General features: G+C 40.2%; 1 protein-coding gene across 2 annotated transcripts; it reads left to right on the forward strand.

The window, feature by feature from the left end:
• Positions 1–7,100: 7,100 nt before the first annotated feature.
• CD28 (CD28 molecule) lies at positions 7,101–40,459 on the forward strand. Of its 2 annotated transcripts, none has more exons than XM_008999128.5 (4): positions 7,101–7,197; positions 29,271–29,627; positions 31,599–31,723; positions 37,340–40,459. In XM_008999128.5, the coding sequence occupies exons 1-4, from the start codon at positions 7,104–7,106 to the stop codon at positions 37,466–37,468; spliced, it is 705 nt and encodes a 234-aa protein (XP_008997376.1). In that variant the 5' UTR covers positions 7,101–7,103; the 3' UTR covers positions 37,469–40,459. The 2 variants fall into 2 exon arrangements, with proteins under 2 accessions (XP_008997376.1, NP_001244148.1); NM_001257219.1 differs by lacking the exon at positions 7,101–7,197 and adding an exon at positions 7,205–7,328 and having other exon boundaries at positions 37,340–37,610.
• Positions 40,460–68,017: the final 27,558 nt, after the last annotated feature.

A 68,017-nucleotide genomic window follows, 5' to 3' on the forward strand; every position in this document is an offset into this window, starting at 1 on the left:
AATGATTTGAGGAGGATTCCCTCCTTGTGGATTGTTTGGAATGGTTTCAGAAGGAGTGGTACTAGCTCTTCTTTGTATGTCTGGTAGAATGAATTCAGCTGTGAACCCATCTGGACATGGGCTTTTTCTGGTTGATAAGCTATTAATTTCTGCCTCAACTTCAGCCCTTGTTATTGGTATATTCAGGGTTTCAACTTCTTCCTGGTTTAGGCTTGGCAGGGTGTAAGTGTCCAGAAATTTATCCATTTCTGCCAGGTTTACTGGTTTAAGTGGATAGAGTTGTTTGTAGTAATCTCTGATGGTAGTTTGTATTTCTGTGGAATCTGTGGTGATATCCCCTTTATCGTTTTTTATTGCATCTATTGTTCTCTCTTTTCTTTTTTTTATTAATCTGTCTAGTGGTCTGTGTATTTTGTTGATATTTTCAAAAAAATCAGCTCCTGGATTTACTGATTTTTTTGAAGGGGTTTTTTGTGTCTCTATCTCTTTCAGTTCTGCTCTGATCTTAGTTGTTTCTTGTCTTCTGCTAGCTTTTGAGTTTTTTTGATCTTGCTCCTCTAGCTCTTTCAATTTTGATGATAGGGTGTCGATTTTAGATCTTTCCTTGCTTCTCATATGGGCATTTATTGCTATAAATTTTCCTCTAGACACTGCTTTAAATGTGTCCCAGAGATTCTGGTATGTTGTGTCTTTCTTCTCGTTGGTTTCCATGAATATCTTTATTTCTGCCTTGATTTCATTGTTATCCAGTCAGCATTCAAGAGCCAGTTGTTCAGTTTCCATGAAGGTGTGGTTCTGAGTTAGTTTCTGAATTCTGAGTTCTAATTTGATTGCACTGTGGTATGAGAGACGATTTGTAATGATTTCCGTTCTTTTGCATTTGCTGAGGAGTGATTTACTTCCAATTATGTGGTCACTTTTAGAGTAGATGTGATGTGGTGCTGAGAAGAATGTATATTCTGTGGATTTGGGGTGGAGAGTTCTCTAAATGTCTATTATGTTTGCTTGGTCCAGGTCTGAGTTCAAGTCCTGGATATCCTTCTTAATTTTCTGTCTCATTGATCTGTCTAATATTGACAGTGAAGTGTTAAAGTCTCCCACTATTATTGTGTGGGAGTCTAAGTCTCTTTGTAGGTCATTAAGAACTTGCTTTATGTATCTGGGTGCTCCTGTAATGGGTGCGTATATATTTAGGATCGTTAGTTCTTCTTGTTGCATTGATCATTTTACCATTGTGTAATGCCCTTCCTTGTCTCTTTTGATCTTTGTTGGTTTAAAGCCTATTTTATCAGAGACTAGGATTGCAGCTCCTGCTTTTTTTTGCTCTCCATTTACTTGGTAGATCTTCCTCCATCCCTTTATTTTGAGCCTATGTGTATCCTTGCATGTGAGATGGGTTTTCTGGATACAGTACATTGATAGGTTTTGACTTTTTATCCAATTTGCCAGTCTGTATCTTTTGATTGGGGCATTTAGCCCATTTACATTTAAGGTTAATATTGTTATGTGTGAATTTGATCCTGCCATTTTGATGCTAGCTGGTTGTTTAGTCCATTAGTTGATGCAGTTTCTTCATTGAGTCGATGCTCTTTACATTTGGTATGTTTTTGGAGTTGCTAGTACTAGTTGCTCCTTTCTATGTTTAGTGCTTCTTTCAGGGACTCTTGTAAAGCAGGCCTGGTGTTGATGAAATCTCTGAGCAATTGCTTATTCATAAAGGATTTTATTTCTCCTTCACTTATGAAGCTTAGTTTGGCTGAATATGAAATTCTAGGTTGAAAGTTCTTTTCTTTAAGGATGTTGAAAATTGGCCCTCACTCTATTCTGGCTTGTAGGGTTTCTGCTGAGAGATGTGATGTGAGTCTGATGGGCTTCCCTTTGTGGGTAACCTGACCTTTCTCTCTGGTTTCCTTTAGCATGTTTTCCTTCATTTCAACCCTGGTGAATCTGATGATTATGTGCCTTGGGGTTGCTCTTCTTGAGGAACATCTTTGTGGTGTTCTCTGTATTTCCTGGACTTGAATGTTGGCCTTGAATGTTGGGGAAGTTCTCCTGGATAATATCCTGAAGAGTGTTTCCCAGCTTGGATTCATTCTCTCCGTCACATTCAGGTATACCTATTGAATGTAGATTAGGTCTTTCCACATAATCCCATATTTCTTGGAGGCTTTGTTCATTACTTTTTACTATTTTTTCTCTAATTTGCCTTCTCATTTTATTTCATTGAGTTGATCTTCAATCTGTGATATCCTTTCTTCTGCTTGGTTGATTCAGCTATTGAAACTTGTGCATGCTTAGCAAAGTTTTCGTGTTGTGTTTTTCAGCTCCATTGATTCATTTATATTCCTCTCTAAGCTGTTTATGCTCATTAGCATTTCATCAAACCTTTTTTCAAGGTTCTTAGTTTCTTTGCATTGGGTTAGAACATGATCTTTTAGCTCAGAGAAATTTGTTATTACCCACCTTCTGAAGCCTGTTTCTGTCAATTCATCAGACTCATTCTCCATCCAGCCTTGCTCCCTTGCTGATGAGGAGTTGTGATCCCTTTGAGGAAGAGAGGTATTCTGATTTTGGGCATTTTCATCCTGTTTGCACTGGTTTCTTCCCATCCTTGTGAATTTATCTACCTGTGGTCTTTGTGGTTGGTGACTTTCAGATGGGGTTTCTGAGTGGACGTCTTTGTTGTTGCTGATGAAGTTATTTCTTTCTGTTTCTTAGTTTTCCTTCTAACTGTCAGGCTCCCCTGCTGTAGGACTGCTGGAGGTCCACTTCAGACCCTGCTTGCCTGGGGATCACCTCCAGCAGCTGTAGAACAGTAAGCATTGCTGCCAATTTCTTCTTCTGTTATCTTTGTCCCAGAAGGATACCTGCCAGATATCAGTCTGAGCTCTCCTTTATGAGGCATCTCTTTGGTTATACGGGGGTCAGAGAGCTGCTTGAGGAGACAGTCTGTCCCTTATAGGAGCTCAAGTGCTGAGCTGTGAGCTCTGTTGCTCTGTTCTGCTGGGCAGGTACGTTTAAGTCTGCTGTAGCGGAACTCATAACCACCTTTTTTTCCCCAGGTGCTTTGTCCTGGGAAGGTGGGGCTTTATTTATAAGTTCCTGTCATTCTGCTGCCTTTTTTCAGAGATGCTCTGCCTAGCGAGGAGGTAGCCTAGTCACAGTCTGCCAGCAGAGGTGTTGCTGAGCTGCCATGGGCTCTACCCAGCTGCTATGTGAACTTCCTTGCAGTTTTGTTTATAAGGGTATAGTCAGAACTGCCTCGGTAATGGCAGACTGCCTCAGTAATGGCTGACTGCCTCAGTAATGGTGGACTGCCTCAGTAATGGCAGACTGCCTCAGTAGTGGCAGACTGCCTCAGTAGTGGCAGTGTCACCCTTCCCTGACAGACCTGGACTGTCCTGGGTCCAGCTGTGCTTGCTGTGAAACTCTCAGTCCAGAGTGTTTCAGATTGCTGGTCTTTGAGAGGGTGGGACCAGCTGAGCCAGATCACCTGCCTCCCTGTTTCAGCCACCTTTTTTTCCGGAAAAGCACCACGAGTCTCCAGCGCAGCTGTTTCGGCCTGTGCAGTGGGTCTCCACACAAAAACTCACACAAATCTGGGCGTCATTTCGACTGGCGACTGGCACACCTGGGAGACAGAGTCACCTGTTCAACTGAAAAAAGGCAGCTGGGATTTTTATAGTTTCAGGTCTTAATATTTAGGGCTTTAATGCATATTGAGTTAATTTTTGTATATGGTGGGAGATATGTTCCCAGTTTCTTTTTTCTGCCTATGGCTAGCCAATTTTCTCAGCACCATTCATTGAATAGAGTCCTTTCCCCAGCATATATTTTTTGTTGATGATCAGTTGGTTATAGGTACATTGCATTATCTTTGTGTTCTCATTCTGTTCCATTATTCTATGTATCTATTTTTTTTTCTTATTTTTTATAGCAGCACCATGCTGCTTTGGTTACTATAGTCTTATCATATAATTTGAAGTTAGGTAATGTGATACCTCAAGCTTTGTTCTTTTTACTTAGGATTGCTTTGGCTATTCAGGCTCTTTTTGGTTTCATAAGAGTTTTAAGATTGCTTTTTCTAATTCTGTGAAAAATGACATTATTTTTTTCTGATAATTCTTAACCCTGCCTCAGATAAGTTTTCTCATATGTAAAATAGGGATAATAATAATAATCTTCGTCACAGGTTGTGTATTAAATGAGATCTGGAATGTAAAGTTCTTGGTATGGAAATGCTAGCTATTATTTTTACTAAAAATGTAGTAGAGTCTCAGTATCCTGTGTATGGATGGGCTTAAGCTTCTTATTTTATACCCGTCATTTCTTACTCTTGGTATATGTGAATGCCATTGGATTTCACAAGCAAATGTGTAAGGATTCTAATGAAATGGTTTGCCTCTTTAGGGTCTTACATGTTAAAACAAAGGAAGGCAACTGTCAAAGTTTGTGTTTCTTTTTATTCTACGGAATGAAAATCAAATATGACTGGTCAAATAATAGGGCCAATTACACTTAATTATTGTTTTGTGAATTTGTATAAGTCAACTGACCTGTCTGGGCTGCAGCTTCCTTGTTTGCAAGATAAGGGAGTTAGACCAAATGAGTGAACTGTTTCTTTTCAGCTAAGTTTCACCTGATTACTACTATTTATGTAATATTAACTAGATGCTATAGTCATCTTTAATATGCTTGAAGACAGTTATTAACTTACTCCTTAGCCTTTTGTTGTTGATCATAGAAAACTAATGGGCATCTTTGTTTCTACTGCATCTAATCTCAGCCTGTATAATGAGTCTCAGAGCCTCTTGTTCTAAGATCTAGGAAGGCTGTTGGCTCTGGAATAGGGATGACCTTTTAGAAAAGGTCACCTTGCCATCTGTAAATTTTCCCCAGATAGACATCTGGTCCTGGGTAAGGCCTGGGTTCTCCTAACTGCATGTAGGGTCAGAGCCAGGATGGCTGAGTCAAATTGTAGAAACGAATCTTCTCCAGGACTTGGAGTATGGTTTTGTCACTTAACTACAGTTCAGAAGTGTGAGTGAATCATTCCAAGGACATATTTCTCCAAAGGGCAGAAAGATGTGTTCGGGAGGTTCACAAAGACTGTGTCTGTGAGAAAATGGAATTGTGAACAAAGAAGGTCTACCAGGAGAGGAAATAGTTTTGATCTGTCATTTATCAGATCTGAGGCGGGGACATGAAGCCTGCCTCCTCTTACAACTAGGTCATCAGAGAGTTTGACTATAGCACTTTAAAACAGCAAAGAAAAAAAAGGTAACAACACTAGGGGTTTGTTAAAGAATTTGTGATATAATTATAGAATGGGATATTATGCATCAATTACAAAAGATGTTTATAAAGAATACTTAAATGACATGAGAAAATGTTCGAGATATAACAGATAATAGTACATATGTGTTGAAAATTATAAGTAAAACATGACATTAAATATGTAAAAAACTTAATAGACAGACAGATGCAAGGCAGTGGACTAGAATATTAGCAGTGTTTATATTAGGGTGGTAAGATGATGGATGAATCTTGTTTTAATGTTTATAATTTTTCTAAACATTCTCTATGAAATATGTCTTAATTTTATAGTCAGAATAAAAAGTGATACAAGTTATCTTTTCTTTTTTTTTTGAGATGAAATCTTGCTCTGTCGCCAGGCTGCAGTTCAGTGGCCAATCTCGGCTCACTGCAACCTCCGCCTCCTGGGTTCAAGTGATTCTTCTGCCTCAGCCTCTCAAGTAGCTGGGACCAGGGGTGTGTGCCACCACGCCCAGCTAATTTTTGTATTTTTAGTAGAGATGGGGTTTCAGCACGTTGGCCAGGATGGTCTCGATCTCTTGACCTTGTGATCCATCCACCTTGGCCTCCCAAAGTGCTGGGTCTGAGCCACTGCGCCCGGCCACAAGTTATCTTAAAAAAAAAAAAAAAAAAAGCCCACATACACAAAATAGTTAGAATAGTTACACAAAGCTTAGGTTATCAAGAAAGAAGAAAAAAATTACTGGAAAAGTTTTGAGGAAGTCATTGAGTACCAGAAGAGGAGAGCAGTTGGTCATGCTGGTGGAATAACTTTCTCTGCAAAGGGCCTGGGAGTTGAAGCAGAGTGCAGAGGAGTGGTTATGAGTCTCAGAAATCCTGCCACAGAGCCGCCTCCTTTAGTGCCCTATTACTTAACCTTGAGGGACACAGAGAGCATGAGCTGCCAAGGGGCTTTTGGTTGCCTTACCGTCCTGCTAAGAACATACAGCATTGTTTTGACTTTCCCTTAGCTTAGGGAACCTCCTCCAGATACTCAGCTGGCTGGTTGCTTGCAAGTGGGATGGATTTTGCAAAGTTCCTACTAGTGAGTTGGAGGAAGCTTGACATAAATCAAGCACGGTGTGCCAAAAGCTCCAGAGGGCTACCTTATGTCCCATACAAATGTTACATTTCTAATATTTATAACTTCTTTAAACATTTATCCAGACTTTTCCCAATTCCTCAATAGAGTTCTTACTGTTGTCTTTTCGACACAACCTGTCCCGGTCCTATGAAAATCTCTCCTCTGTGAGAGGCTTCATTCATTCATTCATTTTTTTTTGAGATGGGTTTCATTCTGTCACCCTGGCTGGAGTGCAGTGGCATGATCTTGGCTCATGGCAACCTCCACATCCTGTGTTCTAGTGATTCTCCTGCCTCAGCCTCCCTAGTAGCTGGGATTACAGGCACCCGCCACCATTCCTGGATAATTTTTTGTATTTTTAGTGGAGACAGGATTTCACCAGGTTGGCCAGGTTGGTCACAAGCTCCTGGCCTCAAGTGATCCACTCGTTTTGGCCTCCAAATTGCTGGGATTACAGGCATAAGCCACCACTCCCAGCCTATTCTATCTTAAGAACGCTTTTTCTCCCCTTTAATCTCTCCTGGATTTCAAGCACCCCTTTTCCACAACTCTGATATCCATTAATAAAGAATAATTCCCATGAGCCCATCATGTAGTGACCCACTATTTTTCAGTGACAGAAAAAAAAGGTCTTTATAAAGAGAAGTAAAAGTCTAAAGTCATCAAAACAATGTTATATCCTGTGTGAAATGCTGCAGTCAGGATGCCTTGTGGTTTGAGTCCCCTGATCATGTGCCCTAAGAGGATGGTGGCAGTGGTGGTGGCCGTGGATGACGGAGACTGTCAGGCCTTGGCAGGTGCGTCTTTCAGTTCCCCTCACACTGCAGGTTCCTCAAGGAGGAGGGGCTGGAACCCTAGCCCATCGTCAGGACAAAGATGCTCAGGCTGCTCTTGGTTCTCAACTTATTCCCCTCAATTCAAGCAACAGGTAAACAATTTTAATTTCTTTCCTTCTCTAAAATTTTTTTGAGGTCTTGCAGTTGGCTTGGTTTATTTTAAACTTCTAATAATGTATGAAATTTGAACATTTGAAGTGTAGTTTTGCTGTAATATGGCAATGTGTTATTTTGAAAGTCATTGATTCTCAGACTACAATATAGTCTCTTAACAAATGTCCCTTGGAGTTAAGTGATGTTTTTCTAGCTATTAGTTGATAGTGTCCCAAGAATTTATTATTATTATTATTTTTACATTGAGATGGGGTTTCACTATGTTGCCCAGGCTGGTCTTGAACTCCTGAGCTCAAGCAATCCATCTGCCTCTGTCTCCCAAAGTGCTGGGATTGCCGGCATGAGCCACCCCACCCAGCCAAAAATTCTTAACTTCTGTTTAGTTTCTTTCTTTTTCTTCTTCTTCTTTTTTAATTTAAGAGAACTACTGTAAGTAGACTGGTTCTAGAAGTTCTGGATTTAGGCTGCCTGTGTTCCTACCACAGGTCCGATTCTCACTAGCTAAACTTAAGCTACAATTTAAACTCTCTAAACCTCAGTTTCCTTATCTGTAAAGTGGGAATGATAATAAACCTCACCTCAAAGTCATTGTGAGGATAAAATGAAATAATCCATGTGAAAGGATTAGCTCAGTCAGTGCTTGACTCTCAAGATAAATGCGAATTGTAATTATTCTATCTACCTGAGTTGAATGAGTTCCAAAGTGAATCCTGGAGTCACCACAGAAGCTGCTACAATACCAGTATTACTAAATTAGTTTTCTTTTATAATCGGCCAAAATCTATTTTCTTAGATTAAAATTCTTTAAGTTCCCAATGAAGATGATGAGGAGGATAATATATCTTGCACTTTGAGCAGCACACAGTTCTCATAACTAGGAGGTAGATATTACAGTTAACTTCATTTCAGGTGAAGAGACTGAGGGGTGGGCACGTTAAGGGAATTTGCCCAGGGATGTGCAGGTGGCAGCTCTTGGAGACAGGGTCTGAATTACCTTAGTCTGACTCCAGAGCCGGTGTTGTTGATTATTATGCTGTTCCATCTAACATGCTGTGATTTGTAATTTCATGGACCCAGGTAAATCCAGGGTTAAATTAACCTCAGAATATCACAATCGCAATTCCTAACAGAAAGAACTTGTTACTTTGGTGGGCTGGAGTAAGATGTTCTTTCAACTTGGTCTCAGAGTTAGAAAAAGGTCCCCACTTGGCTCAAAAACTGGAGTGACAGGGGTCAACAGTCATGCTTAAATAAGGACAATTACTTTTCCCTGAAAGATACATTGAAAAGCCAGTATCTTCAGTTTTCTTTCTTATTTATTTTGGCAGTTCCTGTACTGAATTATTTGGTGTTATTCTTAAACATTAAGTGTATATAGCCCAAAGAATATGATTCCCCAATCTCTTGGTACAGTAGTTACATATATACCCATTTACTTTATAGCCTGATGTACCAGTGAGCACAAATTGTGTATATTTATAAACCATCTTGATATAATGAAAGACATGAGTTGGCAACGAGATAAGGTATTCTCTTATCTGGTACCAAGCATTTACAGCTACCAAATATATTCTTAAGAGTCTTTAAAATTTATTTTAAAAAGATCTAAACCTTATTTTTTAAATTTTATTATTTATTTATTTAAGTGTTTATTTGTACTTTGTGTTCGGTAGTACACGTGCAGATCTTGCAGGATTGTTGCGTAGGTACAAACATGCCATGGTGTTTTGCTGTCTCCATTCTCCAGAGACCCCTCAAACTTATTTTAAAGTAAATATTTATTTTACCTTATTTTTAAGGGATCTCTCAAACTGATTTTAAAGTAAATAGTTAAAATTTCTTAATTTGTCAGACAGTCAAGGGAAGGCAACCCTGACTGAAAACTATTTAACACTGGTACTTGTACACCAAATACTTTTCTGATGTGCTTTGTGAACACTTATCTGTCATCCACTTTTTCACTCTCTTTTGAAAAGTTTTTGGTAAGACTCAAAGCTTTGCACGTTTTCTTTAGAAAGTTTACTAAAAGGGCACTAGCTAGCTAAGCGGTTGGAGAGTTCACACACATAGGGTCTTTGTTTTCTACTTTGAGATAGATTTACTTTTCAAATGCCAATTCACTTTCCCAATACCTTTTAGCATTAGATACCGAGTAGCTATCTGATAAAGAAGGAAAGGGATGGGAGTGAAGGGGACACTTTTACACAGTCTTTTCCAGTAAGAAAACTTTTGAGCAAGAAAATAATGATAACACAAAAAAATGTATGATCTGGCCAGGCACAGTGGCTCATGCCTGCAATCCCAGCACTCTGGGAGGGCTAGGCGGGTGGATCACTTGAAGTCAGGAGTTGGAGACCAGCTGGGCCAACATGGTGAAACCCCATGTCTACTAAAAATGCAAAAAAATTAGCTACACGTGGTGGCACAGCTGTAATCCCAGCTACTTGGAAGGCTGAGGCAGAAGAATTGCTTGAACCTGGGAGGGAGAGGTTGCGGTGAGCTGAGATGGCACCCCTGCACTCCAGCCTGGGCAACAGAGCAAAAAAAAAAAAAAAAAATTATGATTCATTCTAATCAAATGGCGCAAAGCTTCTTGTGTGATTTTCCTTTCTCTGTATTTACCTTCCATTAAGAAATTATAGATAAGGAAATTCTCTGGTCAAAGTGTAGTTGTCCTGCCTAGGTCTGAGAAACCACTGTTATGACTGTGTTGAGATGTGTGTCTGTTTGCGCGCCTGTGTGCCTGTATGTATATAAAGCATAGTTTCTTTTTCCATTAATTTAATAATGTAACTTATTTGTTCATAGCATAGCTTAAAATATTTATTCTATAAAGGTTAAGTCTAACCTGATTCCTTATGACTTGGGTGATAGTGTAGAGAGATATAGTTAAATTAAAGAAGTATGATTTAGGAAGAGTGAGGAAGCCTTAACTTAGACAAGCCCTTTGCATGTTTTCTACTGGACTTGGAAAATTGTGCAACTGAGATCCACAGAAAGGATTTTGCTGGACTTTGGGATATGAGTCCAGCCCAGAACTACAGACCTTAAAAGAGAAATGATCTGGGATTGATGACATTAGGATAATATGCACAAAATACATGGCATCAGTCACATGTTTCAGGCTATATTGACTATTTTTTAACAAGCCTAATCATCCAGTATCAAGAGGAAAATTAGCATAACACCACTTATTTTTCCATGAGATCATTCCTTTTCATTTCTCCAAAACTTTGACAAAAAACTGTAAAAATCACCAGTTTGGACACAGCTAATTTCTCCAGTGCCTTCCCCTCAGCACTTATTTTTCTGAGAGAGGCACAGAAGGCAGGAAAATAACTGACATTTAATAAAAAGTCATCAGCAAAGCAAAGTAATTAAAAACTTTATTTTTAGTCTTCAGCAAATGACTCCCTGAGCTAGTTGTATACAGAAAGAAGTAATTTGTTTCTCACAGTTTTTTTTACTCTTTCTCTCTCTCTCTTTTTTTAACTTTTAAATTTAATTTTTCTTTTACAATTCCACTGGATTGTTTCTCACAGTTAAGTGTTGCTCCAAGGCTGGGCTTGGGAAAGTAAGGTGAAAAAATGAACTTCAAAAAAAAATCAACAGATTGCCTTATTTACATGATTTCCAATGTGCTGTGGCCAGTTTTTCTGTTAAAAGAAATTGGATGTTTTTGTCATTTCAAGTAAAATTGATTGATATTTCAAAGAAACAGACATTGCTTAAGGATTTATTTTTCTCTACTACCATGCCCTAGTTAACATACTGTGGTGTGTGTGTGTGTGTGTGTGTGTGTGTGTGATGTGTCTCACTCTGTCACCCAGGCTGGAGTACAGTGGTGCAATCTCAGCTCACTGCAACCTCTGCCTCCAGGGTTCAAGCAATTCTCCTGCCTCAGCCTCCTGAGTAGCTGGAATAACAGGCACCTGCCACCAGGCCTGGCTAATTTTTTTTTGTATTTTCAGTATAGATGGGGTTTCACTATGTTAGCTAGGTTGGTCTGGAACTCCTGACCTCAAGTGATATGCCCACCTTGGCCTCCCAAAGTTCTGGGGTTACAGGCATGAGCCACCGCTCCCAGCCAACAGACTGTTTTTTAAGGCAATCATTCAACAAGGTCATTTACAGCAAGGACTGTAAAATTAATATCAATATATCAATACCAGGAAATGAAATGAGTCATTGCTACAGTTAGATTAGAAATAGAAATGAATCTGTGATTTTAATTCCAAAGCTCTCACATTCAAACTTTTACTATGGGTGCGGAGAGGATCTGACTGCCTTCCCTTCTTTAAGACATAGACCCTCCTCCTTTTTAACGTCTTTATTCTTTTTTTTCAAGGTGGAGAAAAGCCATATGATTACCATTTGGCTTTTCTCTTGTGTGGATATCTTCCTCCAAGTATTTCCTGAATTCAGTGTGCTGACATTTACAAAATGAAAATTTTTATTGCCACCAACATCCCAGAAGAAGATTTTGTTTGTGGTTTATCATCTCTAGCACAAAAGCCCTTTATTCACTAGTGTAGGTACTAATGAGGAGACACAATTCATTTCAGACTTTGTTGTCTGAAAATCAGAGGACAGATACAACTTCAAAGCATAATTATTTCCCAGCAGGTCATGGCAAGGGATAGAATCTTTTTCTCTTTTTCATGTTGGTTAAATTTTTGTTTGCCTTTTTCTTCAAGAAATTCATTATTTATGGAACATCACAGAGGCTGGAACTTTTCTTGTCAGTAGATAGTTTAGCTGAGCATCTGGAAAAATGACATCAGGGTGGTTTTGTGACTGACTAAATGGGTCTCTGGTTAAGGTGTGTTAAGGTGTGTCCCTTTTACAGTGATTTCTGTGACCGTTTTTGAACAATGACAGGGTGTTAGCACCAAAAATAAAAATTAAAAATTAAAAAAGACAATTCACTCAGAGCTTTGAGTCTGATAATTATGGCATGAGAATTGGTGCCTGAAGCTGGGGGGAAGGTAACCCAGGCCCCACAGAGAGGTGGTTGCATGCAAGGGTCTAACTTTTCCCTTGTTAATCTCATTTCAATGGCTCCAAACACTAGAGGAGAGGTGCACTGGATAGAATCAAGAACTGCTCAGTCATATGGTAGAAGCTTGGAAATAGAGTTTAGACTTCTTTGACCTCATTATTTCAATGTTAATTTCAAAGGCATGTTTATGTAGTCTGGTGTCATCGTGCAGGTTATACGTGCTTTTGTTTTCATTGCTGGAAGAGAACCTGTGAGGTGGTGAAGAATTTCTTACTTAACTTTGAGCTGCTCCCTTATCTCTGCATCGCCATTACCATCATCTTTTTCTTTGTCATCATCTTCATTGTCTTGGGGACTCTGGCTGACAATATAAGCAGGTTAATGGTTCCTGATGGTGTCATTCAGAATTACTGAATCATAGTTCACTTTGACCTTTGATCTAATCGTGAGCTCATTTCTGCAGCATCTGAATGACCTCATTGGCTCACAATCCACTATGTACCTACTTGTCTTTCACTTTAGACTTTTGGTGAAAGTTCCACCTCCTTGAAGAAGCATCTCCTGGATACTTCAGCCTTTATTTTGGTCTTGGAAGAGGAGCTCTGATAAAGGTGTAGCTCAACTTAACAAATATTTATTAAACTTCTCATATTTTAATCTCCACTGGAGTCCGAGAGAATATAAAAAGAAATATAGGCTGGGCATGGTGGGTCATGCCTGTAATCTCAGCACTTTGGGAGGCCAAGGCAGATGAATCACCTGAGATCAGGAGTTTGAGACCAGCCTGGCCAACATGGTGAAACCCCATCTCTACTAAAAATACAAAAATTAGTTGGGCGTGGTGGCGCACGCCTGTAGTCCCAGCTACTTGGGAGGCTGAGGCAGAAGAATTGCTTGAACTTGGGAGGGGAGGTTACAGTGAGCGGAGATTGTGCCAATGGACTCCAGCCTGGGTGACAGAGCAAGATCCCATCTAAAAAAACAAACAAACAAAAAAAAAAAAGAAAAGAAAAGAAAAATAAAGGCAGTACACAAGTATTATGCAGTATAAGTAATTATGTAGTTAATTGAGTTCTTTCTGCTTTTACAGACTCTATGATTTAGTTGAGTAGATTATATGTAACAGGAGGATGTAACATCTGGAAACAGATAAATGATAACACTTTGCAATCCCTGCCTCATCATGCTATTTGATGGCTTAATGTCTTACTTTGCATACATTATTTTTATAATCTGAAAAGTCCTCTACACCTCTTACCTGAAGAAGCCTTCTCTGAGATCCTACATGGCAAAGAGAGGGACTTTTTTCCCTCTCAAGTTTCTCCAGATTATTATTGTATATTGACACATTTGTTTTCTTTTCCACTGGACTGTGAACTCCTTCAGGGCAGAATCATGTCTTACTCATTCTTATAACCTCTGTATTAGGCACAATGCTATAAGCATGCAGTTACTCAATAAATATTTGTTGAAGAAGGAAATGAATGCATTAGTAACAAAATGAGGAAGCATAAAATAAATATATAAATACATAAAATAAACCTGGCAAGATTAATGTAGAAAGGTAAGCCTTTATGAAGTGTTGGGAATTAGACTGGACAGTAGACAAGATTTGAATGAATGTTGCTATTAATAATAATTGCTAGCTAACATTTATTTTGCACTTATAATGTGCCAGGTACTATTCTGCCTGGCTTTCCCTGTATTAAATCATCTAATCTTCCCCCAAGTCCTATGAAGTAGTCACTATGATTGGATCACTATGATTATACTATTTCATAGATGGGGAAACTGAAGCACAGAGCGAGTAGAGCATCTTGCTTATGGTCACAAAGCTACTAAGTATGTAAATCCTGATGGCCTTACTCCAGGGTTCATGTTCTTACTAACGCTGTGTTGTTTCAGGAAAGAGAAACTGGATTAATATAGAAGTTAAACCAGGAGTACTGGTTCATGCTCTCCGAACTGATGCAAGTCTGAATGTGTGAGGGCATGGAGAAGTAGGGGAGAATCCAGTTAAGCAAAGGATTGAATACTGATTTCAGAAGTTCAAACTTTATTTTGAAGTAATTTTGGAGTAATGGGCTGGGTAAGAAGAAAATATTTCAGAATCCTTATCTTTGGAATGAAGTAAAAGTTGTGGGAATGGATGGTGAGTCGAAAGGAGAGGGCATAACGGTAGAAAAGCAGAGGGTGGAGCTGAATCTGGAAACTGGCTGTGATGGGAGTCAGTTGAAAAGGATGATTAGCTAGTGAAGGAGAGAGAGAAAGTGGTTAGAGAGGTGGGGGACAGGGGCAGTAAGGCTAGTGGAGCGTCGCTAAAGCCAACAGGGGAAAGAGTTTCAAAGAGGTAGTGGCTAAAGCATCAAACGTAGGAGGGAAAGAGGAGAGAATAATGGCTTGGGATTTGGCTGAAAGGAGGCCAGGTGGGACTTTAGAGTTTAGGCAGAGACATGGAGAAGAAAGACAGGGTTAAGAAAAAGTGGAGGGGGGCAAAACAGAGACAGTGAAAAGAAGAGGAAATAGATAAGGTGAAGACAATTAGGAACTTATATCACCTAAAATGTCTACTATGGTATTTTGTGCATGTAATAATAAATGTTTGCAAATGGCTGAGTGACTTAAGTATGTTTGACATGTGGAAGGAGCCAAGTGACCCTAAGTGTGTGTGTGTATGCGTGTGTGTGTGTGTGTGTATGTGTGTGGTGAGGGTAGCACTGCAGGGCTGGAGGGTAAAGAAGGCTGTTTTTTTTTTTTAGACAGAATCTTGCTCTGTCGCCACATGCCAGGCTGGAGTGCAGTGACACAACCTCTGCTCACTGCAACCTCCGCCTCCTGGGTTCAAGCAATTCTCCTGCCTCAGCCTCCTGAGTAGCTGGGACTACAGGTGCGTGCCACCATGCCCAGCTAATTTTTGTATTTTTTAGTAGAGCTGGTGTTGGCCAGGATGGTCTCAATCTCTTGACCTTGTGATCTGCCCTCCTCGGCCTCCCAAAGGGCTGGGATTACAGTGTAAGCCACCACCAAGAAGGCTATTATTAACAAAGAGAGGAGGAGGAGGGAAAGGGAAAAAAGAGGGTGGGGCAGTTTTCTCAAGGAGATGGGGAGGGAAATTTGTTGCATGGGAGATGGGCATAAGAGAGGAGGACAAATCTCTAAGAAGACGGGGAAGAAGAGAAGAGATTTATTGGGGCAGAGATAAGTTAGAATGAAGCTAGGGTAGATGAGTGATTCTATACTAGTAAACCTGAGGTTAAAAACAAACCTCTCAGAGTAGGTCATAATGTTAAATCTCTATCAATAAGGGCTCCTGGGTAATACACACCTTGACTCTGAAGACATGTTTACTTTAAATTCTTGCTTGAGTCCTCAACAGTGCGCACTATGGCTAGGCTTGACCTCCTCAGCTCATGACTGAGATCACAGGGTCACAGGGTTCAAACCAACCCTGCCCAACATTATGGGCAGGGCTCCAGTTTCCAGTCAGGGATCTTAATCTTAGCATCTCCCTGTGTGTTTTGGAACAAGGATATGGTTGCTTGACCTTGGGTTTTGGGAGGTCAGTCTGCTATTCTTTTACTCTCTCTTTTTTCAAATTCAAAAACGAATCCCAAGGATTTCTCAAGATGGGGGATGTGATTAGGAGTATTAGTCTGTCACATTGTGACAGAACTTTTCTAGGTGTTGGTTTAGGATATCTCAGGTCTATTTTCTGACTTAAAAATGCTTCTGAAGTGGAATTTAAAAAAAATCTAACTTTCATCAGTTCTAACAAGGTGACTCAACCACCCCACCCCTATGTGGATGTTCTTATGACCTGACAAAGCAAATACAAGGAATTACAAACCAGCCATCTCTGTAATCTCTTGCAGGAATTGCTAACTAGGATCCTAGATGCTAATGTGTTTAGAAATGACTGCTGGACTTTGAGGGGGCAATGCCGCTTTTGCTGTCTCCTATTTTCCTATGCAATGTTAAGGTCCAACACGGTAATTATTTAAATCCAGGCCATGACATTTACCTGGGAGGTTCTGTATATGACAAGGTGGTCCTGAGCAGACTCTTCAGAGGTAGGTGATTTAGGCAGAATAGAATAGACAGGAAAAATACACTGTTGTCTTCACTACAGAGTTGTTTTGAATGAGGCTCAGGAGGAAAATATGGTTCTCAAATGTGGTTACTAGACTAAAACATATATTTAGAAAACAATACATTAATAGAGGAAATCTCTTTATACCTGTGGGTTTTCTTTTGATCTATTAACTGAATTGCTATAATAATATATATGTACAGAAAGCCATAATTCCCTGGTTACCTCCTATTTGGACTACAGGCAACATTTTAGGACAGTAAGATTTGATTTTGGGGAGTTGTCTGGTGGCTCTTGGTAGGGGTTCCACTTTCATGTAAGTTAACGTGCTCTTCCTATGTTGTCCCTTCGATTGTCCTTCTACCATTAGGAGATCAGAGGAAAATTGCAGACCTGACCTGTGAACAGTAGGGACTGGGTCACACTGCACCTGAGTTTATGTTGCCTTGAGTTTAGAAAGTTTTGGTCCCAGAGCACTCACATCCTGCATTGCTGGGTGATGTCTCTGAGTGGTAAGGGTGGATTACAGCGTGGGTGATGGTTTTTAGCAATTTTAATATTAACTGTCATCCTAACACAAATGAACTTCCCAATATGCATTTCTGTCCCTGACTGGCCTCCTCAAACTCTAGTCCTATACTTCTAACTCCTTCTGGATCTTTCCTTCAGGATGAACAAATTTCCTCTTAACTTACTTAATTTTGTCAATGGTGCCTCCACTCACACTCTTACCCAGTGCATGAACTCCATGTTGGTTTCCATTCCTGTTCACTATTGGTCTGTAAAACTAAGCACCAGTAGCTTGTCTGATCCTTTCATACCAGCTTCCGACTCTGCATCTCAGGCCTTATGAACTTACATCAGTGCTATTGCATTAGCCTCCTGATTGGTCTCTGCCTCAGCTCTTCCCTTGCTCAAAGCCAAGGGCAGCCAAGATTGCTTGCTGCACTCCTCAGGGCTGTGCTAACCTTCCCAATGCAGCATGTACCACATCATTCTCAACTCAGACATCTTCAGCATCTCTCATGGCCTTTCTGGTAAAATTTGTGTGCCTTTTCTTGGCATTTAAGGCTCCCCAGGACTGGTATTAGCCATCTTCACCTGTTTCCCTCCTACCTAAACAGAATGCTCTGCCAGTCCCCAATAAACCGTCAAATCTTAACCTGTCTAAATTTCCCCCAGACCTTGTGTCTCAGCTAAATGCCAAGTTTCAACAAAAGCCTCCAGAATCATCCTGTCTGGAAACAAGACCTCTTTCATGTGACTATCACTGACCCTTTATAGGGTTCATGTACGACAGATGGCTTTGGAGAGTAGGTGATTGTGTGCCTGCCTTAGGATCTCTCCTAGGATGAAACAGTAGGATAAAACAACTCTGTCTTTTACATTTTCCCATCTCCTAAGAACGAAGTACATTAGGTCCCTTACTTATTTGATGAATGAATGAATGAATGACTCTGTCACAGCAGAAGTCAGACTACCGAAGAACAATTCTCTGACACATCAAAATTTCTTTTTAGAAAGTACTCACTGATTGTTTTTGATAACTTTTCCCTTTCAAAAATGAACACCTTAGGTCTTGGTGCTCAGATGGGACTTTTTGCTACTAAACTATCTGATCTTTGAGTTACTTTCTGACAGTTACATGTAGCACAATATATATATTTTTTGAAATGGAGTCTCACTCTATCCCCAGGCTGGAGTGCAGTTGCACAATCTTGGCTCACTGCAACCTCCGCCTTCCAGGTGTATGCAGTTCTCTGTCTCAGCCTCCCAAGTAGCTGAGATTACAGGTGGCCGCCACCACGCCCAACTAATTTTTGTATTTTTAATAGAGACAGGGTTTCACCAGCTTGTCTAGGCTTCTCTTGAACTCCTGACCTCGTTGATCCACCCCCCTTGGATTCCCAAAGTGCCAGGATTACCAGCATAAGCCACCACACCCAGCCCACAATAATTTTTTAAAAGGACAAGGACAAGTGTCCTCTACATTATAGTGTCTGCCTGTGTAAGAACACAAATAAAGGTTAAAGGTGGGCCTAGATTAGTGCTGACCAAAAGCAACTTGTTTAGTAAATTATTTATTTATTTGAGATGGGGTCTCACATTGTTGCTCAGATTGGAGGGCAGTGGTGCAGTCACCACTCACTGCAGCCTTGACCTCCTGGGCTCAAGTGATCCTCCCACCTCAGCCTCCCAAGTAGCTGGGACTACAGGCACATGCCACCACACCCAGGTACGCCTACACTCAGCTAATTTTTGTATTTTTTGTAGAGATGGGGTCTTGTCGTGTTTCCCAAGCTAGTCTCCAACTCCTGGGCTCAAGCGATCCGCCTACATCAGCCTTTCACAGTGCTAGGATTACAGGTGTGATCCACTCTGCCAGGCTTTTAGTAAATTTATTAATCAGGATTCCATTTCTATTGTTACCTATAATCATTTGTCCTTGTTTGAACTATAACCTCTTTAGATTTTGTTTTAAAACCATACTTTCTGTTAAGAAGAGTTGATGTGCTTGGTATAACTGATAGTTGTGACATACACAATTTTGGCCAAGGCTGGTTGCTTGGTCTGCTTCCCTTGATGGAAGTCATTGCTTCTCTCATGGTGGCCTCCTCTACACAACTCTCTTTCCTTCTGGTTCTGGTAACTTTTGTCTCCCCTGGCTTCTTTAGACCTCACGGTAGTCATAATTCTGCTGCTGCAAGTCACAGGCTCTGGTACTATTCCTTTTGGTTCTGCTGTCACCACACCTTTACCAACAGTACTTTCATAAGCGACCCTCTACTCTTGCCCAAATTTGTGTGTGCCATCCGTTTTCATTTGGGATCTTGAACAAGACAACGTATAGTTGGTCCTCTGTATCTATGGGTTATGCATCTGTGGATTCAATCAAACATGGATCAAAAACAGTATTTGTGGGGTGCAGAATCTATGGATACAGAAAACCAACAATTGCATGACTTGAGCATCCATGGATTTTGGTGTCTGCAGGGGTCCTGGAACCAATCCCCCATAGACACCAGAGGACAACTACATATGCATGTTTATCATGCTTATTCAAAGTCCCCCACCTTTTTTTTGTGAAGAGACTTTCCTTACATCTTCATTTCTTGTGAAAATGGGAAGAATTCCAAGATAATGATCAACAGAAAACTAGGTGAAATGACCACAGAATTATTTTTAAACTGTAACTTGCATTATTAACATTATTATCTTACCATTTTTTCTTTTTTTGAGATGAAGTCTTGCTCTGTCACCCAGGCTGGAGTGCAGTGGCATGATCTCAGCTCACTGCAACCTCCACTTCCTTGGTTCAAGTGATTTTCCTGCTTCAGCCTCCTGAGTAGCTGGGATTATAGGCACCTGCCACCATGCCTGGCTAATTTTTGTATTTTTAGTAGAGACGGGGTTTTGCCATGTTGGCCAGGCTGGTCTTGAACTGTTGACCTTAAGTGATCCTCCCACCTCGGTCTCCCAAAGTGCTGGGATTATAAGCATGAGCCACCACGCCCAGCCATTTTTTCATTTTAACATGAATTTCTGGGAGAGAAAGGCTGGGTCCATTCAAAGTAGGGTAGCTCATGAAGCTCAAAGAGGATGGTGAAAGGTGCTGCAGTCTGGTGAATGTTTTGTACTCCTCTTTCTCTTATCAGAAGGAAGCCAGGCCACCAGCTAAGGTTATCAGAGCCACAGACTATTGAGTCCCCCTTTCTTCTCAGGGAGCACAGTTTGTCTCACAGTTTCCTGAGCAACCACCCGGTTATCTTATGGGGGAAACTTCCCTTTCCAGAGCCTGAAAATGAGCCAGTGGTCAGATGATCACGTGTTGAAGGGCATCCTGGGCCTGAACAGGAAATGTACTCAAAGGAAAGTTACAGTAACTTAACCAGCTCTGTGGTCAGGAGGGAGGTGCTTTTCTGTGCCAGGGAAATCAGTGTCACCTTCACACAGTTTGCTCACAAATACCATAGGGCAAGATGGCTGAAAATAGAGGCTTTCATTTTTTTCAGTTCTTACCTAACATGTTAAATTCTGTTCAGTCAGAATTTTAAAAAGGAAATGAAATGATTAGGATCTTACAACCTGATTTTTCAACTGCAAAAGAAAGTCTAAGATGTGCATAAATGGAACCTGATAAAGTTCTGGAGGAAAATCACATCGCTAATTAAACGTGTATTCCAGCTCTCTGCTTCTTTAGCTTCCCAGTACATATTCCAGTCTTGAGTGCTGCTGATTTTACTCTCTGCTTCACCAGTGTCTACGTGACATTTTATTTCTCTATGGTGCTATGATTAAAAAAAAAAAGGAAAGGTAAGAGTATCATCAACTTAAACATGACAAACAAATGTAATTCACAAAGCCCTGAAGTTAAGGATTTTCCTAGTGAAGTTCAGACTGAAAAGTGACTTTATGTGTTGACTCATGTCTATGTTCAATGCCTTTTGTACACTTGGGTAAGCTAGAATGGAAGATCTCAATGGTATAATTATTACTTGTGCATCAGTAATAATTTATAAGATGCATTTGATGTGATCACATTGTCTGCAGGCTTTATCTGGGATCCATCTATGACCTTAAGGAAGTCTTTGAAATTATAAGCAAAATGTTTTGTATATGAGCATTAGATCCAAAAATGTTCAGAAACATACTTTTTCTAGATATGAGCATGAAATAAATTCAGTCTTGCTGAATGAACAAAGTTGTTTTTCTGTCCATTTATGATTTAAAACATTACTCCTAGATGCCTAAATAAATAAATTGCATCTTAGCTCTTCCATTATTTGTGTGATCTTGTTTGAAAAGTCATTTACTTCTTTTTTCCCGTCCCCACCCCAATGGCCTCTTCTTTAAAACAAGGGATTGGTGTAGATCATCTCCAAGTTTCCTTCCAGTTGAGGTTTTTTTTTTTGCAGGATAAGACTCTACTAAAATGGTTGGGAAAATGACATTTATTTTGTTCTGATCCTCTTCCCATTCAATTCACTCCCCTACTTGATGGTAATCTCTTCCCTAACCCTCACTCCAGACATCTAGTACCATCCTCCCTATCAAGTCCAACTTGGAGAGGATCTAGAACCAACCACTGAAATTGTGTTGAAATTTTGATGCAACATGGCAGAGGGAAATGAACAATAGATTAGAAATCATGAGGCATGAGCTTTAATCTCAAGGATCATTTATGTTTCCTGTAACCTTGGACAACTCACCTACCTCTTTGACCTCAGTTTCCCCATCTATAAAACAGCCATAAGGATTACTGTCCTGTCTATTTACTTCACTGTTGAATACAGAGTTCAGATGAGATAAAATAATAGAGAGCATTTTATAGCCCTGCGAATGTAAGCCATAGTTACTCGTTTAAGCCAATGTGTGTCCCATATTGCATTTTAGGCTTCATTTTCTTTGGAAATCTAAGCATTAACTGAGTTGGTGGGAGGGTCCTTTTAAGGTCAGGGTTCTTTGATGCTGGGAGCCACACCTTAGAGATGGTTACTACCCTGTCTGTGCAGAGGTTGACCTGGTTACTAAATATGGTAATTGATCCGTTTATAAGAGGTGTAAACGGCAAGTTTTTGTTCTTTGTTTTTGAAACCAAGCTTCCCCACCACCCACTGCCATTTTCATGGAAGTTCAAGCAAGTTTCAATTTTCCTAAAGTTGGCTGTATCATAAAATTCACAAATTATCTGTGGGAAATCTTTTAGCTCTCACTGCCTTGCTCACAAGCAGCAGATAAGTACCTTCTCACCTCCAATCTCACTCTTCATGTTGCCTGTTAAGCAGGAGCTGTGAGGGAAAGAGGTTTGAGGTTAGTGCTTCCTGTCTCCACACCTTTAGCTGATTTAGCTGCTAGGAAAGGCTTTGAAAAGCAAAGCACTAAATTCATCATCAAAACAACTTGTCAATTCAGTTAGAGACATGTCAGTCAGGCCAATCTTTTGATAACGTAAGCAAAGAAAATGGATGGGTTGACAATGTTTCTTCTAACCTAGCAGGTTTGACCTAGGTAGACCTTACCTGAATATTCACAAGAAGGAAAATCAAATATTCGTAGGGAAAGGGCTAGGTCTCCTAATACCCCAGTAACCTAAGAAGAATGCTTTCCACTGCTAGCATGAACTGTATCAAACAGAAGTTACGATGAGGGAGCTAAACGTTTGGGTTTCTTCTGAGTCTAGATATGTCCTTACATCTGTGATATGTCCTTACATTTATAATACGTGCTTACATTATTTGAAGTACTATGGATTTTCAAAAACTCAAGAGAACCAAAATACGTATCAAAGCCAAATGTCATCTGATATTCTGATTATCAGCTACTATGAGTTCTCCATGTTTTTACTTCACTGTCATAGAGCAAGGGGTGTGCATTTTTACACATGCTCAATTTTAAAAGAAAGTAAGAGAAATCAGAATTATTGTGTTTACTTGAAGTCATAATGATCACACATACTCAGTATCACTTAGAGTCACTGGTTGTGTTTTTCTAGCACCAAAAATAAATTTCTCATTTAGTGTCTCACAGAAGTAGATTTTGAAGTCCTATGTGATAGTTTCCCATTTGGGCTTCTCTGAATTGTTGACATGAACCGAGGTGGGACCAAATGCTCTAAGGATAAACAAGAGATTTTATCAGCCACCTCGAACTCAGCTTGAACTCTAAACTGGGAGGCTGTTAGCTACATATTAACACATAGTAAGCAAACTATTTCAAGCATAGTATCTATGTTTGAGAGTCAGATAATTTAAAAATGATCTATGTTGACAAAGAAGAGGAAGGAAAGTAAACATAATCGATAAATTGGATGGCTTTTCATCAAATGGCCTTATTGAAAACCCATAGTTTTCAAGCTCTTTCCCAGCAAAATCTTAGCACAAAGAGTCACAAAGTAAAGCATTTTTTGTGTCCTTGCTCAGTTGCTGGACATGCCATCAACCAAGAGAATACTGAATATGTAACGGCCAGCTTAGACAATGCATTGCTCCTCCCTGAGAAAGTGCTCAAACTGTAGTGCTGAAGTGGAATAGGTTCGAGAGAAATCCAATCAGTCTCAACAATGCTGAGGTTGAAATTTGGAGTCCCCATGATGGACAGAAGGAAAATCTATCTTCTAGTTATCTCACTAAATTATGTCTTGTAAAGGAAAAATAGTTTCAGGAGAGAAGGATCGCTGCTTCTGCCTTCTGAAAAACAGCAAGTACTGAAATACGCTCCTAAGAGTCCACTGTATTCTCAGTAAACTTTGAATTAATTTGTATTTTCTTTGCAATGATAACTCAGGTTGGAAGAATGTCTTCTTCACGTCCCATATGTCTAAACTGCACCTCGATTTCCGAGCTGCCTATTGTGGTCTTGTAATGAAGAAGAGATGAGTGAAAAGAGACTTAGGGCAAAGGGAAAACAGTTGCTGGCTGGTCTGTGCAGCCTAAGGACAGCCATTTTTAACACCTCCTTCTTTGCCACTTACCACGTCTAAGCCAATGTTGAGTTTTGCAAAGTGTAGCCTACAAATATTTCTCAAGTTTATTCACTTCTTTCAAACCATAGCCAAGTCTCTTATCACCTCTTGGCTAGACTATCGCAACTGTATCCTAACTGGTCTACATGTTTTCACTCTTGCATCCTTCAAAGTTACCTTCCATGTTGTTGCTAAAGTGATCTATGTAAAATGAAAAGTCATGCACATCACTTTTCTGCCTAAAAGCCTTCAACAGATCCTCATCACCTGCAGAAGAGAGCTCAAGCTCTCTAATGGCATGAACTATACTTGCTTTGACAATCTTGTTTTTCATCACTCATGGACCAGCAAAAAGGAGGTAGCTGTAATCCCCCACTTCTGCCACACTCTTTCTTACCCTCCTCATCTCCATTGCCCAGACTGCTCGTTTTCTCTCTTTGTCTTATCCTCCTCACAGTTCTCTAACTCACCCTCAGCCCAAACAAACACTCTTCCACCTTGCCCCAGTTCCCAATACAAAGACACAACTTAGCCCTGCTAACTTTTACTTAGTAAAAGTTGGTCAAATGGTGGGGTGGGGAGTTGGGGAGAGAGAGCATGGGGAAAATGCCAGATATAGGTGAAGGGGAGGAAGGCAGCAAATCACACTGCCACATGTGTACCTATGCAGCTATCTTGCATGTTCTTCACATGTACCCCCAAACCTAAAATGCAATAAAAAGAAAAAAAAAGTTGGTCAAATCCATGTTTGTAGAATCCTTCAGGACTCAGATCAACAGTCATCTCTGGAGATCGGTTAGCTGGTTTCCCAGTTGCCCCAGAAGCTTTATGCAGATCACGGTGTCCCTGTGTTTAAAGTAGGGTCTGTTTATATCTTTCTTCCCCACCAGATCGTGAGCTGCCCAGAGACAGGAACTGAGTGCCATTCATTTTTGGGAAATCAATTCTTCTCTCCCATGTGCATCTTAGGAGCATGTCACATCCTAAGTTAGGCAAGACATATTCAGCAAACCACTGGACTCAAGATGCCATAGCTTTTCTTCCTTCCTCCCTCTCCCTTTCTTCTCTTCATCTCACTGTGGGTGCTGGGAGAGGGAGTCAAACTGGGGAGTCACCTGGGGTTTCTCTCCAGCCCACCCACACTTGCTTTTTTATCCCCATAAAGAAGTCCTATTCTCATTTTCATCTTTTTCTTTATATCAGCTCACAAAGGCAGATCAGGAAGAATTTGAATGTGCATTAAAACAGAAGCCAAATAATTAGCAACGGAAACACAGTTGGGGGGGCGGTTGGTGGGCAAGCAGAAATACAAATGCCTAACCTGCACTCTCTGAAAAGGAGGGGAGGCACTGGCATTTCTTGCTGGAGTTGGTTGCTTTTCCAATCAGAAGTGACCTAATGACTCCTTCTAAGTAAAAAAAGAAAACAAACAAAATAAATCAAAAGCACCACCAACAACATACAAATTGGATGTTTGCATTAAGATAGGTTGAACTTTTTGATTCTTAGCATGTTTACTTTTCAGTGCTTTTGCAAAATATTTGTTGAACAAATAATAAGTGATGTTAAAGTTGTTGACATAGGTTTTGAAAAAGGATTTAATGAAGTGGTAGTGAAACCTAGCTGCTGATGACAATAGTACAGTCGGATCAACCACCCTTCATTCTAACAATTATTTAACGAGAGTCTATTAGTCATACTCCGTTAGGTAAAGAAGCATAGCGTGGTCTTTTCTGTCAAGAGGCTGGAAACCAGGGGCCTAGGGGAAATGCACATGAATTCAAAGCTAAGCAAATTGAAGCATGTGAAACAAGAGTTGTTCAAAAGGTAGAACTCGACCAACTGTCAAGTGAGTGATATCGACAGTAATCATTTTGAGACCTGAGAAAGGAGTGGTGCTCTGTGCCAAGGAGTTAGTAGACAAAGCTCGGAGGTAGGAATGCTCACAGTGTGTTCCTGGGATATTGGCTTAAATGATCTGCCTAATTAGGAGGGTTTTGCTTTGAGGAAATGATGTTGGAAAAGCCTGTGGAGGCCTATTTGAGGATAAGAAGTTAGTTTTCCTGTTACACCACTGGTTCTCAAACTTGACTGCCATCTCTAGAATTACCAGATAAACAAATTATGAATGGATGCCTTGGTCCTATACCCAGAGATTCTGATTTAATTAGCCTTGGAAAACTGAATGCTTTTAGATTTCTACTAGGCTATAGTGGCTTTTAATCCAGTTGAATATTAGAATCAAGTGGGGAACTTTTAAGACAATATGAAAGACAATTCACAGAATGAGAGAAAATATCTGCATATTACCTATCTGATAAGAAACTTGTATTAAGGCTGAGACAGGAGGATCACCTGAGGTCGGGAGTTTGAGACCAGCCTGGCTCATATGGAGAAATACCATCTCTACTAAAAAATAAAAAAAATTAGCTGGGGTGGTGGTGGGCACCTCCAATTCTACCTACTCAGGAGGCTGAGGCAGGAAAATTGCTTGATCCCAGGCAGCAGAGGTTGCAGTGAGCCAAGATCATGCCACTGCACTCCAGCCTAGGCGATAGAACGAGACTTTGTCAAAAAAAATATAAAAAATATATAAAGAACTCTATAATTCAATAACAAAAAGATAAATAACCTAACTAGTTAATAAATGGGCAAATGATCTGAATAGACATTTCTCTAAAATGAATAGACCAATGGCTAATAAACACATGAAAAGATAAATAATACCATTAGTTATTATAGAAATGCAAATCAAACCATGATGAGATATCACTTCATGCCCACCAGGATGGCTATAATAGAAAATATGGACAATAACAAGTGTGGGCAAGGATAAGGATAAAATGGAGCCCTCATTCACTGCTAGTGAGACTGTATGATGGTGCAGTTGCTTTGGAAACAGCTTGGCAATTGCTCAAAAAAACATAGAGTTACCATATGATCCAGCAATTTTTCTCCTGCTAAATACCTAAGAAAGTTGAAAACATATGTCCACATAAAAATCTGTATGCAAATGCTCACAGCAGCATTATTCATAGTAGCCAAAAAGTGATGAATGGAAAAACAAATGGAAAATACAATGGAATATTATTTGGCCATAAAGAGTGATGAAGTTCTCTGATGCATGCTACAACATGGATGAACCTTGAAAACATTATGCTAAGTGAAAGAAGCCAGACACAAAAAGCCATATATTGTATGATTCAGTTTATTAAAAAGGTCCAGAGTAGGCAAATTCATAGGGCCAAAGTAGATTAGTGGTTTCCAGGGATTTAAGGGAGGGAGGAAGAGGGGTGATGGTAAATGACCATAGTATTTCTTTTTGGAGTAATGAAAATATTCTGGAATCAGATAGTGGTGATTCATTCATAATGTTGTGAATATGTTAAAAAAGTCTGAATTTTACACTTTAAGACAGCAAACTTTATAGTAACTGAATTATAGCTCAATAAAATTGTTATCTAAAATAAAGAAAAAAACTTAATCCTTTTCCACCTATCTCCCCAGTCTAGACCAATTAAATCAGAATTTCCAGAAGTGGGAGGACCTGAGCACAGATATTTTTTCATTTTAAAGTTCTTGATATAAACAGCATTGATTTTTCAAAAAAGAATTTTGTAGAGATGGGGTCTTGCTATGTTGCCCAGTCTGGTGTTGAACTCCCAAGTTCAAGCAATCTTCCCACCTTGGCCTCCCAAAGTGCTAGGATTACAAAGATGTGAGCCATCATGGCTGCCAGCATTGTTGATTATGTAGGAGACAAAAAGCTATTATTAATTTAGTTCTCTGCCAGTCCTTTCTTGGCAAAACAAAAACAAAACAGCTGTGTGTATGAATTCAAATTCAGTGAATTGTAAATTTCATTTAAAAATGAATCTGATTCTATTCAGCTCTTTGGTGTAGGTATATGGAATGTTGTTTCAAATAAAGAAAATGCAAGTAGGTAAATAATTATTAGCATAACCCAAACAAGAGCAAAAAAATGCTTTTGTTTGTATTGAAATTTGAATCAAAGACACAAAGTGGTTTGTTGTTGTAGAAACATTTGGAAGTTCTCTTGGTTGCAAAGCTGATTCTCAGTGCTTCAGTTCTCTACTTCTCAGGTGCTTGTAGACAACTTGGGTTTTACTTGTCGTTTTGCTCACCATTTGTTTGGTCACTTTAGACAAATCAGCTGATGTTTCTACGCCTTATACAGTCATTAGGAAAAAGAAAAAAAAAAAGAATAATACTGTCATGTGCCAGCAATGGGGATACTATGGGAAATGAGACAATGTGTTCTCTTCCCTCATGGAGTTTATAACCTAGTTTCAGTTTCTGTGCTTTTAAAGATTGAACGAAATGATCTCCAGGTTCTTTGATGTTTTATTGGGATAGGAGTAAAGGTAGATGATGGACCAGAGAGATAACTCCTGTAAGACTCTTTCACCTTTTATGATTTAAGGGCATAAATCTATGAATTTCTTGAGGAGGCTTTTCTATGAATTTGGTGTGGAAAACAAATTAAAGGAAACTTTTGGGTTATGTTTTTTCTTATCTCTTCAGCTCACTCTTGGAATGGGCAATAAATAAAGTAAAAACTTTTCAAAATATTTTAATTCCTTTACAAAATCCTGTATCACAACTTAAAAACGAATCTATCTGTAGACTGGGTGTGGTGGCTTATACCTATAATCCCAGCACTTTGGGAGACTGAGGCGGGTAGATCACTTGACGCTAGGAGTTTGAGACCAGCCTAGCTAGCATGGTGAAACCTTGTCTATACTAAAAAATATATAAAAATTAGCCAGGCCTAGTGGTGCATGCCTGTAATCCCAGCTACTCAGGAGGCTGAGGCAGGAGAATTGTTTGAATTTGGGTGGTGGAGGTTGCAGTGAGCCAAGATTGCACCACTACACTCCAGCCTGGGTAACAGAGCAAGACTGTCTCAAAAACCAACCAACCAACCAAACAACCGAACAAACAAACAAATCTATTTGCGTGTCTGTGTCAAGCAATAAAACTACCTCCAAGTATATCACTCCATCAGGAAATCGGCCCAATACATAATTAATATTAATGTCTTAGGAATATAGATTCAAAAATTGTGAGTGCATGGCTGTGGTGCTCATTGCCAACAGAAAGTCATGTGCTGCCTTCCAGGTGAAAACATGCTTCATTGTTCCATTCAAAAGAGGACGAAAATAATATCAAAATGTTAACTTTTGAACTCTCAGTATAATTATCCCCCCAAGAGGTCCTACATCTTCTGCCAAGAGAAAACCTTTGCTGGAGATCTGTTCATTTAGTTAATTAATACATTTTGCTTTCAGGAATAAAAATTATCCTTATATTCTTGTTATAAGCAAATGATTTCTTCCCCCCAGGAATCAAGATTTTGGTGAAGCAGTCGCCCATGCTTGAGGCATATGACAACACGGTCAACCTTACCTGCAAGTATTCCTGCAATCTCTTCTCAAGGCAGTTCCAGGCATCCCTTCATAAAGGAGTGGATAGTGCTGTGGAAGTCTGTGCTGTGCATGGGAATTACTCCCAGTTGCTTCAGGTTCACTCAGCGACGGGGTTCAACTGTGATGGGAAATTGGGGAATGAATCAGTGACATTCTACCTCCAGAATTTGTATGTTAACCAAACAGACATTTACTTCTGCAAAATTGAAATCATGTATCCTCCTCCTTACCTAGACAGCGAGAAGAGCAATGGAACCATTATCCATGTGAAAGGTAACATATAACTTTACCAGAATACCACCCTAAAGTGATGGTTTTCAAATGCAGTCCAGAAAACTAGGTCTTGGTCAGTGGTAGGGTTGAATAAGGCCTAAGTGATTTGATACTAACAAAGACAAATAATGTTTTCAGAAAGTTTTTTCCTTTTACTGTAGAGTTTCAAGGTTATATTTCGAGTATCTTTATTTTTCTTTGCTGACATTGAGTGGGAGAGTAAGTGATAAAGTTGCAGTGTGTGGGACTAGATCATTCATTTTTCTCCATTCGAGTGGGTCATGGCAGAAAAAAGGTTACGGTTAAAATGTAAGCCCAGGTGCCCTCAAGTAACAGCTGGATCTAATGGGTTAAGACTCAGGAAGACTCAGTTCTATTTCTAAGTAATTCTTTTTTGGGGTCCATAATTTTCCTCTGTAAAAGTACCTTTCCATTTTCTTAAACGTACAAAGAATGCTGAACTAGAAACCAGAGGACATGAAATTTGCTATTAATCAATTCTGTGATCTTGGATAAGTCACCTAACTTTTTCATGGTCAAAAACTCAATACAATTATTAAGCAGTATTTGTGAATTAGTGAAAATAAGTCTACTGAGCTTTTGTTGACATTATGTTCTCTCTAAATGGTGGGGAGAAAAATCATGATTCCCAACTCAAAAGAATATAGTTTATTGATAGCAACAAGTAAAATCTGATTTTTTTTGGCATCCTTTGTGTATATGTCATAGCTTTTCCCTTTTATGGAATGATAATAAGAAAAATATATGTTAAGTTTTATATTGAATCCTAGTATAATGCCAATTACTGTTTTTTTTCTATGCTGGAACAGAGCCGTGCTGATGAAAAATAGGATACTAAATAAGGAAAGAACCATTAACTTAATGTGGCAGATTAGCTTTTGTGTTCTGGCAAAATAGAGACAATTAATGTGTGAATATTTTGTTTGCTGAGTCCCATTTAGATTTCTAATATCTACAATGTCCAAGCAGAATATTTTAATTGTATCAGGTCAAAGGTTACACAATTATGCTATTTTGCTTGTAGCTAAGAGTGAAATATTTTTTCCTATATGAATGATACTATTACTTTAGGATAGTATTTTACATATATGTATACACACATATACACATAATATGTCATTTATAGTAGAACTGGGAAGGACACCAGTGATCCTGTACTTAGTAATTTTCAATCCTATCTGCATATTATAAATTTGAGTAGGTTTTAAAAGAAATATCAATGCCTAGTTCCAGGCATTGAGATTCTCATGTAATTGATATGGGTTGAGGAAGGGGTGCTGGACATTGTTATTTTTTCAAACTTCCTAAGATAATTTAATGTGCAGCTAGAATTGAAAATCAGTGGACTAGAGGATTATTGGTATGCTTTCTAGTTCTAATTGTCTCTAATTTTGAATAGAACTCTACAGGTTCCTTCTCATCCCCTTTTGATTCCCAAAGATATAAAGCTACTTGTTCGTCATCATATAATCTATTAGATAGACTTGGAGCTAGAAATTTATCCTCTGATTACCAGTCTAGTGTTCTACTACCCATGTTAGGCTGATGATTTTTTTAAGGCTAAAAACATGTATTTTATTCAACTTATTCCAGGGATGCAGTTTTGGGTCCTGATGAACTATCTTCTGATGGAAGAAAGGGGTGAAGTTAGGTTAAGGCCATTGGAAGTTACCATTTTGAATTACACTGTAGAGTCCACAGAGTCGAGTGAACACAAGTCTCCAGTGTACTATCCTAAAGTAATGGCTTTCAACTGTAGTCATGAAAACTAACCAGGCCATGGTCAGTGGTGGGGTTGGGTGAGTCTCAAAGCAGAAATCTATATACTTTAAGCTGATGGTATTTTAAATATTTTTATTTCTTTCACATTTTTCTCTGATGTTCACAAGGAAGGAAATGTACTCAATTGCTATTCCTGTATCATTTAATCCGCTCTATTTTATTTTTCAGGGAAACACCTTTGTCCAGGTCCCTCATTTTCTGGACCTTCTCAGCCCTTCTGGGCACTGGCAGTGGTTGGTGGAGTCCTGGCTTCCTACAGCTTGCTAGTAACAGTGGCCCTTAGTGTTTTCTGGGTAAGAGAAGCAGCACTGCTTTTATGTAACTTTTCCACTGCACATGCAATCTGAACATATTCAAGAAGTTTGCCTATGTGGTTTATTTTTTGCTTAATATATGATGATGATTATTTTCTTTTCCACATGCTTGAGTAGGTTTTCTTTTAGCCTATTCAACTTTATCTGAGCTAAAAATCTGATATGAGTTGATTTCCCAGAAGTCACTGAGTAGGTGGCCAGGCAGAATAAGAAGCTAAATGGGCAAATTAGGGTGGGGGGATTAGGAGCAGTTACCTTTCTTCTTCCCATTTTGCGATGTAATTATGACACATAAAACAGTGTTAATGTATATGCATGTATAAACAGCTAGGCAACTTGGGAAGCTAGGCAACTAAAGCCAATGTACAATGTTGGCTTGATCAAAAATCATGAGAAACTTGGCTACTGAAATTGTGTATTCAAACCTAGCAAAGAAACTACATCTGTTTATCTGAGTCATATTTTTTTCTCTTCTGAAGTAGTTGAATTGTGTGAGGCCAAGTACAGTGCTGTCATTATGAAACTATAATGGGAGTTAGAATTTTCTGAGCTCTCACCACTGAATTGAAGTACCAACTTTTGCAAATGTTTATGTTATAAATGCGGTGTATTTTTCTTTACTTTCCTCAACATTGAATTTTTGGCCTAGGTTTGAACACATTTTGATGAAGCTGTCTACAGTTAAGAATGGACCCCTGAGTGACAATATTTTTCTTACTGGGAAACTTCTTATGCACACAGTATGGTACAGAATACCTCATGTATTGACTCCATGTTGTCTTTGAATTTTTTTCTAGAAGTTACATCCATGTATGAGTCACTTCTTCAATGAAAAATATATTCTCTTCAAGAATAAAAGACTATTTCTCTTGATATTCTCCATCCACTACTTCTCTTGATATTCTCCATTTGATATTAAGTACATTTGATATTAAGCTAATGAATGCTTATTGGATTGATGAATTGATAACCTCCAGAGAGGTCAGATTAAGGATTTAAATGAGTCTGCCTGAAGTATGATACTCATCTTTAAGGCATAATCCATATATTTACCTAAATCCATATATTTACCTAATTCATAGATGGGTCAGTGATTTCTGAAAGCCATACCATGTGAAGCCATGCTGTTTACTCTCAGCTTGGTGACTGGGAGTACAGACCTGGCTCCATAGTTGTGGCTTCCCATTATCCAGTCTTAGATCCTTTTGGACTTTTCTTGGCCTATTGCTGAAGTTTACCTTTTAATCGTTCCCCACATGGTCCTTGCAGTTGAGAAGACCCTAGGGCTCAGATGGACATTTGTCAGGCTGCCTGTTGCCTAATCTGTACTTGCTGCAGGGTAGAACACAAAGTGGTTGCTTGTTCCTGGAAATTCCTCATACAAGGTATCATCTAAGGAATTTGCCTGGCTTGCCTTCTGCAAGTAACCCAACCCTGAAGGTGGGGACTGGTATTGTAAAATATTGCCTGAATTCTGCCTCTCATGCTAGTTGACTTTCATCTTTCCAGATCTTGGTGTCTTCATCCAATTTACCTTCTAGCTTTGATCCTCTGTGGTGTTTGCTGATAATTTTAGAATTTTTAGAATTCTTAGTTCTTATTTCTTCCTAGTCTCTGGCCATTGGCTTTTATGCCTACCATATGGCTTTTCAATCCTCTCATTGGGAATCTCAACTTCCTAACTTAAAGGCCAGGTGCAGTGGCCCTTTGGGTACCCCTCCAGGAAAGGCACTCCCAGGTGACATGCTGACCTAGGTCAAGGTAATTTACTAGCTCTGCAGAAAGTAGTTTTGGGAACTACTTTAACCTTCAGTGGCCAGAGGACACTGCTCATTATTGATAACTTACTCTAAATATGCATTAGAATGTCAGTTAGTATAATGAGACACCAATTTACTGAGTGACTTGAGTTACCCAAAGGGATGAAAGCAGCTTCTCACTTTCAATGAGTTTTAACCATTCACTTTCAACTCAGACACACCATAGACACTCTGGGTTTCTCCTTGGCAGCACTACTAATTCCTAGTGAGGTTCATCTTGCTTTGTCTTAAAAAAATATATTTTTGTTTTACTTTGTCTTACAGACTCCCTGTGAATTGGGCAGCCTTGTCATTTTTGGCCTTTTGTAGTCAGTTCAGTTACCCAGTAAGAACTGCCATTTATCTGCATCTCACACCTGGGTCTTTGTACTCTTATCAAAAGAGTATAGGCTGGGTGCGGTGGCTCACACCTGTAATCCCAGCACTTTGGGAGGCCGAGGCGGGTGGATCACGAGGTCAAGAGATCAAGACCATCCTGGCCAACATGGTGAAACCCCGTCTCTACTAAAAATACAAAAAATTAGCTGGGCATGGTGGCGCGTGCCTGTAATCCCAGCTACTCAGGAGGCTGAGGCAGGAGAATTGCCTGAACCCAGGAGGCGGAGGTTGTGGTGAGCCAAGATCACGCCCTTGCACTCCAGCTTGGGTAACAAGAGCGAAACTCCATCTCAAAAAAAAGAAAAAGTATAAGTACAAGTTTGTCTATGTTTCATTAAATAACATAGTATTTTTACTCTGGGGTCATCTTTTTCTGCTGTTGCTGTTTAAGCAACAAGTACATTGCTGAGCTGGGCATCTAGACCATTATGGATCCCTGGAGTTTAGCTATTTCCTCGGTAATTTTCTGAGATCCTATTTTTGGCTGGTCTGCAGCGTGCCTTGATGAAGTTGCTGTTTTCTGGAACTTCCTGAGGGCCTACAATATGCTACTGTAGGCAGTTCCAGGTTGAGTGGGCTTCTAGGCTGCGTGGGTTTCTGGGAGCAGCTGCAGATTCTATCTCAGTTCTTGACCTGATGTTGACATTTGAATAAATAAAGAACTCCCTTCGGTCAAGCTGCCACAGACCAGCACCTGCCACTGTCTTTCAATTCTCCACTTACGCAGCTGTGCTGGTAAAGCTGCCCCTTTTCCTAGCTAAAAGGATTATTTTAAAAAACGTTATGTTCCCCACTACAGATCACAATGTGAGGAATGGGAACAGTATGTGGACAGGTATTGTCTGCTTTTTATAATAATCCATTAGATTTTTGAAGACCATGTACTTAAGTAGACTACCTCGTGTATGTCCTGCGTTCTGCTATTCCCAGGAGACAAGTGGGTAAGGGTGGCATGGGGAGAAGGGCAAAGGAGGAGTGGTTCAGAAGTCACATATCATTAGCTGACATTCACTGTTGAAGGAGATGACACAAACACATAGGGTAGGTACTTCCTGCACACATATGCACACATGCTCGATGCACATGGGCACTGTGGATTCTGCATGGTGTTTGTTCCCAGCAATGCATTTGTCATTTTCATCCCATTGCTGTGTTTAGAGTTAGTGTGATAGTAAGTAAGTCCACCATCTGACAATCTCTTGAGGATAAGCATGGGAGCTGCCTGCAGTAGACCTTTCATTATCTTTGTGTGCAACATGAAGAACTTGAGAGTCAAGACACCTTTATTATTGGGGCCTCTCTACCAGCTGTGGTTTGGTTTGAGTGTCTGGAGGCAAAGGCTGATACTTGGAGGTTTGGCAAAGGGAGTCATCAGAGTTGGAGTAAGTACTAAATATGCTTCCCAGGTTATCACCAGCTGTTTTCTTTCTTTCTTTCTTTTTTTTTTTTTGAGATGGAGTTTTGCTCTTGTCACCCAGGCTGGAGTGCAATGGCGCGATCTTGGCTCACTACAACCTCCACCTCCTGGGTTCAGGCAATTCTCCTGCCTCAGCCTCCTGAGTAGCTGGGATTATAGGCATGTGCCACCATGCCCAGCTCATTTTTTGTATTTTTAGTAGAGATGGGGTTTCACCATGTTGACCAGGATGGTCTCGATCTCTTGACCTCGTGATCCACCCGCCTCGGCCTCCCAAAGTGCTGGGTTCTACACTCATCTGGGGATAGACATTTCCTTGGCCTCACCCCTGCCCTGCTATGATCCTGTGCTCAAGACAGCTCTAGTCTTTCATTTACAGAAAGGATGTAGAACCAAGACAATTCTTTGTTGCAGAGGACTGCTCTGTGCAATATAGGATGTTTAGCAGCACCTCTGACCTCTACCTGGTAGATGCCAGTAGCATCCCTCTGAGTTGTGAAGATCCAAAATGTCTTTAGACTTCACCAAATGTCCCCTGGGACAGGGACTAAGGGAGCTTGAGGTGTCAAGGATGAGGCAACTGTGTATGGTAGTGTCATTCACTCAGATGAGAAACACTGGTTAAAAAACAGCATTTGGGGGAACTCTTGAGTTTTATTTTAGACATATTGAGTTTAGCGTGCCTTTGAGGTTTAGTCCAAAGATATAAATTTGGGTGAGTAGGTGATAATTGAAGTTGTGAATGTGAATGAGGTTACCTAGGGAAAGAGGATAGAGTAGAGAAGAAGGCCTAGGACCAAGCAGTGAGAAATTCTAACATCTGATTAGAGATGGATGAGCTTGCAAAGGAGGCAGGGAAGGAGCAGCCAGACCGGTAGGATAAAAACTGGGATGTTATAGATAACAAAGAGAAATAGTATCACAAAAAGAAGAGAGTTATCATTAGTATAGAATGCTGCTGAGAGTTGAAGAAGGTGAGGCCTTAAAACACGTTAGCTGTGTTTAGTAACATGGGGGCCAGTGTTTTTCAAACCTTTCTTTAGTGTTTACTCATGCCCCTTTGACAAGGAAGGTGTGAAGTGCTCAGGCAGGAGGGTATGGAAACAAAACCCGGGCTGAAATCATTCACTTATTTATTCATTCACTCATGTGCAGCATACCTACTTAGGTATCAAGCTTATGTGCCAGGAATTAGGCACTTTTTTCATAATAGAGAATTCTGAATCCAGAAATCTGATGGCTTTCTGTTTTTTGATGTTTTCTGGGTCATTTATAAAAACGTAAAATTTACTATCACATTGATCCAGAAATGATGCTCCTAACCCTTAGTCAAAAACGTTGCTTAGATTCATGGTGGGTGAAACTATTGCTCTTACTTGCCTCACTCCTGGTGAAAATTCATCCTGAGGGAGCGGAGCCTATGGAAGAGAGAGGAGTGACACTATTGTCTTTATAGAAATACATTCCCCTAAAGAAATAGGAAGGTACTAGTTGTCTAGAACTGTAAATGGCCATTGGTATGGACTCCATCTTTACAAATTTGTGATTATTCCAGACTCTGGAGGAGCTGAAGGTCCTCTTTGGTTACTTATGGAAAAACAGCTTGCTAAACAAATGCTAATGTAAGAAGATTGCAATGGGGGTTAGGCTTAACCTAGTCAAAGGAGGAAGGGCCTTCGAGTGCATTAAATATCAACAGTGGATATGTTAATTAGTATGCATTTTGAACTCAGGTCAAATGACAGCATTGAAAATAACAGGGATACATTTCTCTAAAATACTTTCATCGAGATTTTTCAAGTTCAAGTTCATTTTGAAGAGTCAGTAGTTAGGTTTGATCAGTCATTACCCAAGTCCGAGTTACTCAAAAAAGGTTAGTATTTGTCATTTGACAGTTAATATCATGAATAGGTGTCCCCAAAGTCTTAGAACTCCTTCCCTGACACTGTCCCTCCTCACTGACACTTCTCTTTTCTGCAGATGAGGAGTAGGAGGAGCAGGCTTCTGCACAGTGATTACATGAACATGACTCCACGCTGCCCCGGGCCTACCCGCAGGCACTACCAGCCCTATGCTCCGCCGCGTGACTTCGCAGCCTATCGCTCCTGACACGGACGCCTATCCAGAAGCCAGCCGGCTGGCAGCCCCCATCTGCTCAACATCACTGCTCTGGATAGGAAATGACTGCCTCATCTCCAGCCGGCCACCTCAGGCCCCTGTTAGGCCACCAATGCCGATTTTTCTTGAGTGACTAGACCAAATAGCAAGATCATTTTGAGACTCTGAAATGAAGTGAAAGAGACTTCCTGTGGCAGGCCAAGTCTTACAGTGTCATGACCCACATCCAGACTTACTATGTATTTATTGACTTGACTGAGAAGTTGGGTAGAAAACAAAAAGGGAGTGGATTCTGGGAGCCTCTTTCCTTTCTCACTCACCTGTACATCTCAGTCAAGAAAAGTGTGGTATCCATGGACATTTTAGTTGCAGAAGAAAGGCTAGAAAATCATTCCTTTTGGTTAAATAGGTGTTTAGACTAAATGGGTGTAATCTGTGGGTTAGATGGGGTAAGTTAGATTAGGGGGAGGGATAGGAAGACAAATATTTAAAAAACATTAAAACACTGTCTCCCACTCATGAAATGAGCCACTTAGTTCCTATTTAATGCTGTTTTTCTTTTAGTTTATGAATTTTAGTTTATGAATTTCCTTTTAGTATATGAATTCTGACCATATTTAGTCATTTTGACCAAATAAGGGATTTGGTCAAATGAGGGATTCCCTCAAAGCAGTATCAGGTAAACCAACTTGCTTTCCTCACTCCCTGTTTGGGACTTCAGTGTTAATGTTCACAATGTACTTTCAAAAGAATAAAATAGTTATCCTACACCAAGAAAGAATATGTCAGGAAATAAGGTCACTTTACGTCAAAATTATTTCAGTACCATGGGACCTGGTGCAGGGGCTCACACCTGTAATCCCAGCACTTTGGGAGGCAGAGGTGGGCAGATCACTTGAGGCCAGGACTAGCCTGGTAAAGATGGTGAAACCTGGTCTATACTAAAAATACAAAAATTAGCCGGGCCTGGTGGTGGGCACCTGTAATCCCAGCTACTCAGGAGGCTGAGGCAGGAGAATTGCTTGAACCTGGGAGGTGGAGGCTGCAGTGAGCTGAGATCACTCCACTGCACTCCAGCCTGGGCCATAGATTGCGACTCTGGCTCAAACGACAGCCGCAACAAAACCACGGAATTATTTAAGTACTATGAAGGATTATTTGTCTAAGAGCTCATTCCAGTCACAGCAGGCAGGAGCCTTCCTGTTTCATATGCTTCAGGATTGCACGGTTGGTCTCTTTATTGTTTGTGTGGAGATCCAAAGTGGGAAGTGAAAAGAGCGTCCATAGGAGAAGTGAGAATACTGTGACGAAGGGATGTTAGCATTCATTAGAGTGTGAGGGGTGCGTCCCAAGAAGCTTCTTCAGAAGGAGGGAGAATGGAATGGAATGATGAAATACTTGCCATGTGCTGAGCGGGTGGCCATCAGTGGGTAACAATCTTCCAGAAGGTGTCAGGCAGAAGGAGCCTTGCTGAGAGCTCCTTTACAGGGACTTGATGTGGTTTAGGGTTCAGAGTTCCAAAACTCTGGACTCAGCGGCTCCTGTACATTGGAGGTCCATTCACATGGGAAAGTATTTTGGAGTGTGTCTTTTGAGATCATCAAAGTTCTTACGGGACTGGGTAGGGCCTGACCCTGGAATGACCATGGATATTTTTCTGCCTCCAGTTTTAGTCAACTAGACTATGCTTGGGGACCTTGAAGAATGGCCCTTTGGCGGCCCTTACCATTTGTTTGTGCTTCAGTTAATTCAAGGGTTGGAGGAGTTTAGGTTTTAGAGGCACATAGACTTGGTTCAAGTCTCGTTACTAGTTGAACCTCAGGCAAGTCACTGCCCACCTAAGATAATAGTCCTTCAACTGTAAATGGAGTTAATGGTCACAAATGTCTCTTCCTCTGCTATAATCTCCATGAGGGCATGGCCCAAGTCTGTCTTTGTCTCTGCCCGTCCCTGACATTTAGTAGCATGCCTAACATATAATGTTAGCTATTGGCATTTTTGCCATGTAGATAAATTACGTATAAAAATTAAACAGGGGAATAGCCTAAGAAAAGGTGAATATTGTAATGCAAATTTAAACCCACTACGCAGGGATAAGGTGCTATAATTTGAGGGCCTATTAACTTCCATCATTTTCCTGTTTCTTGAAATAGTTTATCTGGTAATGAAATATAGGGCACCCCTCACTTTTATGTATAGAAAGAGGTCTTCAAATTTTCAATGTGGGAAGGAAAGGAGGGGTGGAGTAGAAATCTTGAGATTCCAGATAGAAAATACTATACTTAGGTTGATGTTTTTAAGTAGGCTTCCCTTCCATGAATTTAATCAGTCCCAAGAAGATCAAACTCAGCAGCACTTGGGTGATGAAGAACTGTTGAATTTACCGTGGCACCTGTGCCACATGCCAGCTTCTTGGATTGAAGAGTTCTTCATCTTGAATCCAAGTTATGAGATTGTATTTGAAAATGACAAAGCTGCAGAGTGTTTAGAAATGGCAGTGGCAAATATATAAATACATTTTTTAAAATGGAAAGACTTGATCAATGGTAATAAATGATTTTGTTTTCTGACTGGAAAAGTAGGCCTACTAAAGATGAATCACACTTGAGATGTTTCTTACTCACTCTGCACAGAAACAGAGAAGAAATGTTATATAGGGAAGTCCATTTTCACTATTAGTATGAACCAAGAAATGGTTCAAAAACAGTGGTTGGAGCAACGCTTTTATAGTTTCAGGTATGGTAGTTATGAAGAAAACAATGTCATTTGCTGCTATTATTGTAAGAGTCTTATAAATTAATGGTATTCCTGTAATTTTTGATTGTGAGCTCACCTATTTGGGGTAAGCATGCCAATTTAAAGAGACCAAGTGTACATTATGTTCTATATATTCAGTGATAAAATTACTAGACTACTATATGACTGCTTTAAATTTGTACTTTAATATTGTCTTTCAGTATTAAGAAAAATATGCTTTCAGACTAGATATGCTTCGCTTTGACAATCAATCTGGAGAGAACTTGCTATTTAAAAGAACTGTGGGGTAAATCCTTGTATAAATCTCCTGTTTAGCCTTTTTTAAAAAAGCTAGACTTTCAAATACTAATTTCACTTCAAGCAGGGTACATTTCTGGTTTGTTTGCTTGACTTCAGTCACAATTTCTTATCAAACCTCTTTGAGATATTGGGCTAGGCTTACCTATGTATTCTGTGTGATGTGAATGCCCTCAAGTTTGAGAGAGATCCAACTTCAGCCTTGACCTCATCAGTCCCTCAGGTTAACTAACTGAGCCACCAGTCCTCATGGCTATTCTAATGAGGCTGTTGATGGTCAAATGGATGTCTCATCCCTCATCCCAACCATTTGCACTGCCAGATGGGAACTCTACCAGACCTGGATACTGACCCCAAAGTGTTAAATTCAACTACATGCTGGAGATTGGAGATGGTGCCAATAATGGACCCAGAGCCAGAATCATGACTGCCATAGACTTATTACTAACCCCGATCAAAGACAGTGACATAGACTCTCTCAAGATCTGGGGTGAGGGAGTCTGTGTTATCTGAAAGGCCATTTGAAGCTCAGGAAGTCTCTCTTTCCTAAGCTATATGCATGCTTTCTGACATATTCCTACTTAAACATCACAGGCCTGCTCCTACCTCAGGACCTTAACACGTCCTATTTCCTCTGTCTGGAATGCCCTTCCGTAGATGACCTGGCTTGCTTCGTCACCCTTCAGGTCTTTGCTCAAGTGTCATCTTCTCCCCTAGATAAACTCCCTCACACCCTGTCCCCTTCCCTTATTTTTCTCCATAGCATTTTACCATCTCTTACATCAGACATTTTACTTATTTATTTATGGTTTATAAGCTCCATGAGGGAAATAACTTTGCTTTGTTTCTTGCTGTATCTCCAGTGCCCAGAGCAGTGCCTGGCATATAATAAATATTTATTGATTGAGTGAATGAGTTTTATATGGCCTTATGAATTAACAATCAGTCTAAAGGTTATAATCATACTTTGAGAGGGAGAGAGCCAGTTCTATTTTCTACTTTCCTGTTAGAAGTTCAAAAACATTTTATTAAAAAAACAGGAGGTAAAATATATATATAGCCAAATCTGGTGAAAGAAAATCTGATGAATATAAATTCATTTACATTTTAGAAATTTTTGTGCAGTGAGGAAACCCAATACTGTTAGAAAAGTCATGCCAACTAAGTCACTGTCAGGAGTTAAGTTGATTTTCCATTGAAGTCCCCAGATTCCCTCTTAATGGAGCACTGGCTATGTTTTAAACATATCTTCAGTTTAAGACTTCTGAAAAGTTGTCTTTGGAGTTGAAATCCCATCCTACTACTGACTTGCTGCTCTTTTTTTCTGAGGTGATTTTACCCCCAACAAATTCTGTAAATGCCTTCTCTGGCTTTGATTCAAAAAGAACTCAAAATGGAAATGCTGGGAACAGAAAATTCAGCTTTTTCACCTGTCATGCTCATATCATAGCTGAACACTCTAATAGCACACACACACACATGCGCACACATGCACATGCACAGCATCTTGTGGGTAGGGGAAGCGAAAGGCACTGAACAGACACAAGAGCTGGTCTAATAATTCATGTAGCACCTTCTGTTTCCTTTGTTGTACATTTTACTCTGAAGGTGACCCAGAGTCAATTAAATGGGCGTGCAATGAATTCATCTCCCAACTGATTCTTTTCTTTGTTGAAATGAAGCTTATTAAACTTAATAAAGGTAATTAAACTTGAAAAAAATGAGCTTACATGTCTCTTACTACTCCAAGAAAGACTGAACTCAGCTAGTTACTCACGGTTAGCTCAATAGGACAAATCAAATCAATTGGAAAGGAACAAGATGGGTTAAAAAAAAAAGTCAGCCATTAAATGAATCTGCTCAATAAGCACTCCTTTACTGTGCTATTAAAAATAGTGTAACCCAGTTCTGTAAAAAGGTTCTAGTACCTTGAAACTCAAGTTCAAAACAAAGTAAAATGCAAACTTCACTTCACCTAACACCTCCACCACATTCTAGCTTGTGTAACTGGGTGAATATTGCAATTGCCCATAACCCTGAATTCACTTTTTCCCTCCTGTATGGTAAAACAGATTGATTCCTTTTTAAAGCAGTACCCTTTCTTCTCTCCTATCTTGTCTAGATCAGAGACAATGGATAGGTAAGAAAAAATTAAAGAAGCTTCTGGATCCATTGTAATGGGGACTCCACCACACTGTGCAGCAGCAAGTGGGATGGTCTGGAAAGGAGACCAGAACCTTGTCTGGCAACTTTGCTTCTAACATCTATTTGTGTTTCTTAAACTGAGGCCTAACTCTTGACTTTTTGAGAGTGGCACTCATAAGAAAGTTTGGGGCTGGATATGATCACTCTCGCCTGTAATCTCAGCACTTTGAGAGGCTAATGCAGGGGGATGACTTAAGTCTAGGAGTTTAAGACCAGCCTGGGCAACATAGGGAGACCCTGTCTCTATTTAAAAAAAAATTAGCCAAATGTGATGGTGCAGGCCTGTAGTCCCAGCTATTTAGGAGGCTGAAGCTGTAGTGAACTGGGATCACACCCCTTCAAGAACACATGTGAATGGTGGGGCCTCTCAGCTTTCTCTGATTAGGCGTCCCAGAAGAAATACGTGGTTTCTCTTTGAAGATTCACAGGATCCTAGCACTTAGAAACCCAGGCCACTGACCAGAACAGAAGGTGACACGTTTTCTCAGAGTGACTTTTGTCTATTTCAGGATGTTGACACTGGGTCCAACACTTGAAAATTGCTTGAGATGAAATTAGGGTGATCAAAGAATATATCAGCTCTTCCAAGCTGACCTCATTCTTGGTGCAGCTCTCAGGGCCAGAATGTGTGCTTCCCAAAGCCCATTTTCCTATCTGATTTGCCTGGTGAAACTCTGAAAGGCCCTTGGATGCTGGGAATTTGAAGGGACAAAAAATTGAAGAAAGGTGAATGGATTGCAGGGTGGGAGTGGACTGGATTTTACACTTCATCAGGCAGAGTTATCTCAATGATAGATTGAAACTCTCCTCTGGCTCCAAAGAACAAATCATGAGCTGAGTGGAAATGTCAGTTGAAAAGAGCAGCAAACAGCTTTGTTTTCCTAGAGTTGTGGTTTTACATGGTGATGATGACACACGAAGATGAAAATGTGCAGCATGAACTCCAGTTGTTATCTCAGTGAGCATCTCTGCCAACACTGAAGGATATGTGTGGGTGTCACCTGAAACAAAGAGAAAGAGACAGAGAGAGGAAGAAGAAAAGGAGGCCCTGTTTCGGAAAGAAGAGCCAGTTAATCAAAGATCAACAGTGACAAGTGGTGCTGTTTATTTCATGAGCTTTATATTTGATTTCCTTCCCCTTGCTAATCTCCATGTCTGAAGTTAGTTTCTGGACTAAATATGTTTGTATCTGGTGACTGAGGAAGGGGTGGAAAAGGTGATCTTGAATAGGCATCAGGCTACCACAGTTATTTAGTCATTTCCTCAATCTCTTGGGCACACACTTAGCTTCCCAAGTGGGGATTTCTGCTAACTTTTGAGACCTGGACATATTACACAGGGCAGGCAAACTCAGGTTGTTGTTGGGGAGCCAGCCTCTTACCCCCAACCCTATGCAACGCTTGTTTCACTTGCTTTATGTTTCTCCTTCCTCTCTTCCACTTCATTCATTCTAGAACTAGTTAAGGGGCACCTGCCCAGTACTAAGAAGCGGGCTAGATACAGGGAGGGATGTGGCAGTGAGCAGCACAGATATTACCTCCACACTTACCAAGTGTAGAGTGTACTACTTTGTATATTCCTTCATTTTTTTTTCCTTTTCCTGCTCCTCAGGGTAACTGCTTAGTCTTGATTGTGGGACTTAATGTGCCTACTTGATAGCCTTTGTTGGTTTGCCTGAAATTGATTTCTTTGACATGTTTCTATTTAACATCGCTAACTCAATATCGTAGACCAGGAATTGGCAAATTTTTTTCTGTTAAGGGCCAGATAGTAAATAATTTAGGCTTCGTGACTATACTGTCTTCTTTAGATAATCAATTTTGCCATTGTAGTGTGAAAGCAGCCATAAACAATATATAAACAAATGAGCAAGGCTGCATTCCAATAAACCTTTATTTATGGATATTGATATGTGACATTTGTATGATTTTCATGTCATGCAATATTATTATTCCTTTGTTTTTTTCCCCCAACCATTTATACATAAAAAATCCATTTTTAGCTCATGGTTTGTACAAAGGCAGGTGGCGGGCTGGACATGGCCTTTGGGCAACGGTTTGCTGATCCTTGACTTAGATCTAAGCTGCAACCTTAGTTGTAAGTTTATTTTTGAGTTCCAGCCACCTTCTACATTTTTAGCGCCAGAAGGAATCTGTTAGAATGTGTGTAAAGGCTTCTTGGGAGTGATGTGTGTCAAGTATCTCTTTTGAAAGAAGGACATAGATCAATAAAGAAGAAGGAAGACCTTTCGTTTAAGGAAAGCCATTTGAGGATGAAGAAATGGGAAATCATAAGTAAAGGGAATAAGAAGCTGTTTCAGGATGACAGAGTCTTCTCTTTATTGTTATTATTATTAATTTTGACAGAGTCTTGCTCTGTTGCCCAGGCTGGAGTACAGTAGCGTGATCTGAGCTTACTGCATCCTCTGTCTCTCAGGCTTAAGCAATTCTTATGCCTCAGTCTCCTGAGTAGCTTGGACGACAGGCACACATTACCACTCTCAACTAATTTTGTTTTGTTTTGTTTGGTAGAGATGGTGTTTGACCATGTTGGCCAGGCTGATCTCAAACTCTTGGCCTTAAATGATCCACCCACCTTGGCCTCCCAAAGTGCTGGGATTACAGGCATGAGCCACTATGCCCAGCCTGTATTACTGATGAAAGCCGAAACGTCTTGGGAACTGTAGTTCCTTTTCTCTCAAGTCCTTTCCACTCTTCCCTCTTTTCTAGGCATCAGATCCTTGCAATCTCCAAGGAAACAAATTTCTATGCAAAGAAGGAAAGGGGCAGAAAATGGTCTGCATCCTATGTGATGAGCAGACTTGACTTCCCTGCTAATTCTTCCCTACATAGTACACCCAAATCCAACTCCGGGTGTGTGGAGAAGAGATCAGAAGCAGCTGTCTCAGAATTGGCCTCCTACTTTCTACCTATTTCATTTTTTTTAATCTGCACTTGGCTGCCATTTATGGGTGACTAAGTGTAACCCCTCATGAATCTACATTAAGGCTCAGCATTTCACAAGTAGCTGATGAAATCAGTGTTACTCAGATCAGAAAGGCACCGACTTAACCCTTACCAACCCTTGCCCCATTCCTTACTCCCATCTACAGCTGCTTGTTACACCCAAGGTACAAATTGTTCCTGGAGGCAGCCCAGCATATGGGGGCACCCTGAGCCACACACCCATTCACACCATCTGGGCTATTTAAAAATAGGACCAAATGGAGCATTTAGCCTGGTCTGTCCAGCCAAGATCAGGAAATTGCCTCTAAAAGGTCAGATGATTAAGATTATTGTGCCAACAGTCTAGAATGTCATAATGAAAAATGCTTCTGGCAGAATGAAGTCTCCTGACTTTGCACATGGTGTTCCAGTTCTGAGTTGGGATGAACAGTTTTGGGAAATCCCAAGATTTTTCTACTCCAGAAAGTAGGGCTACCGTGTACACTTATGCATTGTGTGCCATGCACAAAGGCCCTTGGTGAAGGGAAGGGAGGGGGCTGAAATCTAGTCAAGCTCCCCTTATCAAGTTCTGCACCTGCTTAATAAAGGAGAGGGCACCTTCTCTAATGCCCTCATGTATGAGCTATTGAGGACCTGACGGAACGCTAGCCTTTCTGCCACTTGGTTACTGAGTTTTATCAAAGAAGTTATATCCCCATCCTCAAAGCAGGAATTTTCTAGGATGAGCAATAGTTAAAACCAAATAATACTACCGCCTACCCCACAAAATGGAATGGTTCTAAATATCACAAAAATTTCTCTCCTCGGTCCCTTCTTTTTCCTTCACCTAATCTCTGCATGCTCTAATTTAGCTGCTTGGCTTTTCTTGACTTACAGTGGGTGAGTTTGTCTTTGGGGAGTAATGAGAGAAGAAACTTCCTAGTTTGTGTCCCAGTTGGGCTCTTAGAAGAAAAATAAAAACATTTTTGTGACCTGAAGAATACTAAGTGACATAGCTTGGATATTTGTCCCCTCCAAATCTCATTTTAAAATTTGATCTCCAGTGTTGGAGATGGGGTCTGGTGGAAGGTGTCATAGGGGCAGATCCCTCATGAATGGCTTGGTGAGTTTCTGGGAGATCTGGTTGTCAAAAGAGTCTGGCATCTTATTCAGTGCCTCCCTTCTCTCCTGCCTGTTTCTCTCTCCTTCTCACTCTCTCTCTCTCTTACTTCCTGCCATTTGATCTTTACACACCAGCTCCCCTTTCCCCTTCTGCCATGACTGGAAGCTTCCTGCAGTCCCTGCCAGAAACGAGTGCTGTGGTTCTTGTACGGCCTGCAGAACCATGTTCCAAATAAACGTCTTTTTGTTATAAATTACCCAGCCTTAGGTATTCCTTTACAGCAATACAAATGGACTAAGGCACTGGGTTTGGGGTTAGTTTTGGGGATGTACCTAGAACTTTTCATTTAATGCAATAATTCTTATTTCCTAGTTATCAGTAAATGAGGGGGCCAGACCAAATAATCTCAGGGCTCATTCCTATAATTGTTTTCATGCCCCATATTATAACTCTTCTAGAATTATCGTCCCAGGATGAATACCATTGTTTCTCCACCATCAATCACATTTCGAAGTCCTACAGATATACATATTTTATGTTTGAGATTTGTCAATTAGGATCATTTGAATAAATTTGTAGTTTTCTATAACTGTTATGTTTACTAATTTACCAAAATTGTTTCCATCACTTTTTCTTGAGGAAATAATGAATTTTAAAGTTTAGGCTAGAAGCACTGAAAACTGGTGGGATTTGTGGATTTTTTTTTCCTGTGGATTTCATTTGAAAGGCACCTTCACATTATAGCATAAGAATGATGTAATAGTTTACATCATTTTTTAAAGCTTTGCATTTTCCAAATAAACTTCTTATACATTATTGAAGTCTTCATAGTAAACTACATCTTGCATATTATGGGTGCTCAGAATATCTTAATGGAGTGAATCAGTGGATGGATGGATAAATGAATGACTGTCTCATTTGATAAATATCTGCAAGCTATTTTGGTTTTTGACAAATTAGATGAAATAGGTATTATGAAAAGACTTGGGAAAATTGAGGACAAATTAATGAACTAGATACTATGAAAAGACTTGGGAAATTTGTATTTTTTTAATTGTTGAAATGTATTCATTAATATGCATTTTAAGACATTGTTTAAACATTCAGAAGCAAAAACTGTTTGTCCTTCCTTGGCAACAAAGAGAATTCTAATTGTATTCAGTTATCTACTTTCCATGTGCTTCTGGGGAGTTTCAGGGAGTGGATAAGGATTGGTTTAAGCCAGAATAGTAGTCCTAGCATTCTCATTAGTGATTGGTGTAGGCATGGACACACGATAAAATTCTGACCAATTGCCTGATGGGCTTCTGATAAACTTTCTCTTCTTGCTCTTTTATTTTTGAGACAATCTCACTCTGTTGCCCAGGCTGGAGTGCAGTGGTGCCTTCTCGGCTCACTGCAACCTCACTGCAACCTCCAGCCTCCTGGGTTCAAGCAATTCTTGTGTCTTAGCCTCCCGAGTAGCTGGGACTACAGCCATGCACAACCATGCCTGGCTAATTTTTGTACTTTTAGTAGAGACAGGGTTTCACCATGTTGGCCAGGTTGGTCTCGAACTCCTAACCTCAAGTGATCCACCTGCCTTGGCCTCCCAAAGTGCTGGGATTATAGGTGTGAGCCACTGTGCTTGGTGGCTCTCCTTGCTCTTTAAAAAGAGATGTTTGGAAATAAACAGTTTTCTTTCTGCTATAGAATGTGTCTGCAGGCAGCATCTGATAGAACCTCTTTGGGACCAGGAGAGGAATTGGCCTGAGAAGATGCCGAGGCAGGTAGAGCAGAAACAGGGGAGGAACCTGGATCTTGGTGACATTATTGAGCTGCAGATTGAGCCAACTTGAAACTATCCTTCCTTTCAGTTCTTGTAATGTGAGACAATAAATAGCTTTACTGTTTAAGCCCTTTTGAGTTGGATTTTCTACTGCATGAAGTTTAAAGCATTCTATCTGATAACTCCTTCATATTTATTGATGTGTATAAATACTAATATATTCTATTATTTGGGGACACAAAGAACTTGACTTAATAGTATCTTGTTCTATTAACATATTCAATTATTAATTGCTGAAACCCTGAATAACAAAACGTTGTTATCACATATAGGACACTAGCCACCTCCACTGACAGATGAAATTTGGGCAGTTTGCTTCTTTAGGAAGAATTATAAGTCACAGAACAGCAGAGGATACAAAGACCCCCACAAGAGACCATCAAGACTTTCTTCTTCCCTTCCTTCTGTCATACACATTGCTGAGAAGGAGTAACTCCAAGAAGAAACCAAAGTATTTGTATTTTGTTTTTTGTTTTGAGACCTGGTCTCATTCTGTCATCCAGGCTGGAGTGAAGTGGTGCCATCTCGGTTCACTGCAACTTCTGCCTTTCAGGTTCAAGCAATTCTCCTGCTTTAGCCTCCTGAGTAGCTGGGATTACAGGTGCCCACCACCATGCCTAGCTAATTTTGTACTTTTTTCAGTAGAGATGGGGTTCCACCATGTTGGCCAGGCTGGTCTCGAATTCCTGACCTTAAATGATCTTCCCACTTCAGACTTCCAAAGTGCTGGGATTACAGGTGTGAGCCGCAGAGCCCAGCCAATATTTGTATTTTGAATTGAAGTATGTGTGTGAAAAAAATGAGAACATTGGCTCACTTTCTGGTAATATAAAATACAACATACCAGTAAAATCTTCCGTGATTCTCCTAGTTCAGTGGCTTCTTTCTACCCCTGTGTTACCTAATGCTGGCCTAAACTCCAGGGGCCTATAGAGGAGATTGGTCTTTGTAGTTGTAAAATGATATTTTAATATGTTATGTTTAAAAATTCAAAGTATACTTATATTTAAAATCTTCTTCTAATCAAATGTTACAAGATCAAAGATGTACTTGGCCTGGATCTTCATCCTTTCAGTCTGCCTTGGATTCTGGCTGCGGCACCTCATGCAACATTCGTCTTCTCTGGGGGTCCTGGGATAACACATTAGCTTCTAGAATGGCTTGGGGATTTCCTGCTTGTGTCCTATGAGAAGGACGCAAACTGGCCACACATGTGTTCAGTCTAGTGATAGGCACTGAGAAGGACAGAAAGATATTTGACATAGTTTTGAGCTTAGCAATTTACTACTTGGTTGGGGAAATAACCAGTCTTAAAGGTAGTATATACTAGGCTCCAATTAAAGTGATACACAATTCAAGTTCAGAGGTGAAAGATTATTGTGGACTGGAATTCCAATTTGGGCCTGGACTGAAATGAACACTATCACATATACACAGCTTTTCAAACTTGTGGGAAATAGAATAGCTTGGAAAAGGAGTACTTGCATTTTTAATTTTTAGAAATATTGCCAATTTGCTTTGCACAGAGGTTATATTGATATACATGCCCATCAGTCACGTATGAGAGAGCTTTTTACCCTATTTAGTCTCATTAGCACAGTGTTATCAATACATTTGATCTTTGCCAGTTTGATAGTTTGAAATGACATTTTATCATTGAGTTGATTTGCATTTCATTTTTTATGAATAGGTTTATCATCTTTTCATTTCTCATGAGTCATTTTTTTTTCTGTGAACTGTCTACTCATTGTTTATATATTAAAAAACTGTATTGTTGGCTTTTTTAATATATAGAATCACTTCAAAGAAACTATTCCCTTGCTTGTAACTCTTCATTTGAGAGATGAATAGATGGAAGATATAAGCTTATTGTTTCTTTGTTCATTCATCAGCATTTATTCAGGATCCATTCCATGCCAGGCTCTGCACTTGTCACAGGAATTAGATATAGATCCTGTCCTCAAGAAGCTCCCAGGTTCTGGAAGACACCAAGCTTTTCACATGGTTTTCAGGTCTATGTTAGAGCTGTACATAGGGAGTTATTGTGGTTCAAATATGGGGCATCACCTAACCATGCCAGGAGTTGGGGAGGCTCAGGAAAGTATTTGTGGAGTAGATGACAGCAGCCGCATCTTAAAGAACATGGGAGGTGGCTGGGTGCGGTGGCTCATGCCTATAATCCCAGCACTTTGGGAGGTGAGGAGGGTGAATCAGGAGGTCAGGAGTTGAAGACCAGCCTGACCAACATGGTGAAACCCCATCTCTACTAAAAAATACAAAAATTAGCTGGGCGTGGTGGTGCACACCTGTAGTCCCAGCTACTTGGGAGACTGAGGCAGGAGAATTGCTTGAACCCAGGAGCGGAGGTTGCAGTGAGCTGAGATTTGTGCCTGGGTAACAAAGCAAGACTCCATCCCCCCCCCCCAAAAAAAAGAAAAGAAAAGGGAGGTTCAGGCAAGTAACAAAGTGAAGAATTACATTTCAGTACAGAGACTAACTTGTGCAAAAGCACAAGCACGATGACTTTGAAGAGTTCAGTGTGTGAACTCAGGGTGGCTGGAGAGTCTGTTAAGTGCAAGAGAGTGTAAGAGATGAGACCACCTGTATGAAGACAAACTCTTTATTCCAAGGAATTTGGGGTTTATCCCAAGGGCAAGGGAAAGCTAACAAAATATATAATTTAAAAAATTTGCTTTAAAATTATTATTTATAATATATAATCAATAGTCTTACATTACAGAAAGCTACAAAATGAAAACTAAATGTCTTCCTTTTCCTTGTCCCCTGTCCCACAGTTCTGTTCTTCAGAGGTTATCATTTTTTAACAGTTTCCATTTACCTCCACAACTCTCAATATGTTTATAACCAAGTTTCTTGATTTGTCAAACTGGACAGCACTTACAGGAGACTCCACTATGAAGATGAAGAATTCAGCTCACTTCTACTAACTCCCACCCTTCCATTTTTTGGAAAGTTTTAAGCACAAGAGGGATTTGATTAAATTTGCATTTTGGAAAGATTATTTTGCTAGTAATGTGAGGAGTGCTTCGACAGCTGTTGCAGTAAATCTGAGAAGAACATGGGTTGGAGGGAGGCATTAATGGAAGCTACTTAGAGTACAGAAAGATGAGGACCATTGGCAGACTAGAAGATAAAGGGAAAGAGAAGGTCACTCCCTGGTTTTATTTATTTATTTATAATTGGAGACCGAGTCTCACTCTGTCGCCCAGGCTGGAGTGCAGTGGTGCCATCTCAGCTCACTGCAACCTCCTCCTCCTGGGTTAAAGCAATTATCTCACCTCAGCCTCCTAAGTAGCTGGGATTACAGGCCACCATGCCCAGCTAGTTTTTGTATTTTTAGTAGAGATGGAGTTTCACCATGTTGGCCAGGCTGCTCTTGAACTCCTGACCTTGGGTGATCCACCCGCCTTGGCTTCCCAAAGTGCTGGGATTACAGGCGTGGGCCACCATGCCTGGTAACTCCCTGGTTTTAGACTGGTACAGGTGGTACTTACACTTTCTGAGCTAGAGATGCAGGAGGAGAAATTAATTTTAGTAGGGGGCATGATGTCGAATTACACTTTGGACATGTTGAATTTGACGTGTTCATGAGAATCCAAGTGGAGATGCCTTATGATGCAGCTGGACAACTAATAGAGTTGTGGCACTCAGGAGTGAGCAGAGGCTAGGGAGACAGATTTATGAGCGAGCCCTCGATGTATAGTTTATTCATTTTCTCGTTTGTTTAATAAATATTTATTAAACACCATCTATGAGCTACATACTGGGTATAAATGGTGAGAGAAGAGATAAATTTCTTCATCTCATGGATCTTTTATGCTGGTGGAGACAGACATTAGCACAGAAACTTACAAATACATATGCAATCATGGACTGTGGTAGGTGCTACAAAAAAGAATACAGGCTTATGTGATAGAGTAACAGCACAAACCAAATTTAGACTGGGGCCTGGGTGGGAAATACACGGGCAGTCAGAGCTTCTTTATACCTAGTTCTGCCAGGTGCAGAAGAATTAAAGAAGCCATGTACAGAGGACATTTTGAAGTAGAAGTCGTGGTCAGGACCAGGCATAATCTTTGTGGAACTTAGGATAAAGTACAGTCAACAGAGACCCACTAAATATCTAGACATCATCAATCAAGACAACGAAGTGTTATTGAAGTATTTTATGCAAGATTGAAATAATCAACTAAGACAAAATTTCATTTTCTGACGACAGCGATTTGTTCTTCGAGAATCTTCTGTTGTTTTACTTATCTCTGCTAATGTATTCTATATCTTGTCTAAGTTAAATCTAATTGCTTTAATAGTATTTAGTTGGCATTCCCATCTGTCTTAGTTAGTTGGGGTTGCCATAACAAATTACCATACACTAGTGGATTAAGCAACAGAGATTTATTTCTCATAGTTTTGGAGGCTGGGAAGTCCAAGGTCCAGTGTCTAGTGAGAGTCTGCTTCCTGGTTTGCAGATGGTTGTCTTCTTGTGGAACCTTTATAGGGTATGAAACAGAGAGAGGAAGCAAGCTCTTCTGAGTCTTTTCTTGGAAGAGCACTAATTTCATCAGAGAGCCTCACCCAAATGATCTACCTACCTCCTAAAATCCCCACCTCCTAACAGCACTCCACTGGGGGTTAGGGTTTCAACATATGAATTCTGTGGGACGCAAAACAGTCATGTTTCCGAAAAGCAGTTGAAAGGTCAAATTTGATGTGTTTCATCAAGATTTTTATCTATTGGCAGATTTATAAAATATTTTGTGTAATATTTGAATTTTTTAAAGAATATTGTCATTATCAGCATATTTGAAGTCATGTCTCCTAGTGCCAAATATAAATGATGAATCATATGTGGCTTCTGTATCTTTGGCCAAAATTCTAACTTATGTACATTGTTATGTACATTCTTTCCAACCATGGTAGTGCCATTCTCATAGGCTTTCCTTTGTTAATTAAAAAAAAAAAAATTAAAAGACCAGCTGCTGTGGCTCACACCTGTAATCCCAGCACTTTGGGAGGCTGAGATGGGTGGATCACCTGAAGTCAGGAGTTCAAGACCAGCCTGACTAACATGAAACCCCATCTCTACTAAAAAAGCAAAAAATTGCTGGGCATGGTGGCAGGCACCTGTATTTCCAGCTACTTGGGAGGCTGAGGTAGGTGACCCGCATGAACCTGAGAGGCAGATGGCACCACTGCATTCCAGCCTGGGTGATAGAGTGAGACTCCATCTAAAATAAAATTAAAATAAAATTGTTTTAATTTTTGAAGATTTAAATAAATTGCATTAATATATAAAATATTTTTATTTAAGAAAATAATTATATTAATATTATATAAAAACTATTTGTAATTCCACCACTTAATGTCCACTTTATTTTCAATGGAAATGTGATGGACACTAAGATATGCCTTCTAGATCTCTTGCAGGACCAAGGCACTCATTCCTGCAATGGCTGGAATGATTTGCTTCTGACAGCTCACAAGTGAGTCACTTCCCAGGGACTGCCCTCTGCTGAAGGAAGCTGCCTCACCCAAGGTTATGCCTTCTCTCTCAGAAGGCTTTGGCCAATGGATAGTCAATTTGGAGGTGACTCCATTAGGACAATTCAGAAGGGACATCCATACCTGCTCGAGTTCCCAGCGGTAGTGACTGAAGCTTCTGTTGTAACTGCACATGCATCGTGGTCCAATTCCCTTCTCTGCCTAATCCATTAGTCTCACTAGTCTCACTGCACCTTCCCTCTGAATGTTTTCTTCTGTAAAAACTCTAATAAATGTCAGAGTCTTGGAGTCTGTTTCCAGGGAATCTAGCCTCCAATAGTAACGAATAGGCATCAATTTTCATGCATGTTGTATCTATGCTTACATCTATGCAAATTTTGGAGTCACTCAAATTATGTAACATTGCAAAATGTTCCAAATATCACATGGAACTGTTGCAAACACTGTGCTAATTTGTGAGTACTTGAAATTGGAACCACAAATTAGAGCTCAAAGAGAAGCAAGAAAAAGAATATTTAGCAGTAGTGGGAAGTAATATCTTGTACAAGAACCTATTGCATTCATACTACTTGAGAGGAAGAATTAAAAGGTTAATTTTTCTTTTCCCTTGATGTAAATTTTCTGCCACTCAATCCTCCTCAACTTGGAAGCAGTGTCTGTGTCTGAAATTGGTAGGTACAACCTACAACCTTCATGGTATTTGAAGGTAGTTACCAATTACTTTGAGGTCATAGGACAAGAGATGTGAAAGACATTTCCTGGGACTGATGTGCAGGATTCTACAGTCAGAAGCATTTTCCCTATGAGGAGTGTTTAGAGTGAGAAGAAAACATAGGGCCTTGGAGAATACCATCCAAGCAAGGTATTAGAGGGGTCCTTCAAGGAGCTGCTGGAGAGGAGGGGAGTAGAACCATTAGGTCAAACCATGTGAAACTGCTGATCTCTGACCTTTAAAAATTAATAGAGGGTGTGGTGGTTCAGTCCTATAAACTCAGCAACTCTGGAGGATGAGGTAAGAGGTGGTGGCTTGTGGCCAGGAGTTTGAGACCAGCCTGAGCAACCTAGTGAGACCCTGTTGCTAAAATAATAATAATAATAATACTAATAATAATAGGACAATTTTAGAGCAGTTTTAGGTTCACTGTAAAATTGAGCAAAAAGCATAAGAGTCCCTATATATTTCCCCTATCCCCATTGCCTCCTGTACTTTAAACATCCTGCACCCGAGTGGCACATTTGTTTCAGAAGATGAACCACCATTGACACATCGTTATGAACCAAAGTCCATAGTTCACATTAGGGTCCACTCTAGGTACTGTACATTCTATGGGTTTTGACAAATGTTTAATGACATCTACCATTATAACATCGTACAGAATAATTTCACTGCCTTAAAAAATTCCCTGTGTTCTACTTGTTCCCACAAACTCTTGGCTACTAACCATTTTTTGTTTACAAAAACTGTTACTTCATATAGTTCAGTGTAAAGAAGAAAAAGGATCACATGTATTCTAAAAGGGAAGAACATTCTACGTCTGAAGGTATGCTTAACAATGTCCATGAGATAAGGAAGATGAGGGATGAGAGCACCTTTTTGGATTTAGCAACTAGAGACCTTGACAAGACTTGTTGCAGTGGGATTGCGGGGCTGGAAGTAAGGTCTTAGCAGAGACACCTGTGATCAGACAGTGACGAACAGGAAACCAAGAGAGTAGACACATGGCAAGAAGTTTCCTTGTGAGCAGAAGCTTCTTGGCACCTGAGTCCCTCAACAGGTCTGGGTGATCCCTGAGGGTATCTCCAAAGTCCAGTGCACTACGTAGTAATCTCACATGTTTGTGGATTGGAGGGCAAGAGACAAATGATAAGATAAAAGAATCTAGTTGTTGCTATTGTCAGAAGGCAGAGATTTTAAGCTGTTTTATGTGTCTAGAAAAGAGGGAATCCTGTAAAAATGAAGAAATAAAAGCTGACAAATTAAGAGAAAATAATGGAAGGTAAAAGATCCTTGAGGAACGAGGTGGGTGGCAGTGTTGGGGAAGGTGGAGCTGGTGGAGAGGTGAATCTCAGCCTGAAGAGGTTTGGTCTTCTCACACACATGTGTACAGAGCGTGCCGAGCACTTACTCTTCTCTGAGCTTGGGGAAAGACCATTTTGACTAGTAAGCCTGACCTATTTGTGCACTAGATGGCAAAATGGACCTTGGGGGATTTGTTTCCTGCAAAGCAAGATCTTCTATTCTTCTCTTGATGTGAAACACACAGCAGTGCAAAAACAAATAATCAGAGCTTGCACTATATTCTTTGTATATGTGGGCAGAGCTGTTGACCCTTCCCTACATGCCTCTCTGCTCAAAAGAGGGATCAGTTAGTTCTGTAGGGGTGGCTGTCTATACCTACAAATAGTGCCCAAAGGTATAGGGCTGTTTCCTCTGTACTCCTGCTCCCATTCCATTATCTATTAATATGTAACCAGCCATGCTAAACTAATGGCACAAAACAACAATGACAACAACATGTTTTTAATATCGTCTCTTACAGTTCAGTCTGGGGATACTCACTCGGGGTCTCTGCAGCCATCTCAAAAGCTTTCTCTTACAGTCTGGTAACTAACGTTGACTGCCAGTTAGGACTTCAGCGAGGCTGTTAGCTAGAAGCTCTGGCCTACACAGAACCTCCGCATTATAGCCTGGGCTTCCTAAAAGCATGGCAGCTGGGGTTGTGAAGGCATCCCTTAAAAGCATGAGATAGAAGCTGTTTGCCTTAGAAGTTACAAGTGAGTCCCTAAGATCAGCCCATATTCAAGGGGAGGAGAATTAGACCCTACATCAAGATGGCACATGGGTCAAAGAATTTTAAAAAGCCTTCTCCCAAATCAACAACAGTGCAATGAGACAAAGCCCGGTTAAGTGGAAAAGGAATAGTATTGAGAATCAGGAGACTTGACTTAGTGGCTAATTTGCTTTGTAAGACAGTGTTAGCATTTTCTATATCCTTTTAAGCCTGGAGGGGGAGCTGTCAAAAGACATTTTCAAGGTCAGTGCTTGCTGGGCCTCCCTTCATTTCCATTCAGCATCTCTGTGGCCTGTATTGCTTCTAGATACCTTTTGAATGCCAGGTATACATGGGTAGCTTTCACATTCTGGCATTCAAGGAGCTAATGTCAATATTATTAATACTAAGAATAATGATGGCCAGCGTTTAGAGAATGCTTATGTGTCAAGCACTGTAAGCATGTATGTTTTATAGGTGGCCTCACTTAATCTTCATGGCTCTTCTGTGGAGTTGACTTTATCATTATTTTGCCCAATTTATAGACAAGGAAACTGCAACTGAGAGTTGGAGAATTTAAGTGACTTGTGTGAACTAAGAATTCCAACTCGGGGAATCATGTTGCTATACATAGTCTCTTTCTTCCATCTTGTTGACAGCCATCAAGACCCATGACTTGTGGTAATTTGCAATTGTTCTTAGATATGAATATGAAGCTTTTCTTCCTGTGAGGTTAGTCTGTGGAGGTAGGTCATTTTCCTAGAGAATGACCTGTGCTAAGAGCATGCCAGGGCAGATGTCCTCTTCTTGTGAGGTGGCTGCTGTTGTAATTCCTGTGATAAGATAAAAACCTTTGTTTCTTATTGGGAAGTGGCCTGAAAATGAAGATAGCTGCCAGAGCTGATGCTGACAATAAAGAGGTCAGGACTGTTTTGGTTGCAAATGACGGAAAAATGACTTGAACTAGCTTAAGTAGAAAAAGGGCATTTAGTAGCTCGTGTGTCTGGGATAGAGAGGGGACAATGAAACCAGGGCCGCCTTTTCCTAGGATTTTTCTTTACTTCTTGTTTCTTCTTCCTTCTGGATATAAGCTTCGTTCTCTTCTTTTTTTCTGCCCAAGATTAGACGTGCTGAATGGTTAGTCACACCACCTGTTGGACTCAAATAATTTCAGGAGAGTGATCGAATAGAAGAAAGAGTACCATTTCTCTCAGCTTCAGCCTGAAAAGTCTCGGAACTATTCTGACTTGATCAGCTTAGATCAAATGCCACTGGGAAGGAGTCTTTTCTGGAAGGAGAGGAGAATGTACAGACATGATTTCTGGAAAAATAATTGTCTGCTGAGCTACTGTCCCGTTTTTGTGTAAGACAGGTCTAAGAAATGTCTGGTTCTTCATAAGAAAATGGACATTTTGGAGTGGCAAACTGTTTCATTCACTGGCAAGGTTTCACGAATTCTGCTCCATGTCTTCCCCACTATGGGTACATTCTGGGCTTGTTCCTGTTATATATCTGAGTCACCACCAAATTCAATTGTTCATAACCTTTTGATGGAGCATGGACCCTTTTGGGAATATTTTAAAAGTCATGGAACTTCTTCCAGGGAAGAAAGCTTATAAACACATTTTTTTTTCCTATCGTTTCATGGTATTTATTTACTTATTTGTTTGTTTGTTTTTGAGATGGAGTTTCGTTCCTGTTGCCCAGGCTGGTGCACAATGGTGCGACCTTGGCTGACTGCAACCTCCACCTCCCTGGTTCAAGCGATTCTCCTGCCTCAGCCTCCCGAGTAGCTGGGATTACAGGCAAATGCCATCATGCCTGGCTAATTTTTGTATTTTTTAGTAGAGACAGGTTTTCACCATGTTAGCCAGGCTGGTCTTAAACCCCTGAACTCAGGTGATCCACCCACCTTAGCCTCCCAAAGTGTTGGGATTACAGGCATGAGCCACTGCACCTGGCCTGTTTCATGGTCTTTATTAAAATTCTTAAACTTGTGAAGCATTCCTGAACAAGCTCATGCAAAGGTCACATTTTTGTGTGTGTGAGTGAGACGGAATCTCACTCACTCTATCACCTAGGCTGGAGTGCAGTGGTGTGATTTTGGCTCACTGCAACCTCCAATTCTGGGTTCAAGTGATTCTCCTGCCTCAGCCTCCTGAGTAGCTGGGATTACAGGCGTGAGCTACTGTGCCCAGCAAAGGTCATATTTTAAGAAGGAAAATTGTGTGTCATTATGATGTTGTGAATTTGGACATCTTAACAGATATCAAGAAATCTGCCTTTGGTTGCTCTAGGAATCTATATTTTTAAAAATAATTTTATTTATTTTTATGGGTACATAGGTGTATACATTTACAGGGTATATGAGATATTTTAATATAGGCACACAATGTGTAACAGTCACATCAGGGTAAACTGGGTATCTATCACCTTAAGCATTTATCCTTTCTCTGTTATAAACATTTTAAGTATGCTCTTTCAGTTATTGTAAAATGTACAATAGGTTGTTGTTGACTGTAGTCATCTTGTGCTATTGAATACTTGCTCTTATTCATTCTATCTAACTATATTTTTACATCCATGAACCATTTCCCATTCATCTCCGCATCCCTACTTTTTCCAGCATCATTCTACTCTCTAATTCCATGAGTTCAACTATTTTCATTTTTAGCTCCTACAAGTGAGTGAGGTGTGAAGTTTGTCTTTCTGTGCCTGGCTTATTTCACATAACATGATGTCATCATTCCATCCATATTGCTGCAAATGACTGGATCTTATTCTTTCTTATGGATGAATAGTACTCCATTGCGTATATGTACCACATTTTCTTTATGTGTTCATCTGTTGATGGACACTTAGGTTGCTTCCAAATCTTGGCGATTGTGAATAGTGCTACAGTAAACATGGGAGTGCAGATATCTCTTTGATATGTTGATTTCCTTTCTTTTAGGTATACATCTAACCGTGGGATTGCTGAATCATATGGCAATTCAACTTTTAGTTTTTTGAGGAACATCCAAACTGTTCTACATAGTGGTTGTACTAATTTATATTCCCACCAACAGTGTATGAGAGTTCCCTTTTCTCCATATTTTCACCAGCATTTGTTATTGCCTGTCTTTTGGATAAAAGCAACTTTAACCATGGTAATATGATATCTCATTGTATTCTGATTTGCTTTTCTCTGATGATCAGTTATGTTGACCACGTTTTTCTATACCTGTTTGCCATTTGTAGGTCTTCTTTTGAGAAATGTCTATTCAGATCTTTGCCCATTTTTAAATTGGATTATTGCATGTTTTCCTATTGAGTTTTTTGAGCTCCTTATATAGTCTGGTTATTAATCCCTTGTCAGATGGATACTTTGCACATATTTTCTCCCATTCTGTGGGATGTCGCTCTGCTTTGTTGATTGTTCTCTTCACTGTGCAAAGCTTTTTGACTTGATGTGATCCCATTTGTTCATTTTTGCTTTGGTTCCCTATACTTTTGGGGTATCACTCAAGAACTCTTAGTCCAGACCAATGTCCTGGAGACTTTTTCCAATGTTTTCTTTTAATAGTTTCATAGATTGAGATCTTAGATTTAAGCCTTTAATCCATTTTGATTTGATTTTTTGCATATGATGAGAAACAGGAGTCTAGTTTAATTTTTCTTCATATGGATTTCTCGTTTTCCCAGCACCATTTACTGAAAAGACTGTCTTTTCCTCAATGTATGTTCTTGGCATTTTTGTTGAAAATGAATTCACTGTAGATGTATGGATTTAGTTCTGGGTTCTCTACGCTGTTCCACTGGTCTATGTGTCTGTTTTTATGCTAGAACCATGCTCTTTGGGTGTTATGACTCTGTAGTGTAATTTGAAGTCAAGTAATGTGATTCCTCCAAGCTTTTTCTTTTTGCTCAGGATGGCTTTGGGTATTCTGGGTCTTCTGTGGTTCCATACAGATTTTAGGATTTTTTTTTTTCTATTTCTGTGAAAAGTGTCATTGGTATTTCAATAGGGATTGCATTTAATATGTGGATTGCTTGAGTGGTATGGACATTTTAACAAGATATGTTCTTCCAATTCATAAACAAGTAATATCTGTTCATTTTTTCCTGTCCTCTTCAATTTCTTGCATCAATGTTTCATAGTTTTTATTGTAGAACATTTTCACTCTAAGTTCCAAGTTTATTCCTAGATACCTTGTTTTACTAATATTTGTAGCTATTGTCAATAGAATTTTTAAAAATTTCTTTTTCAGATTGCTTGCTCTTGGTATATAGAAATGCTGAGTTTTGTATGTTGATTTTGTATCCTGCAACTTTACTGAATTTTGTTTATCAATTCAAATAGTTTTCTTGGTAGAGTCTTTAGGCTTTTCTAAATATAAAATCATATCATCTGCAAACAAGAATAACTGGACCTTTTCATTTTGAATTTGGATCTCCTTTCTTTCTTTCGTCTGTTTGCTCTAGCTAGAAGTTCCAGTACTGTGTAAACAGTAGGGAAAGTGGGCATCCTTGTTGTGTTCCAGGTCTTAGAGGAAAGGCTTTCAGTTTTTCCCCATTCAGTATGATAGTAGTTGTGGGTATGCCATATATATATGTTGAGATATATGTTGAACATATTGTATTGAAATATGTTCCTACTATCCTCAGTTTTTTGAGTTTTTATCATAAAGGGATGTTCAATTTGATCAAATGCTTTTTTCAGCATCAAGTGAAATTCTCATCTGGTGTTTGTTCTTCATTCTGTTGATACAATGTATCACATTGATTGATTTGCATATGCTGAACCATCCTTGCATTTCTAGGAGGAATCCTACTTGGTCATGATGAATGATTTTTTAAATGTGTTGTTGAATTGTTTGCTAGTATTTTGTGGAGGATTTTTACATTAATGTTTATCAGGGATATTGGCCTGTAGTTTTCCTTTTTGATGTGTCTTTGTCTGGTTTTGGCATCAGGGTAATACTGGCCTGGTAGAATGAGTTGGGAAGTTAAGTAGGATTGGTATTAGTTCTTGTTTAAATGTTTGATAAAATTCAGCAATGAAACCATTGGGTCTTGGGCTTTTTTTTTGCTGGGAGATTTTTTATTATGACTTCACTCTCCTTACTTCTTATTGGTCTATTCAGGTTTTGGATTTCTTCATGGTTTAGTCCTTGTAGGTTGTATGTGTCTAGAAATTTATTCATTTATTCTAGCTTTTCCAATTTATTGACATATAGTTGCTCATAGCAGTCTCCAATGAGCCTTTGAATTTCTGCAGTATCTGTTGTAATGTCTCCTTTTTCATCTCTGATTTTATTTATTTGGGTCTTCTTTCTTTTCTTAGTATCACTAAAGATTTTTCAATATTGTTTATCTTTTCAAAAAACCAACTATTCATTTCAGTGACCTTTTGTATTTTTTTTTTAAACTACATTTGTGTCTGCTCTGACCTTCATTATTTCTTTTTTTTCAGTTAATTTTGGGTTTGGTGTGCTCTTACTTTTCTAGTTCTGTAACATGTATTATTAGGTTGTGTTTTTGAAGGTTTTCTACTTTTTGATGTAGATGTTTATTGTTATAAACTTTCCTTTTAGTACTGCTTTTGCTGTATCCTGCAGAGTTTGGTATGTTGTGATTTAAATTCAATGTTGTGATTTAAATCTTTGATCACCATAACCATACCTGCATTAGCAGGCACCCTAAGCTCAGTAATGCTGTGGCTCTTGCAGACTCATAGAGGTACCATCTTGGTGGATTGGATAAGATACAAAAGAATCCCTAGATTACCAGGCAGAGACTCTTGTTCTCTTCCCTTACTTTCCCCTAAACAAATGAAGTCCCACTCTCCATGCTGAGCTGCCTGGAGTCGGGGAAGGAGTTGTGACCATCAGCACTGGGACTACACTGAGTCAGACCCAAAGCTAGCACAGCACTGAGTCTTACATAAGGCCTGCAGTGACTACCACCTGGCTACTGCTGATGTTCGCTCAAGGCCAAGGGCTCTTCGGTCAGAAGGTAGTGAATCCATCCAGGCTTGTGTCTTTTTCTTCAGGGTGGCGAGCTCCTTCTGGCCCAGGGCAGGTTCTGAAATGCCATCCGGTCCCCGGAGCCTGGAGTCAGGAACCTCAGGAATCTACTTGGTGCTCTATCCTACTGCAGCTGATCTGGCACTCAAGCCACAAGACAAAATCTTTCCCATTCTTCCCTTTCCTTTCCTTATGCAGAAGGAATCTCTCTCCCTGGCCACCACTGCCCCAGGCCCACGACAAAATACTGTCAGGCTATGGCTGATGTTCACTCAAAGCCTAAGGCTATTCAGTCAGCTTGTGGTGAATGCTACCATGCTGGGGTCTCTCCTTTCAGGGCATTGGGCTCCCCTCTAGCCTAGGGCAGGTCTAGAAATGCTTTTCAGGAACTAAGGCCTGGAATCTAGGACCCCCCAGAGCCTTCTCAATACTTTACCCTATTGTAGCTGAGCTGGTCCTCAAGCTGCAAGACAAAGTTCCCTTTAATTTTCCCTCTCCTTGGGGAACATCACACCTCGGGGCCTAACTGGGGGATGGGGAACTAGGGGAGGGATAGCAAGGGGTCTGGGGGATGGGGAGGGATAGCATTAGGATAAATACTTAATGTAGATGACAGGGGGATGGATGCAGCCAACCACCATGGCATGTGTATACCTATGTAACAAACCTGCACGTTCTGCACATGTATCCCAGAACTTAAAGTATATAAAAAAATTTCCTTCTCCTTTCCTTAAGCAGAAATAATCTTTCCCTGTGGCCACCACAGCTTGGAATGCAATGAGTCACACCAGAAGCCAGCGTGGCTCTGAGTCTCACCCATGGCCTGTGGCAAGTACTGCCTGGCTCCCACTGATGTTGATTCAAGGCCCAAGGGCTCTTGAGTCAGCAGGTGATGAATCCTGCCAGGACTGGGTCCTTCCTTTCAAGGCAGTGGGGTCCGTTCTGGCCCAAGATGTGTCTAGAAATGTTTTTCAGGAGGTAGAGCCTGGAATGGGGGGCCTCAGGACTCTGCCTGGTGTCCTAGCCTACTGTGGCTGAGTTGGTATCCAAGCTGCAAGAAAAGATCCTCTTTACTCGCCCCTCTGCTCTCCTCAAACAGAAGGAAGGAGCCTCTCCTGAGGCTGCGAGCTGTGCTGCCTTGGGCTGGGGAAGAAGTGATGCAAACAAGCTCCTAGCTGCTCTGGCTGGTGTCTCACTAGCTTGCATGCCCCCCAAGTCCACTGGCTTCAAGCCACATGGCATCAGTACTTGCTTAGGAATTGCAGTCCTTGTGACCTAGACTCCTTGTCTAGTTTATTTAGGATCCTAGAGTGCTTTAGCATGAAGTGGTGGGGCTTGCTGGAACTCAGGCTCTGACCACTGGGATGGGCAATTCTCTGGCGAGGGCAGGCCTAAATGCTCCCTCTGTGGGTTCCCGCTGAATTCTGCCCTGTGTTGCTTTCTGCTGTGACAGGACAGCACTGAGTTCCAACGTAAAGTCCTTCAATCACTGCACTCGCTCTCCTCAAACATACAAATGTTCTCTCTGATGCTGCCAGGCTATGGGGGAGGGTTGGTGTCAGTGATTCAAGACCATCTTTATTACCTTCTTCAGTGTCCCTTTCCTTCATATGATGATAAAACCAAGCACTGTGCAGGAATGTGTATTTTTGAATCCATTCTCACATTGAATCAATTCACAGAAATATACACAAATCTAATGTCTCTTCTGTTCAAATAAACAAAAAAATTCATTTTGTTGTTGTGCATTTCCAGACATCACGTGTTTGACATACTATCAATGAGACACTTGAATATCATGTTTGTGAATTTGTTTTCAGCCTTGAAAGCCTTCTGGGTAGAAGAGAGAGAAATGAGTTTCATTTTATGAGGCCCAGAGATATAGAATACTAACCAATCACTTGAATTCTCAGAAGAACCAATTTAAGACAGTGGAAGCCCCTCTTTCTTTCATTCCAAAATGGCAAGAGATGTATTTTTTTTTTTTTGAAATGAAGTCTCTCTCTTGTTGCCCAGGCTGGAGCACAATGGCACAATCTTGGCTCACAGCAATCTCTACTTCCTGGGTTCAAGCGATTCTCTTGCCTCAGCCTCCCAAGTAGCTGGGTTTACAGGTGCCTGCCACCACATCTGGCTAGTTTTTGTATTTTTAGTAGAGACAGGGTTTCCCCATGTTGGCCAGGCTGGTCTTGAACTCCTGACCTCAGATGATCCACCCTCCTCGGCCTCCCAAAGTGCTGGGGTTACAAGCATGAGCTACTGTGCCTGGCCTGAGATTATGTTTAAAGCGAGAATAAAGGGCTGTGGTTGGGCTCAAGAGGCATCATCTGTTTAAAATATGGCACCAGCGTGTACTGTCCTCAGATTCCTCACCCCAGGTCAAAGTGTTAGGGAGAGAGAGGCCTGGTCTACTAATGGGTACCTGGTTCCCAAAGGTATTCCCCTATCTAATATCAGAGCCTTGGTTAACAACTCATTTCTTATAAAAGGGACAGAGCTTCTTCTTAAACTACATTTCCAAACTTCCTAAGAAAGCAGTGTGGGGAAATGATGATTCCTTGCTTTAATTTATACTGCCTATTTCCCTTCCACCTACACAGGAAAGGTAGGAGAGTGAACTTCCAGCAGAACTGGCACTTCCTTCTTACATAGTAGGATGAAGTAATTGTCTTTGTCATAAGACTCTAATTGATATCAGAGTTTACTGTATGCCTTGGACATCTCTTATGTATCCTCTCAACCTCACCTGTCTCTTTTTCCTCCTTTTGCTGAGCGAGCAGCTTCATGCAGTTTCAACCTGAGAGTACCTCATCTCAAATGCCCTCTGAATGTTGCTCATCTGCTCTGGGGCTTCCGTTGTGTAGATTCCTCAGAAACACAGTTGGTGGCCACATATGCTTGGCAGATCAGATTATGACCTTCAATCTTCACTCCCTCCCTATAACAGAACTATATGTTGAAACTCATTGTCAAGTGTTTTGAGTTTTGGTGCCTCCAAGAAGAAGAAACAGAGATTTTTATCTCAACCTCCTTGACTTTGGGTTTGGCTAATGACTGACTTTGGCCAATGGAATGTGAGTGCTCGGGATGCCGGCAGAAGCTGTAAATATCTGTGTAGTTTGACTTGGTCTCGTGTTTTTGCCATTCACCATGAGGAAGCATGGACCAGGAAGTTTCTGGTGCAAGGAGAAGATACATATGAAGTAGAATTGAACCCAATCCACTCACAGACTGGAGTGGAGCATGGCCAGCTGACCTACAGGCTCAGGAGTGTAAAACTGACATTTGTTTTGTAAGCTACTAAAAGTTTGGGGTTAAATGTTATGCAGTATTGTTGGAGTAATAGTTGGTGATAAGGTTTGACTTTGTGTCCCTGCCCAAATCTCATTTTGAATTGTAATCCCCAGTGTTGGAGGAGGGGTCTGGTAGGAGGTGATTGGATTGTAGGGGCGGATTTCCCCATTGCTCTTCTTGTGATAGTGAGTGAGCTCACAGGATCTGGCTGTGTAAAAACTACGTAGCACATCCCTTTGCACTCTCTTCCTTTTCTGGCCCTGTAAGATGTGCCTGCATTCCCTTCCCCTTCTGCCATGATTGAAAGTTTCCTGAGGCCTCCCCAGCCATGCTACCTGTATAGCCTGTAGAATCATGAGTCAATTAAACCTCTTTTCCTCAAAAAATACCCAGTCTCAGGTCTTTCTGTATAGCAGTGCGAGAATGGACTAGTACAGTTGGCCAATATATATGTGCAACCTAGATATGTGGGGTGTCAATGTCCCGTGGGATAAACTTTGAACCAATGAGAATTGGGAGACAATAGTTAAATGCTTCCCCCTTTTTACTCCCAGATTTCATAGTGTCCCATATAGTCCTGTAGGGTAGAACAACCAGTCACATATAGTGACTAAGTGTGGCTAATTGAATAACTCATCCTTGACTTGGCTGTCCCTTCTTTCAGGTTTTGTGTCACCTTGCTGTTACTACTGCTTCCTGAATTCATACCCAATAAAGTATTCATATAGACATCTTTGTTTCCCACTTTGCCTTCTGAGAAACCCAAGCTAAGACACTCTATGTTTACTTCTAATTTTCTTTAATTACAGGTTTATATACATTGTTTGGATATTGGAGGTTCCAAAGTGTTTAGCATCCCAGCCTCTTATACTTTTGCCAGCAATTAAGCAATCACATTCTTTAGATCTTCTTTGAACAAGCCTAGGGGGTTTCAGGGAATGTGCAGGAGGACTAATGAGAAGATAGTGACCTGACTTGAGACTAAATTTTATTTTCTCTTTCTGTCTATCTGAATCCAAAGCCTCCTCTGTCAGTCATCAACAGACCCCTTGCTATTACTTACCCCAACCTCTTTCTTCTTAGACAGCTAGCAATCCCAGCAATAAGGATGTACTCCGTAACTCCTGCAGAATTTTCCAAAGATGGAATGGACCAACTAGGGAAGGAAGGAGATCCTCATCACTGAAGAGGAGTTAAGGAAGCTGGGTGATCATTTGTGAACTATGTAGGAATTAAGTAAGTAAATAAAAATCATAGCTAACATTTAAGCTAGGCACAATGTTAAATATCTTAATTATACTAGCTCAAGTCTTCACAATAACTCTCCACACTATTTTCTTCATTTTTCAGCTGAGGCAATTGAGACTCTCGGAGGTTAGGTAACTTGTTTAAGGTCTGTGACTAGGAAATGACAAGGCCAATCCAGTTCGTCCTGCTTCCAAGCCTATTCTCTTCTTGCAAGTACTCATGATATTTTAATTATGGGCTAGGTGCTTATATCAACTTAACCTTAAGATCTCTTCTGTTTCAGAGACTCTACAAGTCTACCAACTTCTGCATCAAAGCACAGTAGCAAAAGCACATGATATAATATTGTATGAGGTTTCCTTCCCACCTGTTTTTCTTCATTTCAAATAGAAAAGATTAACACATCATAACTTTTTTAACAAACAAGTGAGTATAGTGGTTTTCATACTCAAATCAAACCCAATGTTGTTTTCTGGTTCCAGATAGGCTTTTGCAGAATGTAGTCATTTATAAATTAGTGGAGAAAATGAGCCATGAAGGT

The sequence above is a fragment of the Callithrix jacchus genome, chromosome 6 (genome assembly GCF_049354715.1).
Source record: "Callithrix jacchus isolate 240 chromosome 6, calJac240_pri, whole genome shotgun sequence".
Classification (NCBI taxonomy): Eukaryota; Metazoa; Chordata; class Mammalia; order Primates; family Cebidae; genus Callithrix; species Callithrix jacchus.

Bases quoted from the DNA above. Each gene is read 5' to 3' on its own strand.
- CD28 (XM_008999128.5), top strand. From the start codon at position 7,104: ATGCCTTGTGGTTTGAGTCCCCTGATCATGTGCCCTAAGAGGATGGTG. The intron at 29,628-31,598 runs GTAACATATAAC...TTTATTTTTCAG, and splicing joins AACCATTATCCATGTGAAAG to GGAAACACCTTTGTCCAGGT. The intron at 31,724-37,339 runs GTAAGAGAAGCA...TCTTTTCTGCAG, and splicing joins TGGCCCTTAGTGTTTTCTGG to ATGAGGAGTAGGAGGAGCAG.